Source organism: Toxorhynchites rutilus, chromosome 3, assembly GCF_029784135.1.
Source record: "Toxorhynchites rutilus septentrionalis strain SRP chromosome 3, ASM2978413v1, whole genome shotgun sequence".
Lineage (NCBI taxonomy): Eukaryota > Metazoa > Arthropoda > Insecta > Diptera > Culicidae > Toxorhynchites > Toxorhynchites rutilus.
In genome coordinates, this window is record NC_073746.1 from 147,475,015 (window position 1) to 147,547,103 (window position 72,089).

At 38.7% G+C, this 72,089-nt stretch overlaps 2 pseudogenes; both read left to right on the forward strand.

The window, feature by feature from the left end:
* Positions 1–21,454: 21,454 nt before the first annotated feature.
* LOC129780794 (U4 spliceosomal RNA) lies at positions 21,455–21,583 on the forward strand (annotated as a pseudogene).
* Positions 21,584–27,544: 5,961 nt separating this feature from the next.
* LOC129780795 (U4 spliceosomal RNA) lies at positions 27,545–27,673 on the forward strand (annotated as a pseudogene).
* The last annotated feature ends 44,416 nt before the right edge of the window (positions 27,674–72,089 follow it).

Here is a 72,089-nt window from a genome sequence, read left to right on the forward strand (position 1 = left end):
CGATAACCGCTCGAAAACAGTTTAGAGCGGGTTGCCATTCGCCAGTATTCCTTCTATACCATTGCATATGGTACATTTACACATTTAGGCGTAAGAGTATTCTTTCTGTTCTTCCATTATCCAGTTAGACCACCGGACAGCGGAGACAGTTGATTGATCATTGTTGAGTTATTTATAGAACAGCAGCCCGATGTGTCTTGCAGAGCAGAGCAGTCGTATGGATGAATAGATCTAATTTCGACCGTGGATCGATCTCCATCGCTGATGATTGTTGCGTGGACGTAGCTATTCAGTAACAACACAAAGATGGTCAATGAGGGCCCTGAGTTTTGAACTCACGATCGATCGCTTACTAAGCGAACGCGCAACCAATGTGGCTACGGAGACCCCCTATGTGGAAGTTTTAGGGTGCAATAAATGTTTTTACTGTGGTTAGATACCCCTCCCCCTCCCCCTTAGGCATATTGAGGTTTTATGGTGCAATAAATGTGTCTATGATGGTTAGACTCTCCACCCTCTCTCTAAGGGGGGACTGACATACAAATGAAACTCAAATTTCTGCATTACTCGAGAATTAATCAAGCAAATGTAACCAAATTTGACATGTGAAAGTTTTAGAGTGCAATAAATGTTTTTACGGTGGTTAGACACTACACTGCTCTCTAAGGAGGAGCTACCATACAAATGAAAGACTAATTTCTGCATAATCCGAAAACTGATCTAGCAAATGGAGCCAAATTTGTCATGCAAATGTTTTATGAGACATGAAACGTTTCCATGGTGAATAAACACTCCTTCCCTCTGTCTGAGAGGGGGGGGGGGGGGCTGCCATACAAATGAAATATACATTTCTGCATAATTCAAGAACTAATCAAGCAAACTGAACCAAATTTGGCATGTGGAGGTTTTAGGGGTCAAGAAACATTTCTAAAGTAGTTCAAGACTCCTCCCACCTTTTTAGAGGGGGGGGGGAATGTTTCTATGATGGTATGACACCCCTCCTTCTTCTGAAATGAATATTGAAAGACTCTGAAGGAAAATAATCTGATATTAAAATGATGAATTTTGTTAGAAATACTAGGAATTTTATAGTAAAAGGTAAATTCAACGAGGTCGATTAAAAGATCAACCAATGAACAGTTCTGCGTTTGGACTCATGAACCTGCTCATAATAAGAAAACGTGAATGTTTGAATGTTTGTTAACAAAACACAATGTTGGGCGGGACGAAGTATGTCGAGTCAGCTAGTTATAGTATAAAATTATCTTCAGCTACAATTTTTGTACGAGATTATTTTACCAAATGAAGAAAACAAAGTTTTCCATTTACATTGAACACTAATTTGATACGGAGAAGTTAATTTTCATTCATAATTTCTATTTGAAAAGTGTTCATTCTACTTAAAAACCTATCATTTTCTCTAACTCGTAAAACAAAATTTGATGGCGTGTCGTTCATTTCGTTTTCATCGTGGAATGTAAACGGTAAGGCCCATAATCTCTTGATAAATGATATGAACTTTGAATTCAATTCATATATTTCAACATATCATACTCCTATTATCAAATCTATGTTTTCTAGTTTTCTTTATCTCTTCACATTTAATTTTTTTTGCATACCAAAATAACAGGAAAATACTTATTGTTTCAAATATGTGATGTTCGGTTGTCACGTCTTGTCTTAGGGTTTATGCTAAGACAAGACGTGACTACTGGCTTCTTTCTCTTTCTCTTCGACCATGTGCGAGTAACAGGGATGCCGAACCACTCGAGATGTCAAGTTTCCAAATGAGATAATATTTCGAAGACTTTTTATTCCACGCCCCTAACATATGTTTTCGTAACATACATTGGATACATTTGGATGATGTTTGGATGCTCATGACATCCGAGCCTATGATAAACAGCATCCGAAAACGAAAATCGAAAAAGGAACAATTGCTATCACCAACTGCAATAAAACTACCGCAAAATATCTTAAATTTGAGGTCTGATAGTGAGATAGAATCAGAAATTGATTTAGAAACTAATATAATGCAAATAAACATCAATAGTAGATAAAGTATGAAGAAAACAGAGTAAAATTGAGCAAATTGTGCTGTAAAAATTGGTGTAAAAAGTAATGTTCCCGAGAGTTCCCGAGTTCGAAAAGCAGTTTGCCGAATACTTCAAACCCTGACGAACAAAATGACGTTGAGTATTGATGCACAAACGTGCACATTTTTGAAAAATTTAATGATTAAAAGTCCTTTTTTTTGCTTTGTAACCACTGTACATCGCAATGGTGTCATTTAACACTAATAGTGTCTTCAGCAAAGTTATGTATTTTCATGTTATCTAAAACTTTGTGGAACATGTTGAGTTGATAAATGTGATTTAGGCATAACTTAAGTTGAAAAACTAGTTTTAAGATAGTCTCCCCAGAAAAATAGTTATATCTCTGAAGGACTGATAGATAGATATTATGTGGGTGGGTTAGAATGCAAGGGGTGTAAGTGACTTGATCGTTTTCTCTTCATCAACTTTTTATTTAGTTAATAACTCAACTGCAAAAACTTTTCAATTTAAGTTTGCTATAGAATCCGATAGTTGAGGTTCTGACCTATTTTCCACGTTGGTAAATACAGCTGCAGTTATGACCCAAAGAGAGAGTCGATGTAGAGAAATCGATCAAATCACTTACATCCCTTTCATTCTAAGCCCTTCATGTATCTTCAGGAATGTTTAATGAAATTTATAGTTCTACAATGTTGCTGAAGACATAACTCAACTACCTCGTAAGTATAAAAAGTATAAAAAGCTTTTTGAATTTTTACTGTAACTAAGTTTAAAGAGTAACTAAGTTAAGAGTTTAAATGAAACCGTCAAATTATTTGAATCAACATTCTGAACAAATTTTCTGAAGACACCCAAGCTCTAAAATGTAAGGTAAGACGAGAAAAGGTTTTTGACCGCCTTTTTTCAGAATGGCGCCACTATGCGCCGTCGCAACGCCGTATTTAATCTATATTGAAACATAATTAAAAGATCAAAACAAGCTCTTCAGTACAGAAACAATTTGGGCTTCAATCCATCTGTCGATTGATATTGCCATCTGTCGATTGATATTGCCACCTGTCATCTCATTTGTATGCATATTGTATTTAAAAACGGATTTAATGGAAATGCATCGTAGTGCTATCAATAATTAAATCTATAATACAAACGTAGCCAACTTCAATTCGCAACATCATTACTGCCTTTATCAGTTTCATTTACCATCATTACAGTAATTGCCATTATCGTAGAGTGAGTATTGTGGTAGTTGATTTCCACTCTATAGTGAACAGTTAACGTTTTTTTTCATTCTTCAATAAAACTTCATTGCGGATTTTTCATCTAAGAATTTTTCTCCAACATGCACTGTGGTTATGCATATTCTGGAGCTTGTTACTCAGAATACATTCAGGGCGTGTTTTTTGGCATATGAGCTCTCAACTGAGTATTAATAAAACTGACGCGAGTTAATACCTGCTTTGAGACGGCAAATGTTCCACCGGAAACGTCAGTGCCATTCAAAAGAACTTTTGACTTTGACTAAAACATCCAGAGTGATGTTTTCTCTCTATCCTAAGAATTTTACCCTCATTCGTAATCCTCATAATAAACATGATGATGATGACGATGGTCCCGCCACCTTCCCCTACAGAGGTTTGAGCAAGACGAGTTATCTAGAAGATATTAACTTTTTTCTTAGCTTTGAAATCAGTTAACCAAAAAAAAACGAACTGATTTTACCTACAGATTTCAAATTCAAAAAATGTTATTTTATTACATTATCAAAAGAGAAGCCAATACTCAGTCTCATCCTCCACTGAGCCGATACGGTCCCGACGAGGCCCTTGCAGCCAATTGGTCCACCAGAGCACGAGTCCAACCGCCAGCCTAGTTTAGGACAGACAATGACAATCCCCATCCAGAGAAGTCGAGAAATTTTCCATTACGGAAAAATCCTAGACCGGCTCTCACAAAAACTTTTATTTTATATCCTTTATATATGTGAGACGCGCGCGAGGCTCAAACTTATGTAGACTACTTTTATTTTTTTTTAAACTAATACATAAGAAAACAACAAAATGAAAAATAAAAAAAGTCCATCATCACCAAGATCATGACAGACATAATACTGATAAATACAAATTAAAAAAACAAATAATATTGAAAAAAAAAACAAATTCCACATATAATCCGTTAAAAAAACTTCGTCAGACAAAGTATTCTTTAAAAAAAATATATAAATAAAATCTACAATAAACTATCCACACAAAGTTATCCGTTCGTATAAAACTTCGTCAGTTACTATAATTCGTCAAAAATAAGAAAAAACATTATTCGGCTGTTAAGAAAATACAGCTTTAATGTGTGAAATACAGTGCCTCTTGAATTCTGTTAGTGTTGTTGCGCATTTAATATGTCTTGGCATCGAGTTGAAAACATTTATTCCTTTGAAATACAACAAATTTTGTGCTTCACAAGAAATGAGGTGTTCTTAATTCATTCGCGTTTCTAGTGTTATATCTATGAAAATCACTTCCTCTTTCAACTCGAACACTCAAATATCGAGGCAGCAAACCGTTTACTACTTTAAAACACCATAGTTAAATAAACAATTCTTTGCTTCACGGATAACCATTGCAGAGCGTCCAGCATCAAAGATGAGGAAGTGAACCTATTACATTTTAGAATCAATCGCATTATTTTATTCTGCAAGCGCTGTAACCTCGATATTTGTGTGTCATTGGCTAAAAATAGAATGGAAGAACAAAAGTCGAAATGAGGAGAGATGATTGATTTGTACAGTAGTATTTTGCTGTGAATGGTCAAATCGTTTTTCAATCGACATAAGATTCCATACTTTTTGGCAATTTTCTTGATGACATTGTCAATGTGAGTGTTGAACTTGAGTTTGTCATCAATAATCACGCCAAGATATTTAATTTCCCGAACACGATCAATAGTCTCATCATCAATTACAATAGAGACGTTTTCATTAGAACGATTTCGCGAGATTACCATGTATTTAGTTTTATGTATGTTCAATTTTAATTGCTTATACTTCAACCATCTACTTAAAGAATGTAAATCTCCATTCAAATGTAGCACGACCTGATTTAAATCATTAGCTGCAATGAATAACACAGTATCATCTGCAAAAATATTGATGTCCCAAATCGTAAAACTCGTCGCATGTCATTAATGTACATAATGAATAAAAGGGGCCCTAATACACTTCCCTGAGGTACTCCAAGATTATTCCCTACGGGACTGGAAATGAAATCGTTAAAAATAGTCCTTTGAGTTCTGTCATACAAATAGCTTTCAAACCATTTATATGCAGTACCCGTAATTCCAAAGCGCTTAATCGTATTCAACAACAAGGGCCTAGAAATTGTCTCGAAAGCTCGTTTTAGATCCAAGAAAACAACAATGATGGTATCTTTAGATTCTAATTTCTCTTTCCATTTTGCTTTTGAAAACACCAAATTCAATGCGGTTTCACAGGAATGACCTTCCCGATATCCCGATTGTTCTGGTATTAGCAAAGCGTTGCGGTTTAAATAGTCCAACAGCTGGCCTTTAACAACTAGTTCCAATATTTTCTCTAATGTGTGCAACATGTTGATGGGACGAAACTCTTCGGATTTAATCGTTCCAGCAACCTTCTGAATGGGGACTATTAGGGATTCCTTCCATACCAGAGGCACATGCCCAGTTGATAAAGATTTATTAATAAGGTCCAGCAAGATGTAATCAATGACATGGAAGCAATCTTGAATAACTCTAGCGTTAACATTATCTGCTCTAGCCGTTCTTCCTAAAGAAAAGCAAATACTTCTAAGTTTGTCTATTGTAATTGGGTGAAAACACTCAAATCTACAACTACTATTGACGGGCTGTTTTATTTCATCAGGTTCATCGACCAGTTTAATGGATTGGTTGATCAATGAAACACTATTGATGAAATAATCGTTAAACTTAGATGCTATTGCCTGTTCAGACTGTTCAAATGTGCCATTAGAAGTTATGGACCGCGGTTTGATATTGCTAGGCTTTAATAAGGATTTCAAAATTTTCCATAACTCTTTGCTGTTGTTTTGATGCTGATCAATATTCCTCTGAATATATTCACAACGAGTTTTCTTAATCGATTGTGAATATCTATTGCGCGCGATCGTGTACATATACCAGTGATTTCCATCATTTGTTCTCCGAAATTTGTTGTACCACCTGTCTCTCTTACGTTTAAGACGCAACAGATCCAAATTGTACCAGCTGTTCGAGTTTTTCACACAGACAAACTTTTGCGTAACTAGTCGATTGGTACACGTTTTCAAAGCAGTAGTTAGAACAACTGCTGATTCATCCAAATTACTCGTCCCGAATGGAAAATCCAAGCTTCTCAACACGAGATTCGAAACAGCATGTTTCGAATATTTCCTCCAGCACTTTAATTTCACAAAATCGTCGTTATTAACGAAATTATCTGCAATATTAATAACTATGGTCTCATGATCGGTTATTTTCAAATTTTCATCAGTTACAGTACAAATTGTTTCAAAATTGGAATAAACATGATCAATCAAAGTTTTACTGTGCCTGGAAATACGCGTAAAATCATTTACTGTTTGTTTTAAATTGAAGAAGTCAGCTAAACGCTTCAAATGGTTCGAATTATGGTTGTCTCTCCAATTGATATTAAAATCACCAGTTAATATATTTAATCTGCTGGAATCAAGGAATATTTCTAGCCAGTTTTCTAAAATTTCAACAAAACGTTGGTCGCTAGAGCTGGGAGAATGATACAAAACACCATAGTTGCCCATCTTCATGCCACGTTCAACTGTAATGCCCAAGAACCAGTTTCCTTCAATAACTTCGTTGAGGCGAAGATTGAATTGAACTGATTCTTTGACATAAATAGCAACACCGCCAGTATGCCTAGAATGTGATAAACAAGCAGCAACATTATATCCCGGAATACTGTACTGATCAAATGACTTAATTTCAACAATGTGTGTTTCAGACAATAGGACTAAAAATGGACGTTTTTCCTCAACAATCTGACGTAAAGCTACGTAGTTTGTTGACAGTCCCGCAATATTCAAATACAAAATATAATATTGGTTCACAATTCTTCTGGAACCTGGTTGCTATTTATTAAAATGCAAGCTGCTTTTTTTCAAATCAAAAAGTCTTTGATACACTGAACATTCTGAGCTAAATGCGGCATGATTGACGTCCAAATTCATTTTCTGAGGAATACTGATCGTTCATGCCCACAATTTTTAATCTCGGCACCGATGTGGGAACAACAGCGCTATATTTCTCACCCAAATTGCTTTCAATATCATTTTTTACATCATTTATGTCGGCTCCAGTTGCACACTCAACAATGATGGAGCCATCTTTACCATTCCTAAAATTACTAATTTTGTGTGTTCTTGGATCAAGTGTCGATTTTAAATGTTTACGAGTATCCTTGTTTGGACTCTTTTGGTTTTATAACAATGACCGGATGAGCCTTACGATTCTTTTGCTTGATACTATTACCCGTTATTTTATTTTCGACAGAACTTTTTACAACATCCGCGAAACTTATCTTGCTTTGTAGGTCATTATCATCACCATTATTCTGAATCTTACGTTTCTTTGGTTTTGGATTGTTCTGGTTCGATTCTGAAAGAATTGAACCAGGTTCTTTAAACGAATCATTCATTGCAGCTAATTTATTTTGCGCATTAAGTGATAAAACCGAACTTGTCATTGAATCAAATTTCTCACATATTAATTTATCAAGAGACCCATTTATATCTTGTCTCAATTTTTCCATCCCGCACTTTAACGCGCTGTCTATCTGAACAGCGATCTGATCTCGCATGCCCGTAAGCGAGTCAGAGAGTGAAGATAATTTCATCACCTCTTTCTCTATCTTTCGCACATCCGAAATAAGATCGCTTTGCTTACCACAACTTTGGTCTGATAGACAGTCATTACATTTGAAAAAGACATTCACATTCTCCGTGATGAGCTTTGCCGACGCTTAGGAAGGGAAGTACATCGGTAGTGGAACACACCGCTACACTTTCCGATACAGCAAAGCGGCAGATCACTTACCACTATCCACAATTTACACACGTAACATTCCATCGCCAACACAAATTAAAGCGGGACGCTATTAGATACACACACACCATACAGAGAAGAGAAATAAAGAATAAATAAACCGCCACGGCTGCTATACAAGATAAATAGCACGCCGGGGCCGGCAGAAAAATGCAAAGTTAAACGAGAATCGATTGTTGTGGCAACCGTTCTCCTACTTATCCTGATTTCACAACACAAAAGGCACGCGAACGAGTACTTTTTTCGCTGCACGGGGCAATATTTCACACTTAATATCAATAAACTATCACAGCACAAAACACATTACTATGTCCACCATGATGTATTGAATTCGCAACCATGATGTATTGAATTCGCAATTCGCAATAAACATCAATGAAATGAGAATCAATGCAGCCACTAAGTGCCGAAATATTCTCAGAAACTAATAATATAATTAGAAAAAATATGATTTTATCATACGTGCTTTCTGGTGTGTATGAGAATGCTGATGCTGTGCGTGTGTATCTCAAACGTACATCCAAGCGTTAAATAAATACCTTGTATGGCACCTTGCGAGCTTTGAAATGAACTAGAAAAATTGTTGCTAATCATTTTTCTTGATGCTATTCAATATTTCTCTATTCGATGAAAGGCACAAAAACTGCAATAGTCATAAAAAATATCAATAAACGATAGCATCAAATAGATGCTCTCCTACAGTGCCACACTATTGAGAAACGTGTTCCCATAAATTTCCAATCAGAAGTGGAACGGAAATTAAAATGGAATGAAATGAATCTGAACGATGGTCAATTCTCCACTCGAGTTTTGTGTGCAATCGAGCGAAACTTCGATGCCATAAGAGCACAAGTGCAATCATTTGAATATTGATTGGACATTCTGTAGCAAAACGATAAACTAATCGGGTGAAATCGATGACCACATTTGTTATTTTTCTGATGCAAAAATTCCGACTCGAACATTATTTTTTTGATAATTACAAGTACATTTAGTAAAGTCTTGTCCAGTTAGAATCCGTACGGAAGAAATCATTTATATCTCGGAGATAGAATGACATACAAAAAAGAGTGATCAACCAAAAGAAAGATATATTCTTGCACTTTTACAAAAAAATGTCCTTAAAATTATTTTTCTTCATTTCTGATGAAACTTCTCACTTTTCTGGTGATTCCTCCCATCAAACGTTGCACAGCGGCAGTGTCGACCTCTGTGGCCAGTTTTTTCCAGAATCTGGTCATCCCTGCAGCGTCCCGAGCCATTTTTCCGGTCTTCTTTAGCTTCCGCTTCATAATCGCCCAATATTTTTCAATTGGGCGGAATTGGGGGCAGTTTGGTGGGTTGAACTCCTTCTCGATAAAATCCACCCCGTTGTCGCGGTACCACTGGAGAACCTCCCGGCTATAGTGGCAACTCGCTAAGTCAGGCCAAAACTTAACGGGACCATTGTGTGCCTTTATGAAAGGCAACACACGCTCCTTCAGGCACTCTTCCTTGTACAATTTCGAATCCATGGTCTTTGTAGTGATGAAAACCGGCGTCTTCGCACCACAGGTGCATATACCCTGCCAGATCATCATCTTCTTGGCAAATTTGTCCATGAACATGAACTTGAATTTGGCGGGGACATCGCCTCGTGCCGTGGAAAGATAAAATTTTTGTCCCGGAAGTTGGCCGAAGTCCATTTTTACATAAGTTTCGTCATCCTGGAGCAGGCATCCATGGTACTTCGTTAGTACCTGATAATACAACTTACGAGCGCAAGTTTTCGTCACTAGACTCTGCTTCATCGTCCTATTTGGTTGCTTGATTGCTTTGTAGGAATGAAGTCCAGCTCGGTGAATGATTCGTCGAACGGTACTACGAGCGGCACCGTATTTCTGAGCGATATCATGTTCGGACAGTCCAGGGTTTGCTCTGACGGTTCTCAACACCTTCCAATTCAGCTGACGATCGTAGGTTCCGCTTCGACGCTTCTTTTGAACCGCCCGGTCCACGCTGTTCCGCTCGCGGAATCGTCTGAGCACATCACATACGGTAGTTTTAGCGATATCCAACTGTTTCGCGATCTTCGCACCCGACCACGTTGGATTGTCAACGTGGGTGTGCAAGATTAATTTTCTTCTTCTGTCTTCCATGTGGAATAACTCCGGACTTACGGCACGAAAAAATTTGAAACTTTTACCACCAGAAGAGGAAACATTTGTAAACAAACCGCTGTAAAAACTTTCTTGCAGCGGCCACTGACTGTGCCGCTGTAAAATGTGCAACGCGTACGGATTCTAACTGGACAAGACTTTATGTATCAGTTCGGTTTTCCGGTTGTATATTGTATGAAATTTGAAAGTGCTTTCTCCTGAAAAATGAACTCACTAAATAGAAACATGAATCGTGATTTTATTCATAACTACTTTCTTTTGAATCATAAATTTACATCCAATTTATTTTACCACATTTGTTAATTTACCTAAAAACATTCATCGGAGCTACACAATCATTTCCGCTGACAAAGTGTGTTGACCTTGCCCTCCTATCTAGGAAACCTGTCAGTAGAAGAAAGAGAACAAACAGTGGGTCAGTTATTTATATTACGGCGAACGAAATTAATATCTATGAATAACACATTTCCCATAACGTTCAATCACAAGATGTTCCCACTCACCGATCCACTTAATGAGCGATACGAGTGTTCCTAATGAAGAGGACTTGATTAATGTGTTTACCTAAGTGTCGTCACCCAAAGGTGGCGTGAGGTATTGTCTCCCTACTGATGAACCGCACCTAGTGAATATTCTCCTCACGAAATTAGTAAAAATGATTAACGAACAAGATTATTTTAATAATGCGCACTCTTAAAACCTGTGTTAGAAGTCAGGGCCCATAGAGGGAATGAGAAACATTCTGTCGATGGCAGCATCAATCATGGCATGAACACAATAGCTTTCACTACCTTTCCACTTTGAAATTCTGAAAAAATAAATCCTTTAATGAGTTTGATTCGCGTGCTCTCACACGCTTTCGATACCGAAACCAGTCAAACAACATCAGCAGAATTTATGTTCGTGGGATGTCAAAAAGTTATCTGAGCCGCGCTGTGCTATCCGTCGTCCGCTGTTGATCCTTGACATTGTTAACTCATCCTTTCGTGTTTAATTCATGTTAGGTATTCCTGAATCTTTTGAAAAATATCCTTGCCGTCGATGACTAGCGTGGAATTAATTTCAGTCAAATCAATTATTTGCGGTTTTTTTTTTTGAAAACCAATAGGTGAGAAGAATTGATTGTATATTTTGATGATATGACTCAGAGTCTCATGTTTTTTTTCTTTTTTTTTTATAGAGGTGAGGAACGCTCTTCCAGCCTTATCTGGGAAGGGATAACCCAGACGTCGAGTGGAGATCCCACCCACAAAAACCAAGCCCTCTACTCGTAGCCTCATTCCCCCCGGGACCACATCTAGGCGACTACTTCAGGGGGCGGCTGTGCTCATGCACTTCACGAGTTTTCAACGCTAACTAGCGTTGATCCTTCCCTTTTTCTCTGTATATCTCATTTACGAATCCGTTGTACTCCGCCACGCACATCCGTTGCACAGGATTCCTTTTACCCGTCGAGACGTGTACCGATTAGGAATTGCCCTCCAGCTTGACGCGCAACCCGTCACAGCCACCCTCGCGGGATTTCTCACCTGTCGAGACGTGAACCGATTTGGAAGCGCCCTCCAACTTGACGCGCGCCCCGTTACAGCCACCCTCGCAGGATTTCTCTTCCCAACGGAGCGACGATTAGGCAGTGCTCTCCAACATAACGCGCACTCCGTCACAGCGACTCTCGTGGGGTACAGTCCATTGCAGCAGCCCTCGCAGTTGTTTCTCTTCGACGGTCAGGGGTTATTACCACGCTGGTCGACCCTCCGCTGTAGCTCGGACATGATGTGTATGATTACACTGTTCACAGCGTTCCAGGTGCTCGTCGCGACAAATTTTCTCCACTATGTTCCCGGCATGAAGGGCAGGCAGCTCCTCGCGTCTTGCGGTGAACCTGGGACACACAAATACCACGTGTTCTGGTGTTTCCTCTACATCTTCACACTCCGGACAGAGTGGCGACGTTGCGTGCCCGAACCGGTGCAAATATTGCCTGAAGCAGCCATGTCCAGACAGGAACTGTGTCAGATGAAAATTCACCTCCCCGTGCTTCCTGTTCAGCCAGGTCGATAGTACCGGTATGAGCCCATACGTCCACCTGCCTTTCTCCGCCGTGTCCCATTCCTGCTGCCACTTCAAGAGTGATTCTACTCTTGCTGTTTTCCGGATACCCCTGATTTCCTTTCGTCTGTAGCATTCTCCGTCTTCCGCCAGAGTGATGCCAATAGGGATCATGCCTGCGATAACGCAGACTGCCTCCAACGAGATCGTCCTATACGCGCTCGCAACTCGCATCGCCATGAGCCGAAACGTACGGTCCAGTTTTCTACGATTCCGGTGGGTTTCGAGGGCCGCAGACCAGGCTGGTGCTCCATACCGCAGTATGGACGAGGATACAGCAGCCAGGAGACGCCTTTTGCTACTGCAAGGTCCTGCGTTATTCGGCATTATTCTCGCTAGCGCGCTAATGGACTTCTCTGCTTTCTCGCAGACGTAGTCGACGTGGTTGTTGAAATTCAGCCGGTCGTCGATCATAACTCCCAAGTATTTCAACCTACGCTTAGAAGTTATCACGTGATCCCCGACTGTGATTTCCGCTCGCTGCACGGCTTTGCAGTTACTCACCAACAATACTTCCGTTTTATTATGAGCAATCTGCAGTTTCACGGCTTGCATCCAGTTCCCTACTGAGACGATGGACTCGGTTGCAAGCATCTTCACCTCTTCGAGTGTCTCGCCTGCCACTGTGAGAGCGATATCATCCGCGAAGCCCACGATCTCCACGCCTTTGGGAAGCTTCAGATTCAGTACTCCGTTATACATTACGTTCCAGAGCGTTGGGCCCAGGATAGAGCCTTGTGGTACTCCGGCCGTTATATTCAACGTTGTCTGCCCCGTGCTCGTCTCGTAGACTAGGACGCGGTTCTGAAAGTAGCTTCCTAGAATTCTGCACAGGTACCCAGGAACCTTCATACGGTGTAGGGACTCGGCAATGGCTTCCCAGCTAGCGCTGTTGAAAGCATTCCTCACGTCGATCGTTACTATAGCACAATGTCGGTCGCCCCTCCGCTTTTGCTGTGACGCCTTCTCTGCTTTTTCAACCACTGTCCGGATAGCATCAACTGTGGACCAAAAGCGGAATCCAAACTGCATCTTTGACAGACCATGGTCACTCTCCGTACATTTCGTCAGTCTGTTGAGGATAATCCTTTCCAAGAGTTTCCCAAGAGTATCCAGCAGGCATATAGGCCTATAGGATGTTGGTACCTACGAGGCCTTTCCTGGTTTTGGCAGCAACACTAACTTTTGGATCTTCCATTTCTTGTGTGACCATCATCCAGGCATTTCTGTAGCACTATCCTGAAGATGTCCGGGAACGCCTGATCGCCGTTTTCAAGGCCGCGTTGGGGATTCCGTCGGGGCCGGGCGCTTTCTTTACCTGCAGTCTCTTCGCCACTGCTACCAGTTCTTCACAGGACACTTGAGAACGTTCGGTAGCTATTTCGGCGTACGGTGTCGGTGGCCATATCGTAGGATCATGCATCGGAAATAAACCCTCCACAATGACCTTCAGCTTCTTGGGACACGATTCGACGGGCGTCACAGGTCCTTTGATCTTCGCCATCACGACTCGATACGCGTTGCCCCAGGGGTTGGCATCTGCATCTCGGCACGGCTCCTTGAAACAGTTCGCTTTGCTCAGTGTAATTCCCCGTTTCAAGGCGGCTCTAGCTGCTCGGTACACCGTATTACGTTCCTTTCTATCAGCGCTATTTCGTGCTCTCTGAACGCGTCTTCTGGCTTGAAGACAGCTAGCGCGAAGGTTGCGAAGAGAGTCGTTCCACCAGTAAGCTGGGCGTCTTCCATTTTTTGGTACAACTTTCCTCGGCATGGTAGTGTCGCATGCTCTCACCAGTAGATCTGTCAACTTTACTGCGTTCCAATCTGAAGCTCCGCTAACTAGACGAAAGCTTCGACGAAAAGGTCCTTGTCGAAAGCATTCGTCTTCCACTTCCGCTCACAGCTTGTTGTCCTCCGAACTAGCACGTGGTTTCGTTGACCGATTCTATACCGGATCGCTTGGTGGTCACTGTGCGTATACGACTCGCACACTTTCCACTCCGTACTCGCCAACAGCGACGAACTGCAAAAAGTAACGTCTATGATGGATTCGCGCCCGTCTTTCCGGAAAGTGCTGGTGGTACCTTCGTTCAGTAACGTTACTTCCAGCTTTGCTAGAGCTTCCAGTAGACTGTACCCTCTGATGCTGGTGCATCTACTTCCCCACTTCACCCAGGCGCCCAGGCGTTGAAGTCGCCTCCAATGACGATCGGTGTTCTACCGATTAGTTCCTCGGTCATTGCGTCTAACATCTGGTGGAATTGCTCAGTTGTCCATCTCGGTGGTGCGTAGCAACTACACATGAAGATTCCATTAATTTTGGCGATTACGAAACCTTCATGTGAACCTCCAACCACTTCCTGGATAGGATATCTGCCCATCACCTGTATTGCAGCAATCCCTAAACTATCCGTCGCCCAGCTGCCGTTATCACGGGGTACTCGGTACGGCTCCGCTATGATTGCAACGTCGCATTTTGTCTCTGTTGTCGACTGCCACAACAGTTGCTGAGCTGTGTTGCAATGGTTCAGATTGATCTGAATTATCTCCGTTACTGCGATTCTGCTAACGCCTTCTCATACGAGGGACACTTGAATCTTCCTGTCGCATGGTCGCTGCCGTTCTCTGGTTTGCAGAGCAGGCATTTCGGTTGCTTCGTGCAGTCTCTCGCAACATGCCCTTTCTCACCGCATCTCCTGCACAGTTCAGACCTGTCGGGGCCTGTGGCGCTGTGTTATCAGAGGCGTTACATAGCCGTTTTTTGATAACTGATTTTTTCGTTTTTTTAAAAATCGCTATTTAAAAATTTTCATGAAAAATATCGAATTTTTAATAATTAAATTTTTCGAATTTTCAAAAACCCCTATGTAACGCTTCAGGTATTGTCCTAAAATTTCAAAATATTCATTGGAATTAGCTCTACGACACCCCGTTGCTTCAGCACCGATATCACCAGCAAGGTACCGATATTCAGACAGTATCTACGCATCCAGCTGTAAACAGCGTCATTATTTAAAAAATGGAAAAAATGGAAAATACATCTTCAAATATACCTTAAACAATGATTAAAATTCCCGAACACTTCACTTTATTGCTAGCTTCCGAAAAAACACCCCTCAATTAGTCACAACTGGAGGAGAAACATAAAACTCAAAAAGAGCAGAATAAGCGACCTTTGTTTTTTCGGGCGCAGGAGGATACTGAGAATTTTCCTCAGAGAAGATGCAATACTTATACGCTAGCGACAGCTTAAAGGGTGTGTCACATCAAATTGCATCACGGAAAAAACGCTGTAGAAATTCGCCCAGTAGACCGATCCTTTTGAAAATTTTAGACAGTAAAATAAAAACTATTAAACAACTTTTGGTATTTTCTTTTTATTCATACTTCGAGCCCAAGCCCGTATGCTCGCACCTTCCTCTTTACCCCGTCCATAAGGTTCTGTACAACGTCAGGTTGTAGTTTTTTTTGAACAGAAATCCATTTTCTCTTGAAGTCCGCATCCGATTTGACAACTTTTGGGTTCTTCCGGAAGGCCTGCTTCATAATCGCCCAATATTTCTCTAGTGGGCGAAGCTCCGGCGCGTTGGGTGGGTTCATTTCCTTTGGCACGCCCACCATGTTTTTCCTTTCGTCGCGGTTAGGAGCCTTCTGAACCTTGTATGTACGCAGGCCCTCCCGCTGCTTGGTCCGCTGGACGAATGAACTTGACAAATTCAGCTTATTGGCGACATCCCGGACCGAACTTCTCGGATCACGTCTAAACTGCTTAACTACGCGCTTGTGACCTTTTTCACTGACGGAGCATCCATTTTTGCCGTTCTTCACCTTCCGGTCGATGGTTAGGTTCTCGAAATATCGTTTTAGTACTCTGCTGACCGTGGATTGGACGATTCCCAGCATCTTACCGATGTCCCGATGTGACAACTCCGGATTCTCGAAATGAGTGCACAGGATTGATTCACGACGCTCTTTTTCGTTCGACGACATTTTTCCAAATTTACGAAAAATTGACAGTGAAGCATGGCCAACGTGATCTATACACTCTTATCTGATTATAAGCGAAAGCTGAAGATATAATTCCTAAAAATAAAATTTCTACAGCGTTTTTTCCGTGATGCAATTTGATGTGACACACCCTTTACTTACTATGCAATGGTGGAGTTTACTTCGCAAATATTCTCTTCTCGCTATCCCATTTGGTTGTTTCTATTTTAGCGGCTGCATACGTTGCCCGTTATACACAGCTCTGTTCGGGAAAGCACATAAATGGACAGAAAAATTTATGAGGAAATGGGAATGCTTACAATTTTCATCAATTTAAACCATATACTGACTATGGGATTGTAATGTATAGCATATAAAACAAATCTAAATCTGTTTGATCCAATTACCATTCGCAACTATCGTCAATACGCCCTCTTAACACATTAAGGACCGCACGTTTTGGGGCAAACTTGAACGCTTCATTTGTTCGGATTCCACGAATGAGATCGTTTCCTTCGGTGTGGATGAGACGAAGGCGAGCCATCGGTGGGTCTTGTTAGATTCTTGGCAAACCAATAGCATCAATATCATCAATATCATCAAGTGTAGAAAACACGGGTTATTTCGTGATCCCCGCGTAACAGACGGAACGCGAAACACGAGAAAACTCGTGAGCGGTCCGCAATATGTTAAAGTGTTCACATAGTATACATTAGAGTGCCAATGGATGTTTAGGAAAAAAGTGACCTTCGAATTTTCAAAGCGAACTTGATTGAAAATGTTAATTCCCACGAAAAACTACCCTATGCAAAATATCAGCTCAATCGGACTTCATTTACTAGTGTCGCACAACGGTCAATTTAATATTTTTTTAAGACATTTGACATCGAAAACTTTGATGAAAAACATGATGCCATACAAATGAAAAACAAATTTCTGCATTACTCGAGAATTAATCAAGCAAATGAAACTAAATTAGGCACATGGAGGTTTCAGGGTGCAATAAATGATTCTATGGTGGTTAGATACTCCTCCTCCCTCTCTTAGGTAGGGCTGCCATAAAAATGAAACCCAAATTTCTGCATAACTCGAAAACTAATCAAGCAAATCGAGCAAAATTTGTCATGTGAAGGTTTTACGGGGCACGAAACGTTTCTATGGTGAATACACTCCTCCCCCCTCTCTTAGGTGTTTTGGGTATGAGAAATGTTTCTTTGATGGTATGACACCCCTCTCCACTCCTCTGGAATGGAGAGTGGGTCCCATAAAAATATTACACATATTTCAACCAAAAATATTCCAACCAAACATGACAACTGAAAATTTTTGGAAAACTCTGAAGGAAAAAGGGAAAATTCGGAAAATTAAATTCCCATATGTTCTACAATTACATGGTGACAAGTGCTGTTAATCCATTTGATGTTTGCGCTAGCTAAATTGAACTCTGTTTGAAACTGGAAATGGATTTCAATGTGATGAAACGCACTCCTATATCTTCTTCTATCTATACCAATGAAAAAGTATCGCCGAATTTGTTGATAAGGGCAGAACTCGAGGAAGAAATTGTCCGATTTAGGGCTGTCTTTATTCTATCATATTTTCTGTATAAAACATTTATTCATGTAACGGAGAAACATGTTATTTTTTTTTATCCCATTTATTTATTTTAAGGCTCATTAGCATTTTAGCTGTAACAGAGCCGAATTTTAATCGTGTACATATCACATGGTTATCATATCTATAATTAGCACATTACACAGTAGTTGTCATTCGCCAGTATTCCTTCTATACCATTATATATGGTACATTCACACAGTAGCCATTTAGGCGTAAGAGTATTCTTTCTGTTCTTCCATTATCCAGTTGGACCACCGGACAGCGGAGACAGTTGAATGATCATTGTTGAGTTATTTATAGAACATTGGGTAAACATGTTATTTGCAAGTGGTTGAAAAATCTTGAACGAGAATTGTATCTGAAAAAAATCTGATATTATAATGATCAGTTTTGCTAGAAATACTAGGAATTTTATAGTAAAAGGTAAATTCAACGGGGTCGATTAGAAGATCAATCAATGAACAGCTTTGCGATTGGACCCATGAACTTGCTCATAGTAAGAAAACGTTAATGTTTGAAAGGTAAAAAGGTGAAAGTTATTGATAATAAAAAAAAACAATTTTGGGCGGGACGAAGTTTGCCGGGTCTGCTAGTTTTCCATAAATGATCCACAGATTCTGTGGAATGGTTCATGAAGTGTTTACAAGAGCTTCTGCTAAGATTTGATGTCGAAGAAACATGGGAGATCTTGAATATATATTAGGGTGTAGGTTTTACCCTGAACTTCCATATAACATTTTATCCCAGGACTAACCGTTCTCGAGATATGATCAATTTTATATAATAAAAATCATGGGTTAAAGAAAATCGGATGGGATTGTTCGATATGTATTTTGAAACAGAATACTTCCTTTCAGAACCTCTAATTGCTTTCTTCTGCCTATGGTGACTATCCAGTTTCAAATTTTTCATTATAACAAAACCATTTGGGTGAGGTTAGCATTATTCTTGACAGACCTAAAATAAATTGAAATGATACCGTTAGATCAAGGTTTTTGCCAGCTGTTATTTTATTTGATATTTATCAAATAAAATACATAGAATAGAGACAAACATCATAGGATAGAGCATCAGTTCACTTTCAATGATCAGCGAAAACCAATCATAGAATGCATTCAGATAGAACTAGACGTTTGATCGTGGCGACTGATCACAAGTCACAATATCGAGAATTTGATAAAATGGAAGAATTTGGTAATTATTTTCAGACTTTTATTACTTTTGGGAACATATCATTCCACTCTGAAATGGTTACTGGTATGATCGATACATTCAAATTCATGTAGTATTTCAGAGATTTACGGTGTCTGTAAAGCTGATAAAAAAAATTTGAAATTCATTGTGCAGATTAAGTAAATCAAATATTGAGAGTCAGGAAGTTACAGTATTGGTATTATAATTATCGTAAGTGCACAAGTATGTCTGCCGGGTGAGATCTTGTGTGAATTTAGGGGTGTTTTGGGTTTTTTGTGACTTTTTGTTTTTGGATTATCTGTTTCCGTTCTGCCAAGGGTGCCCTATAGTATAGGGTGGATTATTTCTTTGGGAATTATGTTTTTGGGAGCGTTGGAGATGTAATTTATCAAGAGATACTGGAAAACTACTTGTATATTTAATAAGTTTAGTGTTTTAGTGTCGCTCTAGACAGCGAGCAATCAACAGTAGGGGAACGGTGGTTAAGCCGGACACCGTAAGTAAAAGTTGATTTTTTTGTGAATTTTCTACTCTTTCTATAATAAAAAAAAATTGAAAAATGAATGTGTCCGGCATCTTTGGAAAATAAGATTGAGTCATGAAAGACGAACACTTGGCGGGAAAGATTGACACTAACTGAAAATTCAAGTTTATGTACTAAGTTTTGGAGGTATTCAAATATGCTTAAAGATAATCTAACTAAAACGCTAGACTAGACTCACCTAGAAGGGCTTGTAATTTTTCTCACTTTTTCATGTCTAAAATAGCTTCCGGAATGAGAAATTCGGATTACGTTTTAAAAACGGCTCTGCTGATTCGTCCATGATATCTGGTTGCAATTGCAAACGTAGTGAGTGGGCATCTGTTAACAAGAGAAGGAGGAGAGAATCAAATTGTTTACAAAACCAAATGTTTGTTCTTTGTCGGTGGGCTGTCCGTCTTACTCGACTCGATTGGTATTCTATTTTCGTCAATATTTTTGCAGTAAAATGAGAAAACTTCACAGATGATTCGATAAACTGGAAAAGATGTGATAGTAAAACAGTCACGTAACGAAAAAACCCCAAAAAATGACTCGACAACAATTAGAACGTTATTTTCTGCAGATGAAAATTTTCATCGAGATGCTCTTTGTAGATTTTTTTTTGTTTTTATTTACAACTAGCTAACCTGGCAAACTTCGTCCAGCCCAATTTTTTTTTTGTTATCAATACCTTCAAACATTCACGTTTTCTTACTAAGCACAAGTTCATGAGTCCAATCGCAGAACTGTTTATTGATTGATCTTCTAATCGACCCCGTTGAATTTACCTTTTACTTTAAAATTCCCAGTACTTCTACCAAAACTCATCATTATAATATCAGATTATTTCCAGACACAATTCTCGTTCAAGATTTTTCAACCACTTGCAAATAACATGTTTCTCCGGTACACGGAATAAATATTTGATACAAAAAACATGATAGAATAAAGACAGACCCCTCCCCGCTTCACCCCTTAGAGAGGGGGGAGGAGTGTCTATTCACCATAGAAACTTTTCGTGCCCCCTAAAATCTTCACATGCCAAATTTGGCTCCATTTGCTTGATTAGTTTTCGAGTTATGCAGATATTTATTTTTCATTTGTATGACAGCCCACCCTAAGAGAGGGGGGAGGAGTGCCGAACCACCATAGAATCATTTATTGCACCCTAAAACCTCCACATGCCAATTTTCGTTTCTTTCACTTGATTAGTTCTCGAGTAATACCAAAATTTGTGTTCCATTTGCATGGCAGACTTAGAGAGAGGGTGGAGTATCTAACCACCGTAAAAACATTCATTGCACCCTAAAACTTCCACATGCCAAATTTGGTTTCGTTTGTTTGATTAATTCTCGAGTAATGCAGAAATTTGTGTTTCATGATAATGATGATGGCCCACCTCATACTTCTACAATGGTTTGAGCAGGACGATTTATCTTATAGATGATATTTATTTTCAAACATATCAAGAAGCCAGTATTATAAAAACAAGAACAAAGCGAACTGGCTCTGTTGCAGGCATAAATATCTATCAATAGAACATTAAAAATAGGCATAAACTGCGGAAAAAACAAACAATGTTCCTATCCATATTGACATTGACATAGTCATTGTCGCCGCACGGATCATGCCTTTAGAGCGTGATTCATGGCGAGAACGATAGAGCGGATGCTTAGATCGCGCTCTATCCTAAATACACAGAATAGCTTGCGCAGTGGCTTTATCGTAACTAATGAGGTTTTTCCGAAGTGCGATTATTGCTAGCTGAAAACCTAAATATCATAAAACTCCTCCGGCCAGCGATAACCCGCCGGGAAGGAGAACAAAACAAAAATAAGCAAAACGACGTAATGTGTTTACGATCAGAGCCTATCTCCGATCGTAAATACCGAAGGACGGGAGAAATCCCAAAAAGAGAGCACTATGGGTGCTATAAACGGAGCCTATCTCCGAGCTAGGACAATAAGTAATAAAACGGAGAGGAAAAGATAACACGCCTGCGAGCGTGTTAATAATCATCCCTCGTTCGCCCGTCTGGCTTAGAATAAATAATTGTAATTTTCTCTCTCTTATGCTACGCCCTTCTGGGGTAGATAAGAAGGCAATGTCTGTATATAAGAAAAAAACTTGAACAGAATAAACGCACTCTCAACTGGACACTCTCAACCATACCACGGACGTAGGAGCGTCGTGGCGAAGTACCGAACCCCTCTTTTTTGTCATAAACGTATCACAACCCTGGACATCGCCCGAGCATCCTGGACACCATCGGAGCACCCTGGACATCATCGCCGGCAGATCCCAGCGCAACAAGCGCTGGTAAGTATTGAACACCCCTCCTCCAAAGATCCGAAATTCCAACCACCCTTCCTCTCCCTTTTCCTTCCCTTGGCTCCGCCCGGCCAAACTCCCAAGTGACGCGGTACTACCGGATCGCACCAGTAGGCGCATACTCGTTATGCGCTCTACGTGATCTGGCCTACCACATAGCGTCCAGTAAAGGGCTTTCCCTTCGTGTCATCAGCACGATCTCGAACTGCAGCCACATTTGGTGGCTCCAGAGAGGATCTTTCCTCCAGCGTAATCAGCACGATACCCTGCAGCCACATTTGGTGGCTCCAGAGAGGAGTCTTTTCCTAAAGACACTGTACGAACTCACAACACGCTCGGTTGAGTTGAGAATCCTGTTAAATTGATTTGCGCCCGTCGTTGAACGGAGAGGTTCGGTCTTGTAAAGACGAACAAGGTGAGGTTGTCTGTGGACATCACCATTTAGCCAAGAGGCAAATTGCGCATTTCAAGAAACAGAAATTAGGTCCTGAAAGACGGACAAATTAGGCCGTAGAAATCGGCATCTTGTTGAAACAAGTCCAGCTTTATAAACAGACCGATCGCCAGTCAGGCATAGTTGGACGAAGGCAACCAGGCGCCTCGTCAACATCAACTGTAATCCGGTCACGAGGGCCGGAAGACGAATATTGTGCAACGTTTGAAATCAGCGTAGGCAACTAGGCGCCACGCTTGGTTTAAGACAAGGCGAAGGCAACCAGGCGCCTCGCCACTTGCGCATTATAACACAGTTTAAACATCGAGTGACGGCAACCAGGCTCCTCACTCAGGAATAATGATATCAAGCTTTACGAGATCATCACGCCCGTGCTGTGATGCATGTGGCAAGAAAATTGAACTAGACAATCTGGTCCAATGCAGACAGTGCAAAAGGAATTATCATCATTCCTGTGTAGGACATACACCCACTGAAGAGGAAACCTATTTAGTATGCTCGCTTTGTTCCCCTACCAAAACAAACGAAAGTGAGGGAAAGGCACAGGCACCTGCAGCGTCTCATCCCTCAACTAATTCGAGGGAACAAAAACAGATAGAGGAGCTGACGAATCTAGTTACACAACTAGCTGAGATGCATGTTAGCGAACGCAACAACATAACCACATTAAAAAAGGAAATAGTAACAATGCAGGCATCACTCAACGCTTTAGTCGTGGGCGCAACGACAATAGCAACACAGCGACAAACAGAATTACCATGCTCTCCGGCGCAAGCGCAGTCAACTGAACCCCTAATCAATATCTCCGGGCAACAACGTGACCGAGCAACGATTCAAACACCACTACCAATGAGATCCGGTCCATCAATTGGCTGGGAGCAGAGTGCAATGATGCCAGCTCCACAGCATGGAGATTTTACGATTCTAATGAAGAGGCAAGCTTTGACTCCCTTGCCAAAATTCAGCGGGTCGCCCAAAGATTGGGCTAAATTCAAAAGGATCTACGAAGTCAGCACGAGAGAATGTGCGTTTTCCAATCATGAAAATCTCTCCAGACTTGAAGCTGCCCTTGAAGGACGCGCAGCTAGAAGCGTGCAGCAACTATTTATAAACTCGGAAAATGTTCCGAGTATAATAGAGAGACTAGAGGAAAATTTCGGAAACCCTAAATTCATATATGAGGAACTACTGCACGATCTACAGAAGCTTAAAAGAGAAAGTAGATCAATAATAATCGAAATGTCAGATGCTTTAGAAAATATGGTGGCAAACATGACGATCATAAATCAAAGAGGTTACCTACTAGATGCGAGGTTAATAGAAGACCTAGTTAAGAGACTACCTTATAACCTGCAAACAGAATGGACACGCCATAGAACGACGACTGGTGATGCCCCATCTTTAGAAGAAATGAGTAACTGGCTGAAACCTCACGCCAAAATAATGAGGAATATGGCTTCTCCTCTACCTTCTACAGTTAGAAGCCAGATACATGTCCATCAAGAGATGCCACGCATGAAATGTCCGGTTTGCTCGAATAACCATAAAATCTTCGATTGCACGGAATTTAAGAACTCCAACATCCAAAAAAGATGTCGATTGGCAGTACAATGTAAAATATGTTTCGGATGTCTAGGCACCGGACATATGGTTAAAGATTGCAGACGATCTAGGAGGTGCGGCTTGAGTGGATGTAACAAGCACCACCACAGAATGTTACACTCGAATCCAGACATGGAACCAACACCTCGTAATACGTCCGCTACAGTTCCGCTTGAAGCCAACTGCAATATTCACAAGTCCTCAGCAAACGAGATATACTACCAGGTGATTCCAGTAACACTTCAACACGGAAGGCATTCAGTCGATACATATGCCTTCCTAGACACAGGGTCTTCCCTGACATTGCTAGATGAGGAAATGGCAAACTCCTTGGACCTATACGGCAGAGAAGAACCACTACAATTAAAATGGACACAGGACGTGTCTCGAAACGAGCTGAACAGTAGAAAAGTACAAGTTCGCATTCAGGGGTCGTCCAGAAGGTCGTACCGACTTGACGGTGTAAGAACCATTAAAAACTTACAACTTCCGACTCAGACAATGAACTACAAAGCAATGGCTACAAAATATCCGCATTTGGAAAACCTTCCGATCGAAAGCTACGAGCTTGCAAGGCCAACAATTCTCATAGGGCTGAATCAAAGCCATTTGCTTACCGCCATGGAAACAAGAAGGGGAAGTGACAATGACCCAATAGCAGTCCGAAGTAAGCTTGGATGGTTTATTTTCGGTAATGTCAGATCAATTTATCAAAACGATCATGAACTATTGCAACACGATAAAGAACTACGAGATATGATGGCTGCGCACTTCTCAATCGATGAATTTAGCATCAGACAACCAATAAGAGTCAACGACAACCCCTTGCCCTTAGAACCGGTCAACAAGTATACCACCGCGAGTTCTAACAACGTAATGCTGATAACCTCGACCGAAGATAAATCAAAAAAATCAACGCGAAAAAAAAGACGTAGAAATAAGACTACAACAAAAGGCATTTCTAAATCTTGGTTCAACATCTCACGTATATTGAAAATAATGATGTTGTTCGTAATGTCGTTCACGTTGATCAACGCTATATCCATAAAACCCGTTGACAAAGACGGTCTAATGTTCGACCACGAAGGAACGTGCTTATTACATAGAGGCATATGGCAAACGAATATACAAACCAACGTAGTGCCCGATGAAGACATTGAAGTAATTAACTCGATACGGAATAATGTGACAGTAGCGATGAAAGACATGGAGTTTGTCATCGAAGACTCTCTCCTAGAGCAAATTGCAACATCTGTTGAACGTTTATGCGATGATGCGATTGATGAGATCAAGCAGACAACGAGAACTAAACGAAGCAAAGGGTTCTTCGGTTTTTTGGCGGACTTAATATTTGGTAGCGACGATATGGAAAACGAGCTACAGGCAATGAGGGTTCATGAAGACGAAAAAATTCACCAAATATCGGAGTCAATGGTAAAAATGAATACCAAGGCGTCCAAAATGGGAGAACAGCTTAACGAGAGATACTATAAATTGTACAAAGACATGACTCAATTAAAACAATTATATTCTGCGGATAAGGTTCAAAGGTTACGAACAACGATGTTAGAAACCACGATATTGGCACGAGAAGTTATCGATGGAACATTGAATAGATATAGGAAAGTTCGAACGTTTCCTTTGTCCGTCGACGAACTAGCCCAAACCAGAAAAAACATTTCACAAGCGTTGCCAACTGGTTACATTGTCCTGGATCACCCATCAGCCGTAAAATACAACACGCGTGTAGTCAACGGCTCCCTCATAATTACCATGACGAGTGTTGTCATCAACAAAGTTGAGTTCGAGGTATTTAAGATAATACCGATCCCACGGGCTGAGAATGGCTCAATTATTGTAACAGAACATGATCGCATCGCGGTAGGCCACAACCAAGACTTCTTCTACCCATCGATCGAACTAACAAAACTGAATGATACGCATTTAATTACGGTTCAACCAGAACTGAGTAAGGAAGTGGATTGCGTAGCGGCTGTCATACTGCATATCGCAAGTACCCGCAAATGTGCAACAAAACTGTTAACCACGCCTTACGCTATGATGGAGACACTGTCCACTCCTAATACCGTTTTATACTATGCATCCGATACAAAGGCAATAGTTATACATTGCGACAACGTGGTAATGTCACCACCTTATGAGGCAGCAGTAGTAACTCTCCAGCCAGATTGCCGTATACAATCCAACAACAAAACGATACATGCAAGTTTAAATGGCATGAACAAGAAGATTGCAACATACTTCAAATCTAAATACCAGGTGGCCGATCACCTATTGGACGAATTCAATGACACCGTAAAAGATGTGGTGGAGCCGAAGCCCGATAATCCCTACGATAACAACGCTATGATAACCGTGTACAACAGTTTGGATCCCTTCCATCCGAAATCGAAGTATCTTTGGAGGAACGCCGCCCTTTTCGTAAGCATACTAATGATTATAATCGGGATCATTTATCTACGTTGCTGCAGACGAAGATGCTGCACCAGATCCAGAGCCACAGCAGGACCCGATGTCCATATCCGAATGGACAACCTATTGAACCGGCAACAATTAGAAGACACAGCGCTTTAAAACCAAGCATTGGAGGGACGTTCAATGAAGCAAGGCGGCATGCCGAAGAATTGAAGAGAAAAAGTGATTTAAAACTCTGTTAGACCATAAGTACACAAAATGTAAAATAGAAGAAAATAATTGAATATGAAATAATTGTAGTCAAAATGAGGAATCTGACAATGAATAAGAAATATAAGCAACAAAGGGTTGCATAAACTGACGAGAAGATATGTCGTCTAATGTAATAGTAAAAAAAAATATAATTTGTTCAGTGAAAGAAGCAATTAGGCGCCGTTGTATGGCTATTAAAGTACATAAAGTTGAAGACTCTTCTATGGATAGAAGAAGTATTGAATTTGAAAATTGAATACTCCTGCGAGAGTAAAATGAAGTGTAACACAAAGCTAAAATGAATAGGATTTGCATTGTAAATGAATCTGAAGGCAAAGTGGCTAATAAATTGTAACGAAGCAAAGAATGAATTTATAACACACCATGTATGAAGAATAAACGGAAGTCATCCGCTCATAGCAAACGAATTGCATTGTATAACTTCAGGTTAGGAAATTGAATGTAAGAAAAACATAATATTGAAAAGAGAATATAAGATGAAACAATTGCGAATTATACAGTAATAAAAGATACAGCATCAGAAGCATAGCAGAAAAAATTATTAGAAACAGATGCGGCGTAGCTCAATTGGTAAATCTGCCTTACGCGATTTACGAGGGCCGGTATGTCGCCGCACGGATCATGCCTTTAGAGCGTGATTCATGGCGAGAACGATAGAGCGGATGCTTAGATCGCGCTCTATCCTAAATACACAGAATAGCTTGCGCAGTGGCTTTATCGTAACTAATGAGGTTTTTCCGAAGTGCGATTATTGCTAGCTGAAAACCTAAATATCATAAAACTCCTCCGGCCAGCGATAACCCGCCGGGAAGGAGAACAAAACAAAAATAAGCAAAACGACGTAATGTGTTTACGATCAGAGCCTATCTCCGATCGTAAATACCGAAGGACGGGAGAAATCCCAAAAAGAGAGCACTATGGGTGCTATAAACGGAGCCTATCTCCGAGCTAGGACAATAAGTAATAAAACGGAGAGGAAAAGATAACACGCCTGCGAGCGTGTTAATAATCATCCCTCGTTCGCCCGTCTGGCTTAGAATAAATAATTGTAATTTTCTCTCTCTTATGCTACGCCCTTCTGGGGTAGATAAGAAGGCAATGTCTGTATATAAGAAAAAAACTTGAACAGAATAAACGCACTCTCAACTGGACACTCTCAACCATACCACGGACGTAGGAGCGTCGTGGCGAAGTACCGAACCCCTCTTTTTTGTCATAAACGTATCACAACCCTGGACATCGCCCGAGCATCCTGGACACCATCGGAGCACCCTGGACATCATCGCCGGCAGATCCCAGCGCAACAAGCGCTGGTAAGTATTGAACACCCCTCCTCCAAAGATCCGAAATTCCAACCACCCTTCCTCTCCCTTTTCCTTCCCTTGGCTCCGCCCGGCCAAACTCCCAAGTGACGCGGTACTACCGGATCGCACCAGTAGGCGCATACTCGTTATGCGCTCTACGTGATCTGGCCTACCACATAGCGTCCAGTAAAGGGCTTTCCCTTCGTGTCATCAGCACGATCTCGAACTGCAGCCACATTTGGTGGCTCCAGAGAGGATCTTTCCTCCAGCGTAATCAGCACGATACCCTGCAGCCACAGTCATAGTCTCAACTTCAGGCCCAAAGTTTTTTCCAAGGCATGCCAAGAAAATTTCCAACCCGGGAAGATCCTTGACTGATTGGGAATTGAACCCAATATCCAAAAGTTTCAACTTATACCACAAAAGTTATCTGCTGCAATCAGAAATAATCGATACAACCATCTGATGAAAGATAGTTTACGACAATTCTGAATGAGCTATCCCAATTCCAGTTTCCACTCCAGACCCTACATAAAATTTCATTGTGTGTCAGTTTCCAGCCAGTGTTCATTATTAACATTAGTTCAGGCCCACCAAACGCGCGCGAGGCTCAAACTTTCGTAGACAACGCGCGTTTTTTTTTTAACAATCTCCAATACAATAAAAAAAACATCATCATCATCAGTACGAACAAGGGGGCCTCCGTAGCCACATTGGTTGCGCGTTCGCTTAGTAAGCGATCGATCGTGAGCTCAAAACTCAGGGCCCTCATTGACCATCTTTGTGTTGTTACAGAATAGCTACGTCCACGCAACAATCATTAGCGATGGAGATCGATCCACGGTCGAAATAAGATCGATTCATCCATACGACTGCTCTGCTCTGCAAGACACATCGGGCTGCTGTTCTATAAATAACTCAACAATGATCAATCAACTGTCTCCGCTGTCCGGTCTAACTGGATAATGAAAGAACAGAACGAAAACTATTACGCCTATATGGCAACTGTGTAAATGTGTACCATATGCAATGGTATAGAAGGGAATACTCTAAAGCCGAAAACATGGCAACTGTGTAATGTGCTAATTATAGATATGATAAACATGTGACATGTTCACGATTGAAATTCGGCTCTGTTACAGCTAAAATGCTAATGAGCCTAAAATAAACAAAAGGGATAAAAAAAAATCAGTACGAACATGGCAGTTTGAGATACCTGTGATTTTTTTAAAATTTCATTAAAACATAAACAATTAATTTACAAAAAAATTTCGAAACCCTGTTTACAAAACAGATTTATTTGTATGGTAGCCTATCTTAGGAGAGGGGGGAGGAGTATCTAATCACCATAGAAACATTTCTTGCACCCTAAAACCTCCACATGCCGATTTTGGTTTCGTTGGATTGATTAATTCTCGAGTAATGCAGAAATTTGTGTTTCATTTGTATGGTGGCCGGTCTAACCACCATAAAACATTTATTGCATCCTGAATTCTCTACATGCCAAATTTCGTTCCATTTGCTTGATTAATTCTGGAGTAATGTAGAAATTAGAATTTCTTTTGTATGGCACCGTTTGGACCAGCCTGACCAGCTCGGTGGATTGGAACATCGCAAGGTCTCTGGCCGAACCTAACGCGAGAGGAGCAAAAAAAAAACAATAAAACAAACTTAACAAAATTATAGAAAACCAAAGAACTATATATTATTTATTTCCATCATTCCCGAGCCAATAATATAATATATACAGTTTGTTTACCTCTATACTTTTTCCGTGTTCCAATTTATAAAAAAAACTGTTAAGAGTGATAAGTGGTAAAGCATTAGCTGCAAAGAAGAGTCGTTTATACACAATAAATGCTTTAGTCCCATCCAGGCTTCTATACGGCTTTTCTTTAGCCAGTAGAGCTAGACAAAATGTCATTACCATTCTCAAGCCAGTCTCTAACAATGCCATACGTATAGCCACCAGTGCCTTTCCAACAAGTCCAATCAGAGCAGTGATGGTGGAAGCTGGAGTACTTCCTTTCGAATATGTAGCAACACTACACGAAGTAAATACAGCTATTCGCTTCAAAGAAATAAGCAGAACCGTCCACGATTGCGCTCTACTTAGAAGAGCCAACACATCATTAGAAACATTAACAAACGAAGCTTTTCCCACTGTTACGGCAAGGCGACAAATCACCCACCATGGTACTACCAACCACCTAACATTGATTGGTCTATAAAGGCACAAGTGAGAGCAGGAGAAAACAAAGAAAAAGCGAAAGCAATTTTCAATGATTTATTGAATACAAAATACAACGATTTTCATAAAATTTTCACGGATAGTCTAAAGCAGATGGTAAAACAGGTTTCGGAGTTTATTCGGATAACCTTGAGCTCTGTGGCAGGTTGAGCGACGACTGTTCGGTTTTCGGTGCTGAGCTAATGGCTTTGCGCATCGCCTTAGAAAATACACCGACGAAATCACCATCAGTATTTTTTCAGATAGTGCAAGTTGTTTAAATGACCTGGGAGCGGGATCACCCAAGAACCCATGGGTCTAAGCTTGTGAGATAGATGCATGCAAAAGAAATGTAACTTTCGTATGGATTCCGGGTCACAGTTGCATTACAGGCAGTGAAGTAGCGGATGTACTCGCTAACAAAGGAAGGTCAGGAGTAATTAAATTTCCCGAACTCAGTGGTGGAGATGCCAAGAGAATGGTTAAAAATAAAATCTGGCTAGCATGGCACCAAGACTGGAATCATTCCAGTCCAACAACTCAACTAAATACCAAAAAAAGTACAAAGCTCTAGAAGCCAAACTAAAAGGTCTGATTAAAGCAAAAAAGCGTGGATATTGGCGGAAATTCGTCAATGGTTTGTCAAGGGAGACCGCTATGAGTACTCTTTGGAATACGGCTAGCAGAATGCGTGGCTGGAACCATACAAATGAAAGTGAGGAATACTCTGACCGTTGGATTTTCAAATTTGCAAGAAAGGTTTATCCCGATTCCGTTCCTGCACAAAGCGTCGTACGCGATATTCCGCTCCAATGCGATTATGAGAATTTTTCGATGGTGGAATTCTTAATTGCCTTTCTCTCATGTAACAATTCAGCTCCGGGGTCGGACAAGATTAAATTCAACTTGTTGAAGAATCTTCCCGACTTGGCAAAACAGCGTTTGCTGAACTTGTTCAACAAGTTTCTGGAGCTGAATATTGTCACACATGACTGGAGGCAAGTGAGAGTATTAGCCATACGAAAACCCAACAAGCCGGCTTGCGATCACAACTCGTATAGGCCGATTGCAATGTTATCCTGTATTCGCAAATTGTTAGAGAAAATGATTCTACTTCGTTTAGACAAGTGGGTCGAAACGAACAATTTGCTGTCAAATACGCAGTTTGGCTTCCGTCGAGGTAAAGGGACGAATGATTGTCTCTCGCTGCTATCTTCTGAAGCCCAAATCGCATTTGCTCGCAAAGAACAAATGGCTTCCGTTTTCCTCGATATCAAAGGGTCATTTGATTCAGTTTCCATGGAAATTCTCTCAGAGAAGCTTCATAATCGTGGACTTTCACCAATTCTGAATAATTTCCTGTACAATTTACTGTCAGAAAAGCACATGAATTTCTATCATGGCAACTCAAAATCTTCTCGTTATAGTTTTATGGGCCTACCGCAAGGCTCCTGCCTAAGCCCCCTCTTGTACAGTTTTTACGTCAATGATATGGATGATTGTCTAACTAGAGACTGCACGCTGAGACAACTTGCAGACGATGGAGTTATTTCCATCACGGGTACTACTCCCGTTGCTCTGCAAAAGTCGTTGCAAGATACCATGGACAAATTGTTCACGTGGGCCCTCAAGCTGGGTATCGAATTCCCTACGGAGAAAACTGAAATGGTCGTTTTTTCTAGGAAGCACGAACCCGCCCAATTCCAGCTTTACCTATCCGGCAAAACGATCCAACACTCTATGTTTTTCAAATACCTGGGTGTATATTTTGATTCTAAATGTACCAGGGGGAGACACATTGCGTATTTGAAACAGAAATGTCAGCAAAGAATCAATTTTCTCCAAACAATAACCGGAACATGGTGGGGTGCCCATCCAGGAGACCTCATTCAGTTGTACAAAACAACGATATTATCAGTGTTAGAATATGGCAGTTTTTGCTTCCGATCAGCTGCCAGGATTCATATTCTCAAGCTGGAGAGAATACAATATCGTTGCTTGCGTATAGCAATAGGGTGTTTGCATTCGACACATACGATGAGTCTCGAAGTCTTGGCAGGAGTACCCCCGCTTACTCTTCGGTTCACAGAATTATCCTACAGATTTCTCATCCGTTGCAAGATCATGAATCCATTGGTGATTGATAACTTCGAAAATCTACTACAACTGACTTCTCAGTCAAGTTTTATGTCTTTATACCATGAGTACCTTACCCACGACGTGCACCCTTCACCAGGCATCTCCAACCAAGTTTGCTTCCCATACTTCTGCAATTCCTCTGTCATTTTTGATCTGTCCATGCGACAAAAAATCATTGGAATACCATAGCACCTACGCTCCAATGTTATTCCGTCGATATATTCGGCAGAATATGGGAAAGTTAGATCTGATAAAATGTTCTTTACTGACGGTTCATACATAAACGGGTCCACTGGCTTCGGCATCTTCAATGAAAATTCCAGTGCCTCTTTCAAACTCAAAGATCCTTGTTCCGTGAATGTCGCAGAAATGGGTACGATATACTATGCTCTAGGGATCATTTTAACACTGCCCATCGACCATTGTTTTATTTTTTCAGACAGTCTCAGCTCAATAGAGGCAATCCGCTCAATGGAAGTTAATAAACGCTCATCTTATTTCCTAACAAGAATAAGACATCTATTGAGTGTTTTGGTCGAAAAATTATTCAAGATTACCTTAGCATGGGTTCCCTCTCATTGCTCGATTCCGGGGAATGAGAAAGCGGACTCGCTAGCTAAGTTGGGCGCTTTAGAAGGCACACTTTTTGAAAGGCAAATTGCCTATAATGAATTTTTTCACATTCCTTGTCAGGACACACTCGTTAGTTGGCAGCGCATGTGGAGTGAAGATGAGTTCGGTCGTTGGTTACACACGATTATCCCTAAGGTTTCGACGAGTGCTTGGTTTAAGGGATTGAATGTAGGTCGTGATTTCTTCGCGTGATATCTCGGCTCATGTCCAATCACTACAACCTAAACGCGCATCTCTGTCGCATTGGGCTCGCAGCAAACAATCTTTGTGATTGTGGCGATGGCTACCACGACATCGAGCATGTTGTCTGGTCGTGTATCCGGTTCCATGCTGCTCGCTCTCAGCTCTCTAGAGCACTGAGAGTACAAGGCAGACAATCGGATATCCCCGTCCGGGATATCATAGGTAGCCGTGATCCTGATCTTCTGCTTCATCTATACCTGTTCCTCAGAAACGCCGATGTCAACGTTTAATGATGTTTCCTTCGTTGTGTCCCTGTTTCATATCCCTCCTATCCGATCTATAAACTTTTACTTAGTCGCGGCAATACATACACACACTCTTTACAGATACACGGGCCAAAGGTTGTGCAGTCCACTGATGATTCAACAAGAGCCAAAGGTTGTACCGCTCATGACAAATCTACACGAGCTGATGATTGCGCCGGCTAGTGACCATTCTTGAAGGATTCCTCGGGTCGAGAAGACGCACCACGCTAGATATGGGGTACAGACTAGGGGGGCGTTGCTGATTAATGGTCAGCTGCATCCCAATAGGAAGTATCCCGTGTACAGAGCATTGGAGACAGCAACATCCCAATTACGAGAACACTTGTAATACTAACCTCGAGCCGACCGCGAGTAATCGGTTACATATTACTAACATTTTTTTTTCCTGTTGGGTACATTTTCCACTACGACCAGTTATTTCATCTATTGTGGCGGGCCCCTATTTGTTGTAAGCCTTATCAGGGTGTCGTATCGCTATTAGTTGGAGTGATTTCCACTTGCTGACTGTAGGCATGATCCCAATAAGGTATTATAGCACGAATGAACTTTATTGCCTTATTGGGGGAAGCTATCCAAACATCTGCAGGTTGCATTAAACCTTTATCAAAGAAATTGCGCCTTCTATGAAAAAGTGCTTCGCAATTGCATAATAAATGTTCCGAGCTTTCACTTTCTAGGTTACAGAAACGACAGGTATCATCTTCTAATTTACCTAGTTTCTTTAGGTGGTATTTGCTTGGACAATGTCTTGTCACTAGGCCAGTGAAAGTGCATAGGTCTTTTTTTGTTAGGCTGAGAAGTCTTTCAGTTACTTTTTTACTTGGTGATATAAATGATTTAGCCTGTCGAGCTACTGTACTATGTGCCCAGATGCCATCAATCTTTGATTTTTCCCAGTTCTTTAATTCCATTTTGAGGGTACATTCAGGGGCCCCCCAAAATGGTTCTGGTCCTAGGAATGGTTTCGATGATCCACATCTAGCTAACAAATCTGCTTTTTCATTACCTTCAACTCCACAGTGCCCTGGAACCCAGAATAGGTTCACTGCACTTTTTTTAGCTACCTCTTGAAGAAGTTGAATACACTCCCAAACTAATTTAGAAGTACAGGTAACTGACTTCAATGCTTTCAATGCAGCTTGACTGTCAGAAAAAAATGCATATGTTTAAATGTCTATAATCGCGCCTTAGACAAATTGTTGCACATTCAATAATTACCTGCACTTCTGCCTGAAATACAGTTGGCCACTTGCCCATTGAAATTGATATGTTCACTCCAAGACCGGTTATTCCAGCCCCGGCTCTTTCGTTTAATCTGGAACCATCAGTGTAGAAAATTATAGATCCTGGGTGAATATCAGGTCCCCCTGACTCCCATTCAGTGCGGCTTGGCTCAGTCACATTGAATAGTCGTTCAAAGTACTAACATAGATAATAAGAAAAACTGTCAAAATATTGAACTCCGGCCCCGTCAGGCTAACGCCATATGAGCCTTGATAAAAATATATATTTTGGGAAAAAAAAAACTCAACTAAATCATGTAAAGTGTACGGTACCTGCCGGAGCGGATCAACCAAATGCTCGGGACCAAATAGCTTTGACACGTGTTCGAATAGGCCATACAGTACTCACGCACAGTTTTCTTCTGCAACCCTACGCAGACCCCCCCCCCGTGCAGATGCAAACAAAAACTTAAAATTGAACATATCCTTACGAAATGTTCACTACTGAAAAAAGAACGTGAAATGGAAGGTATTCGTGGTAATCTAGAGGAATTCCTCAAAAACAGTAATGACAGTGAGAAGAAACTGCTGAAGTTCTTAAAAAAGACCATGATATTCAATCTATTAGGCTGTCAAAAAAGTCCTGGGTATTTGTTTTGAATTTTCATTTGTTCATAAAATTAGTTACAATCATCTGTTTTAAGTCAAATATGCGCCGTTTTGTTCGATGACTTGTTCCCAACGAGATGCCAACTTCATAATACCCCTGTTATAGAAGCTCGCTTCCTTATTGGCAAAAAACTCGGATAGCCAATTTTCACAGGCCTCTTTTGTGGCTAATTTCTGACTACCTAGCTCGTTCGCCATGGACAAAAACAGGTGGTAGTCACTTGGTGTAAGGTCCGGACTATACGGCGGATGCAAAAGAACCTCCCATCCGAGCTCCCGAAGCTTCTGGCGCGTCACCAAAGAAGTGTGTGGCCTGGCGTTGTCCTGATGGAAGACAATGCGGCCTCTGTTTATCAAAGATGGCCTCTTCTTCATGAGTGCTACCTTCAAGCGGTCCAGTTGTTGGCAGTACAGGTCCGAATTGAGCGTTTGGCCATAGGGAAGCAGCTCATAATAGATTATTCCTTGACAATCCCACCAAACACAGCAGAACCTTCCTGGCCGTTAATGAGGACTTGGCCACCGTCTGAGCACCTTCAGCGGGCTTCGACCACGACCGTTTGCGCTTCACGTTGTCGTAAGTGACCCACTTTTCATCGCCAGTCACCATCCGCTTCAGAAACGGGTCGATTTTGTTGCGATTCAGCAGCGATTCACATGCGTCGATACGGTCAAAGATGTTTTTTTGCGTCAACGTGTGTGGCACCCATACATCGAGCTTCTTTGTGAATCCAAGCTTCTTCTAATGGTTAATAACGGTTTGATGACTTATCCCCAGCTCTTGGCCGATGCTACGGCTGCTACTATGCCGGTCTTTCTCGGCTAATTCAGCGATTTTGTCGCAATTTTCGACGACAGGCCTTCCGGAGCGTGGCGCATCTTCGACGACCTCTACACCAGAACGAAAACGTTGAAACCATCGTTGTGCGGTGGAAATGGAAACTGTATCGGGTCCATCAACTGCACAAATTTTATTGGCAGCTTGATATTCATTTTTGCCTTTGTCATAGTAGTACTGTAAAATATGTCGGATTTTCTCTTTATTTTGCTCCATATTTGCGACACTATAACTCACGAACGACTTAACCAAACAAAACACTGTCAAGGACTATATTATAGCGCGCAAAAATATCTTTCCAAAAAACTATAGTTTGACTCGATACAATTAATACAACTAGAACTACGCGCTTACAACGACACCTCGCGGAAATACCGCAGGACTTTTTTGACAGCCTAATTAATATTCGAAATCAATTATATAATATATATATAATTGATTTCGAGTAAGACGCGAATGACGACATCGTTAAAGCGTTTTCAATAAAAAAAAATATATAAAAAACACAACCAAAGTAGATCTGGCTGTTTCAAGATTTATGACATGAATCGATCCACAACCAAGAACCATATCGTCGATACATCATGACTTCAGCCGAGTTTTACAGTGTCACTGTGTCGAGAAGAGTTATAAAATAAATACTGCCGGCTACTCAAGTTATTTTCGTTGCGGAAATTCCGGGCGGATACGAAACAATCAAGACACTAACCGAATACATTTCATTTATCTAACATCGGAAAATAAATACTGTCACTCTGTATTCTACCCACCAACCGGCGAATCCATCATTTAGATTCCCATCTTCATACTGCGATTCTTCGTGTTGACGAAAAATCTTTAATCGATCAACATTTTTGGCGCAGATTTGGCTCAAGGACATTTGTTTGTTGAATCCGTCTATCCAAAAAATTAAGCGGACATATTTCCCCGACAGAATCATGCATTCTTTCGAGAATTCTAGCGTTTTTGCTAGCATGCTATAATAATAATGTATTTATATTTGATCTCTCAACCGATAAATAAAAAAAAATAATATGGTTCAAATCCAATCGAATTATGCACGAAAAGGCTGTGCATTGATTAAATCACGCATATCGTTTTGTTTGGGTTTTCTTGAGAATGAACACATTTATCCGCGCGTGTTTGTCGTTCGAAGCGAATGGGTTCAATCATCGTCTCCGTTGATTATGTAGAGGTATAGAGGGTTTCGATGCATAACATTGGAGCCAGCGATTGATAGATAGAGCAAAAATTCTCGCGTAACTTTTGAAAAGGTCCTATGTAACAAATGTAAACAAATCGAGTTAATGGATGCACGCTAATAGTCTTCAATCATTGAATGTATTACAAAAACAATCGTTCACGTATCTACTTTCTTCATCTTTTTATCGCCGATACAAAAAATATCCAATGTACAGATTCGGATTTTAAGCACCCGGCTGTTACTTCGGACGCCACTTTCCTCCGATACCCGAAACGTCCGAAGTAACAAAGCAGTCAAAGCAACACGAAGTCGTACTTCGGTCGTTTTGAGTTTTTGTTTCTTACAGTAGTTGTTATCGATTTCAGTTCAATTCAACGGGTGATAACAATAATAATCTGTCTTTAGAACGAAATGCTGATTTTTGGATTGTTGTTTAGTAGTTAGTTTCAAATTCTTATCGTGCAACGTAATATGTCCAATGTGCAAACGCGGGCAGTCAAAACGTCCAATGTAACATTTTCGCTCCTTGGTTTCAACTTTAAACTCAAATCACGGAACAACAGCTACGATTGGTTTTGGAGAGCTATTCTTGATCGCTAGTGGTGAGAGGAGCGATAAAGATCGATAACTTTTAAGACAATTCGCGGAATAATGTTCGGGTCTTCAACTACGTTTTTCTCGAGTTGACGAAAATGTTACATTGGACCTTTTCAAAAGTTACGCGAGAATTGATCTTCCTTGACTCCCTCGATAAATTATATACTTTGGTCATGGAAGAAATTACATTAGAAAACATTCTAGTTAGTCTAGTTTGTTAGCATTTTAGAAGTAGACACTCGTATTGTTGTATTGTATATTGTATGGAATTGTATAAAATCAATCTTGTACAGTTATTTTCGGGTGATTTTTGAAATGCTATTACTTCGTAGAATGTGAAGTCGAAATTTGAAGTGATTGCTCAATCTTATAACTTCGAGGGAAATTAACGCGTGAAGATGGGATGTATATCATGCTGAAGCTTAAACCTTCAATCTACTGAATCCTTTACCTTTCAATAGATTGTGGTTAAGGCACAATTTGCTATTATCAGTTCCTCTCATTTACTCAAAGCACTGAACGATCGGTTGAAAATGTCTAAACTAATCAATATGAAACGTTTAAATAGGTTTAGGAAAATACACTAGACTAGATTTTTTTCTGCTAAAAATGCAAAAATTCAGAAGAGTGTCTAAAATACCACAAAAACCTGTTTCTGGCATTTATTTTTAATTCGATGCAAGAAAAGTTTAATGAATTTTTTTTATCAAAGTTGCAACTTAACCTTGGACAGAATTTACTGGAATTTTAGAAGCTACCTTTTGATCATTATTTTTAGAATTATTCATCATCAAAGACGAAGGGATTATTTTTCATCCAAACAAGTATACCTAAGTATTGAAAGGTCCTACAGGAACGTTCTAGGGATCAAATGCATTCTATGTGATAAGCAGGGTTGCCAACTTAAATTTTCACAAATCAGGATAAATGAAAATAAAAATCAGGAAAAATCAGGATAATTAATAATGGATTGTCCGGAAAGTCCGTGATCAATTTTAGGAAAACAATAGCAACATTTTTGTTTTTAATATTTTAATATTCACAGTTTTATTATGATTGTGGAATCATTCGTCAGTTTTCACGCAGGATATAAATTTCATCATCATGTTTGCTTTGTCGTCGAAAACAAGGTTTTTCAAGGTTTTTTATGTCGTTTATAGAGTCGAAGTTTTTTCCTTGAAAGACAAAGGACAAAGTATGACAAGCTGGCATCCTTGAAGTGAGAGAAAAAAGTTTGCAACACTATCTTGAACGTTCATTTATTGAATTAGCGTTGAACTAAGAATTATGAATAAAATTTTACTTTTCCGCATCGAATATGTGTTCTACGTAATAGAGGAACTGGTTTTTTGACGAAGAACTACGTCTTTCATTAAGGGTGCCAAATCAGAAAACAGGTGACGTTCTTATGAAATAAAGTTGACGTTAATAACTATTTTTGCCATGAACTGATTCTGGGGATTTACATACCAAACGAATCGGAAATTCCCTAAGATTTGTATAGCATATCAATATTACAACCCCATATGGTTGTGTCCCATTCACCCGAATTCCATTCACCCGAAACACGTTTACCCGAAGCACATTCACCCGAATGTAACAAATACCCGAATGCAACATATACCCGAATGGACATTTACCCGAATGAACATTTACCCGAATGCAACGTTTACCCGAATGCGACATTTACCCGAATGGGATGTATACCCGAATGAAGAAGGAAAAATTCCGACAAATCAGTTTATGAGTTTTGTCGAATCTGCTGTTAGGAAGTTACGAAGTAAACAGAGAAATTGTAATGAGGAAATTCGAAAAAGATGTTGAAGACTTCGCTGTGTCATTTTTAGAAATTAGTGTAGGCACAATTGACATGCTGTCTTCTTTCCTTTCCGTATTGCTCTTTAAGACCAAGAGATCATTCAGAAATGAGCATGGGTTATGAAATATTCCGAAAATTAAACAGGTAACTTTAACATAAATTTTTTTAATGAAAATGTGAAAAGAATAGATAAGAAAAAAGGTACTTACGTATTTGCCGCCGCAGCGCAATTTTTATCATGAGTTTATTATTTTGTGATGAAATTTATTTTGAGATCAATGTAATGGAAGCCGCCGAGGTGACGCAATCAAACCTCTCGCAAGCAAACCTATGTTCCACCGATTGCCCGGTTTGTTTGAAACATAGGAGACGATCCTCTAGTCAGGTCCGACCGAGCGTTAGCGAGCGTCGGACTGCATACGTTTACCTGGTGCATTACGTTTTCCCGGTTAATTATGCATGTCATGCATTTTGATTGTCTGGTTGCAAACGTGATGCACCAGATAAACGTATGGCGTCCGACGCTCGTAAACGGGCTGCGTCATCCATAAGAATGGATGGACTTAATAATACGTTATAAAACTGCATTCTTTCACTTTTCATTATTTTGAAAAGGATTTTATTCAATGCTAGTAGTTCGAATTGTACCTCCCACGAAAAATACTTTTTGAATGAAAATGAAGGTATGAGACGAATATGATCTTTATATAACACTGATCAGAATTAAATATACAAATACAAATATATATATAGTAAAATTTGTGTATTATTTGAATATATCCTTCTTTTGGGTAAGTGTCGCTTTCGGGTAGATGTTGCATTCGGGTAATTGTTACATTAGGGAAACTGTCGCATTCGGATAAATGTTAAATTCGGATAAATGTCACATTCGGGTAATTGTTGCATTCGGGTAAATGTCGCATTCGGGTAAGTGTCAATTTGGGTAGATGTCACATTCGGGTAGCTGTCGCTTTCGGGTATTTGTTACATTCGGGTGAGTGGAATTCGGGCGAATGTCTTTCGGGTAACTGTCATTCGGGTGAGTGGGTTTCGGGTGAATGTGACACAAGCAGTCTATATATAGTTTAAATTGATGAAAATTGGAAGCATTCCCATTTCCTGATACATTTGTTCTGTTCATTTGTGTGCTTTCCCGAACAAAGCTGTCAATAAAGAGCAACTTATCGACGAACAACGAAGGGGAAATCATGAGATATAAAGTCTCAGTGAACAAAGGGAAAAGAAGAAGAACGAAGGGGAATATTTGCCTAGAGTATAAACAGTGGATCTTGCTGAGGCAAAATGCATTCTTCGTGAGGACAGCGACAGGACAACACTTGCTGGGCGAGCTGGACCGCGAGAGATCGAGCGGTTTTCTCAAGGCAATGGGGGTGGAGGAGTAATATGAGGAAAGAGTAGAATTTTCCAAGAGCCTTTTTGAAGACTAGAGGCGAATGAACTGAAGAAGTTTAAAGTCTCTTAAATTCAACAAGGAAAGGAAGGAAAGTCAAACTTTTTCAGTATCGTTCTAGATACGAAACAATGAATTACGCTTGTTCTTCCTTCCTTTGCGTCTTCATAAGTCTTCGTTTCGGACTGAGCTGTGGACGCGACCAAATACTCACTCGCTGATTTCTCTGGCATTGCAATCATTGCATCAAATTGACGCCATTGCATTAATGTTTTGAGCTACACAATTGCGTGGGAAATCATCAAGCTAGGCTATCGTTAGCTCACCAAGAAAATAAATGTTCTAGAATTTTGTCAGTGATTTAGTTTCGCATGACGGTAGGAAAACTCTCTCCACGAAGGATGACAGGTAAGCTAATCTAGACTGGCAATATTAACAGAAAGGGCTTCTGTTGAGAAGAGCGCAAAACAGAGATAAGTGTGTGTATATTTAGTTGCTTCAAGCCATCGATATATGGATATATGTGTGCGTACGTGCGTGCTTCATAACCCGTACGTAAAAATAGTGCATCTTCGCTACGCTGAAACCCCATTTGTAATGATAAATATAAACAAGGAGGGTAGATAGTGGGAGGGAATTATTTACGATAGGGTATTAGTAATGAAGCTCTGCTGAGGAAAATATTCAGCCTTTTTCCAAGCAGTTTTCATTGTTTGTTTTCTGTCATCAATGCCTTGAACTGACGCTATGGTGAAGCAGGTGTTTAGGTTGTGCACCAAAAAATTATTTGGGGAATACCAAGTTATTCAATAAGTTATAATGAGTCATTAATTTATTTGGGTTCGCGTGCAGATAGAGTTTATTTCGCTTATTTAAACACCAAAAAAATAAATGTTGTTCTGGAATTTTGTATGTGATTTGGTTTCGGTTGCCAGTAGCAAAACTTTCTCCACTAAGAATGACAGCTGCGCTTATCTCGAGTAGGTATTGTTCTGTGAGCACAAGAATGAATCATGAAACAATTATCGTCAAATGATTCTACAATAAAAAAAAAATTTCAGGGCGACCTGGTAAATTGGTTATTTTAAAATTTTCGTAGCATTATAAAATAATCTCCGTAGTTATAAACAAGCGACATGAATCAAACTACAGCGTAGTTCTACGTCAACAATGCGGTCGTGTCTTGAACACAACCTCCTATAATTTTTTAATTGTGAAAAATATTGAACAAAAAACTGTATTTGATGATGATTTTATATTATAACGGCAAACTTTTGTGGTAATATCAAGAAATGTGTAGACAAATGGTAAAATAAATATCAGGACAACATTTAAAAAAAACAATGTATAATTATTTCAATTCTAAATATAACGATTTGCAACTACTTCTGATCTGATAATGTATCTTTCTTTCACGCCAACTTCAAGATTTAATAAATGTTGACATTGTTCCCTCCGGCAACACGAATCTCTTCGGAATAGATACATAAAAATCCAACAAAGATTGAGCATTATAGAAGTGCAGACCGAATGGCTTATTTCCTGTAAGCTGTTAAGACAGTTCTCAATTCCAACATTTCCTGTTTATTTATTACGGATAATTTTAAATTCTAATGAAGTAAAAACTACAAAAACCAGGAAAAATCAGGATCATTGCAGTAAAATCAGGGAAAATCGAGTGTTTGTCAGGATATCAGGGAGTGTACCAAAAAATCTGGGAAATCCTGAAAAATCAGGAAGGTTCGCATCTCTGGTGATAATGTTAATTGGATTGGCTATTGACTTAGTTAACAAAAAAATGTGTCAGTCCAGAAAAAGTTTCAAAAAAACAGAATGAAATCGATTTTTATTTCTTTCCAATATTTTTGTCCACAACCTCTACACACATCAATATAAAAATGTGTTCGTGAAATATTACCAAAATTGAAGGTTGAAGCTTTAAAATGATGTACATCTCCATGCGTTGATTCTTCGAAGTTATAGTATTTTAAAGTTAAAGGAATCACTTCAAATTTCGACTTCATATTCTATTCCTTCATTTTTTCAAAGTGTATTTTCGGTAACTTATTTTCATATTTTTTTTTTATTTATTATCAATATGAGTGTAGTTCTCAAGCTTCATACTGTCCAATAATATTTTGTGTTAAAAAAAACTGGTCTTCTTTTGGAACGATCCACGAAGAAATATTATTTTGTCTTCGTAATATCGAAAATGATAGGCGGTAAGACCGTGAAGTCATAGTCAGAGGCACCTTTTTCTGGAGTATTCATCGTTTTAATGCTTTGGTTTGTCACTACAAGTTTCGATTTCGTCTCCTAACCGTGCAAAAAAAAAGCATTGTCTCAAAGCGCTTAAAGTATGTGGCATTCACTGCGGTTCACGTTCTTGTATAATAAAGCACAACTAAATTTCTTTTATCACATCTTAAAAGACAGAAATTTTCCTCACCCACTTAAAACTGGTATCTAATGAGTTTGTTTTTTCAGTAATTGTTTCATTTAATTTCTATGTTTCTCTTTCATAAGACAATCTGATTAGGACTCTCAAACGATATCTAGAGTTCAACGTATTTCAGCAATTCAAGTTGAATCTCAGGCGAACCGTAAGCAAATGCGATTTGGAACTTTCCCCTGGTAACGGAGCAATCATAGTTTAAAATAATCCGGGCATCCGTTGAAACTGTTGCCTGTCGAAAAGCTGTCCTTATTTGAAATAATGGAGTTTCATGCATGAGTGAACGAATTGATAGTTTTGCAGCTCTCAAATCAGATACATGAGGGGGAAGAACACAAAAACCATTCCAATTTATGATTGAAGCAAGCAAACTGCTTGAATATTTACGTGCCACGAAAATGGTGCAGCCTCATGAAAAAGGTTGGCCCTTTGACATGCCTCGAGAAGAATGAAGCGAACTTCTTCGACTTGATTGTGCTTTGATGTTTTCCCGTGGTCCAGAGCAGGAACAAAACTTTGTCTTATGCTCGGGTGTCGTCCCACAGTTCGCTAAGAGAGAAAAAGGTAAACACTGAAGGTTAAACAGACAGTTGCACTCCAGGAACGTGACTCCAAGCATGTGTAAACAAGATCAGACACACAATCCATTCTGTCCAAAAAGCAAAAGTTTTTCGTTCGTCCAATAGAATCCGATTCGAACGTGACGTTCGTTGGAACGATTGGAAAGATTGAATTCGGGCTCCATCAAGCGGAAAAGTTTGTTGATATCTTGTTCACACTTATCAAGGAAACTCTACAACAGCCTGTATTTATCTGTATTTTTCATTCTCTTGCATCTGAACGTTCACATTTGTACTTCTTCCGAAAGCAACTAAATGACGACGAAAATAGTCCACTCAAAGCTGATAACATCACAATTTCATTTCTTTCAAGTACTACCATAACGGTTCATGTTCCATCCATTTCGCTGCGAATGACGTATAATTCAGTTATTATTCGAATACAGCAATTCGATCGCCGCGAATTGATATTGATGGGATTAATTTCACGGAAGCTATAACAATAAATTTGCGCTTTGCTTCACGCTGAGACTTTATTAACTCATTGCCCTTAGTTAAGCCCAAAATGAAAATCGTTAGCAAAGGACGATAATTAATGAAACGGAATGATTTTGCCGGAGCTGCAGGTGCTGAAGATTCAATTGCGATACTGTACTACAAATCGACCTGAGTTTGTTCTTCGTGTTTGTGAGGTCTGAATCGCGATTCACTAACGATCACTAGATATTTTTCACTAGATATTAAATTTGGGGTCGACGTCGCTCGCTTATTGATTATTGCTGCTCTCGGAAATTTCATGCGCTGTCTATATCCGATGATTTTCCGATTTATATCCTGCCATGCACTGTCATTCATCACTTTGTGATTTTTGGGAGTCTTCTTGACTTGATAATTTATTTTACTTTTACTTGAGTAATATCATCTTCTTCGAAATCCCCTTTAACTATCCGATCGAGTACCGAATATTATAAATAAGACTCGAATTCAATAAAATTATCAATAGTTTAAATCACACTAAGATAGCTTCTTGTTCTTCTCTCAAATGGTACTAACGTACCTAGATGGATTTCGTCGTCTGTACGCAGTATTATCAGCGTGATTTTTTTATTTCTCAGTTGAGAACTTTGTGCCATATAACACGCTTTGAATATAGTATAAGGCTCTGACGGTCCTGAAAAAGGCTAATGAATGCAATAGTAGAAGATAGTTGAATCATGATTGCCTCACTAGAATAAGCCGGCCATATGTCGTATTTTTTTCGTGCTGCACTGCATCGAATATACCTCACCAAAGTTCCTCGTCTTTACGGAGATCAAAACCAACATCTACCGTGAACTTTTTCGCCGCTGATACACACTGCAGCCACATTCTATTATATATTCGATACATTACCATCATCTGCTTGTGATAACGCTTAGCACGTTATGTTCCGAATCGATCTTCCTACGCCCGCACAACATCCGTGTCGGTCCCCACTCCCACAGATATGTATTGTATTAGGTGTACCGATAAGTTTCTTCGGTTTTACAACAGATGGCGTAACTTGATTATTATTCCAGTGAATCAAATTTCCTGACATTCGCTGGAAAGCTACTGTCTTTTTGCGCGTCTTTTTCAGTATATGTCAAAAAGTTGAAGCGTAAACAACATAGTTTTTTGCCACTTCGAATATGTCGAATTTCGTACCAACGAGAGTGTTTTTGCGGGGAGTGTTACTTCATTACGTCAGTATGAAGAAAAAAGCTGCGGAAAATTATCGCATTTTGGTGGACGTTTATGGTGACCTTGAACGAACGTGTCATACGTAGTTTGCACGGCTTAAGAGTGGTAATTTTGACTTGAAGGACGACGACCGTTCCGGACCGCCAAACAAGTTTGAAGATGAAGAATTGGAGTCTTTACTCGATCAAGATCCGTCACAAACGCAACAAGATACAATTGAAGTAGCTCAGCAAACCATATCCGATCGTTTAAAAACAATGGGAATGACCCGAAAGATTTGACATTGGGTGCTGTATGAATTGAAACCACGAGACGGCGAAAGCCGAAAGGGTTTCGACGTAGGATTACGTCTTTCGGGAACATATTGGGGTACAAATTGAAAATCTAAAATCGAGCACATCGTGAAAATTGTCCAATTTTAAACGCTTATCGCTCAGTCATTTCATGATGGATTGATGAAATTTTTGCATCAATCAATTTCGGCACTCCATAACAATTTTTTATATTAGTGAAAATAATATATGTCATGAAACTAACTATCGTACAATTGAAAAATCTCAACTCCTTTCCTAACGGAAATACCCACTTCTGATTGGTCTAAATTGACGACACATGCGGCGGGTCCCGAACAGAGACATCAAAACCAAGCTGCCAGAGGGAAATCGGCATTGCAAATACATGAAAGTAGGGGGAGATTTTGTTCCTACCGAAATGTATTCCCTAACAGACACATCAAAACCAAGATGCTTGGGGGAAATCAGCATTACAAATACATGAAAGTAGGGGGAGTTTTTATTCCTTCCGAAAAGTATTCCCTACCAAAGTGCCCAGGGGAAACCGGCATTGCAAATATACGCAGGTCGGAGGCATTTTCTATCGCGAGTAAGGTGAGTGATACGATTAATTCTAGCAAATAAAATTTAAATTTGGAACTTCAATGCTTTTTGTTTCGTAAAATTTCATGACCGATATTGTGTGAAAAAATCGGCACAAGTGTAAGTGTAAAATTGTATATGCTAGTAGTTGTATTGAAAATGACTTGATATATGAAACGATTTATTTCAATTTTCATAAATAAAAACCAAGGTGTGTTCCCGCTCGAGAACGGGTCGTTTGGTTTAAGCTGTCTGTTTTGTTGTGTTTATTTTCACCCAAGGTGAGTTTATACGGCGAGAGAAATTGGAAAAGTGAAGAAATATTAGAAAAAATGATTTCCCATATGCTCTGCATATAGTATTAGGTGTTGTTAGTCCAATTAAAATTCGCATTGGGTTGAATAAACACTCAGAAAGTAAAAAGAAAATTACCTTTCCCATTTCAAATATGTTTTCTCTATATTGAAAGTAATAGGTTTTTACTGATGAGAAAAATTGATAATTGTGTTCGGTATTGGTAATTATCTTAGGGGCTGTCCACATACCACGTGGACAACTTTAGGGGAGGGTAGGGGGTACGAAAATGTCCACGTGGACACGTAAAATAATTCTTTTTTTAAAATACATTCAATTTTGTTTTTAAAAATAAACTTTGAAGAATCTTTAAACTTTCCGCCCATTATGAGTACTCCATATTTATCCATAGAATGGTAGATATATCGAAAATTTGTCCATATCATCGAACTTCTGAAATATGTATGCTGCAAGAAACCCACATAACAAGAATGGTGAGCGATCAAGCTTCTATTGGTAGTAGATGATCATTGTTTTCATTTTCTGAACTACGTCATATTTGAGCATAAACTCATCTCTGTGTTATAGGTCCAGGTCTACGTGAGAGTAAATTTGACATGGCGAACTGCTGATACATTTCTATCTGCAGAGTACATGTAGGATATTGATAACATGATGAAATGACCGGAATATTTAGAGGATTTTTCAAATAATTTGAGAAGGACTTAGCGAAACGAGTGCTATACAAATTTTTATAATACCTACTCAAAAACAGAGTTCATGCCCAGAATTCTGTACTGAAAGAAGCAGATTCAGTCCCCCTTTTCTGATGGGCAGTACTCTCGTTCCCAAATGTTTCCCGAATTTAGCGTTCATTTTGCGACGTTATCTTCGATACAGCTGCGTTAGGTGTGCTCAGCATCGGAGAGCAGTTTTTTAAGGATCACTTTGGCCTACGAAAGATTAGGACGTTACATGTGAGATTTCTGTTAATTAGCAAATGCGATTTTGAAGGATAAGTATTTTTGGGCAGTTTTCATTCTGGAATTATTACATAAATGATAGAACAATTTCCATACGCATTAGAACGAATGGGATGAAAAAGAACGAATTTTTGTTTTAGCAATTTTAACCCACCATTTCATACAATTGCCATAACCGTGCGTTTCCTGAAACCAACGATTCCACATATTTTCAATCTCTCAGATATATTGGTAGTAAGTGGTGTAATAAATACTACATAAATGAAAGAATAAAAAAAATAAAAGACAACCGTTACTACTAATAAAGCTCATTAGAATTATTTTTCTCAATTTAAGATTATTTTCAGAGTAAAACGATTTCAATGTTGCAGGCCCCGAAAGTAAAGCAGTTTGCGTTCCATTAAAAGAAAGAGAATTGTCTAGAGTCATTTTGTCTCATGAGCACTCCGGAAATCATCTGAATATTCAATGCAGATTGATCGCCGGGGATGTGTTAGTAAAACATATTTTAAAAGCGCTCTTAGCCAATATATGGAATGGGGCGCGTCCTCTGAAAATTTACCAAACGATGTCGGGAAAGGTTTAGCCTAACGGAATCCTACGTCAACTATGCGGTCGTGTCTCGGACACAACCCTTCTGTGACTTTTTTTTAGCATCGAATCGTTCCTGGCGATGAAAAGTGGGTCCATTACGACAATCCTAACGTCAGGCAACGTATGGATACCCCGGTCATGCATCAACATCGACGGCCGCGCGGAATATTCACGGCCAGAAGATTATGTTGTCTATTTGGTGGGACCAGCTGGGTGTGGTGTACTATGAGCTGCTTAAACCGAATGAAACCATTACGGGGGACCTCTACCGACGACAATTGATGCGTTTGAGCCGCGCACTGAAAGAAAAACGGCCACAATACGACCAAAGACACGATAAAGTTATTTTGCAGCACGACAATGCTCGGCCGCATGTCGTGAAACCGGTCAAAACATACTTGGAAACGCTGAAATGGGAACTCCTATCCCACCCGCCATATTCTCCAGACATTTCTCAGACCGATTACTACCTTTTTCGATCGATGCAACATGGCCGGGTTGACCAGCACTTCTTCAATTTTGATGAAGTCAAACATTGGATTGGTTTGCGTGTGATTCAATTATACACGATCACTTTCCACCTGACATTATAAAAACCGACGTGATCCGATGATTTTTTCATCGAGTCTCCTGTCTTTCAGTGTCTCAGATTTTTAAACTGTCTGCCTTGAATCTTATACCTAAGAAGGTTTCAATTAGAAAATTTGAATGTTCTTCTAACAGTCAAATATTCTAGGAATAGAACAAAAGCTGGTTGATTTTGTTTATTGGGTTTACCACTGACATGGCTAGAAAAAAAACTGAAAAAAAATATTTTAAAACTCTCTCTATATATTTTTGTTTACTGTAGTTACAAATACTTCCAAAACAAAAAACTTCTAACTCTAAAATCATTTATATTCAATGTTTATGCATTATATTATGAAGGAAATACATTGTTTCAGAAATAACTTTATCAATAACTTTAGACATCGATGTCGCAATTTGCTGCTTAAATTTTTACTCGAATGTATTTTAGCACTGTCTCAAATAGGGGAACCGCGGGTAATACGGACAGTGAGGGTAATATGGACAGGTGGTTGATTTGTATAGTTACATTTTGAATTTCAGATTTCTGTTAATGAGAATACCTTCTACATATTATTCTATAATATTCAAGCCACCCTATGGCAATGAATACTGATCAAAAGTGGAAAAGGGAAACAAAAACCGAAAAATCATACATGATTCCGCGTGAGGATTTAATTTTAGCTGCTTCTATATTAAACATTTTGAGTGGTTTAATATCAAAATTCAATTCGCTGATAGTTATTTTTCGGTTTGTGAGCTAACAGAGAAGCGATATTAGGTATGTACGGAAAAGTAAATTCATTTTTTAGTCGAAAATTTAAAATTATTGAAATAATTGTACTGGTGGGGTGAAACGGACAGTTGCCAGTGGGAGTGAGAGATGAACTGTGAAAAGTATTTTTAATCTATTCCTAAGAAAAGCCCTGCGTCTATAAATGGAAATCAAATCGAAAAATGTGGACTGTTTAGAAGCTGGCTGGAACCAAAAGCAAAATAGTAGAGGTTCTGTCCGTTTATACTGCTGAAAAGTACGATATCATTTCTAGGTGGATTATTTCGATTTTTCCGTCATTTAACGGATAAAATCATTCCTCTCGCGATCGATAAACCTCTACGCTTCATATATTACATATTACCATATTACCCCCACTACATGTTCATTATACCCGCATCGAAAAAAATTTTGTACTTTACGGTCTGTTTTAATTTTAGTAAAAAACATTGAAAAACATTTTTTTTGTAAAATAGTTGGCCAATTGGGTAGAAAAACAGTATATTGAAGTACAGGAAACTGCATCAAAGTTTTGGAAAATATGAGTTTCCAAATATATAATAAAGTTCTTCTTAACATGTCAGTTTTACCCCCACCTCCCCTACTAGGTTTTGTGCATTTATCCATTGAACAATTCCATGCAAAATCGACCAGAAACAGTCCATGCCAAACCGATATATATTGGTTCATAGATTTTTGTCAAAAGTGGTAATTTTGTTCTTCGTCGCAAAACAGTGGACCCGTACTTTTTTTATTATTAGGGTGCCCAGTTCAATTTTAGGGTGGTTCGAAAAATGTTTTTTCCACTTTTTCTCAAAACTGACATATGATTGACATATAAAATTGAAGACAATGAGCTAGCTTTTTATTAAAAAAAAAATTGAGCTTGTCAAAAAAATTGATTTTAATTTCGTTTTTGAGATATGATTTTTTTTTTGTTTTTGAGATATGATTTTCCAAAGCTGAGCGGGGTTCGAAAAAATCATTTTTCCCTTATCCAAAAATGACTTTTTGCAATTATTCTAACTACTGAACCGATTCAGATGATCGACATATCAAATTGAAGGTTATTTTGTCTCGGTGTCGATTTCGGTTTCCCAGGGGTCGACATAAATGAAAATTGATTTTAGGGGTCGACCAGATATAAATATCGACCCCTATAAAACAACACAAGTTCTTATTTGAAATATTCAAGCTGCTGCATAATTTGTGTTACTTGAACTACCCCGTTATAAGAATGACTAATATCTTAGTAGAAAGTTTAATTGTTGTACATAAAAAAAACTCAACAAGACGATAAGCGTGCGCAAGATGAAAAGAGAAAATCACAAAAAGTGTAAGATGAAAACTTCGGCAAGTAAAAAAAAACGTGAACAGATTCTTGCAAGATATTGTGTTTGAGTGTACGAGTCGTGCAGGCACGTTTTAAATTTCTCTATATTTTAAACATATACGCGATTCAACACGAAGAAAGTCATCATCCAGTTCATGTCCAAACATGCTCCTGATATTTTACTGTGTAACAAGTTGCCCTTAGGTTGCAAGTTCATTTGCGTTCTGAATTACTACATGGGCTGAGAAGTCTCAGGGTTTTTCAACCGATGGCTCCACTAAAAAATGAACAAAATTCATTTTGAGAGATTCATCTGTCACTAGCTTATGTGTGAAGTTTCATGACATTTCGTTTATTTGTTCACGAACTACAGTTGTTTAAGTTTCACTACCTGAGCATGCGTATGAAAAATGGAAAAAAAGAGGAATATCGTATTTTGATTAAACATCGTTTTTTGATGGGAAAAACTCATGAACAACGCGAGTTAGCTGAGGACGTAGGAATTTCAAAAGAGCGAGTGGGATACATTTTGGACGACATTTTGGACATAAAAAAGCTTTCCGCGCGATGGGTGCCGCGTTTGCTGACCGTCGACCAAAAACAGCGGCGTGTTGATGATTAAACAGCCGGGTTGTCGTTGTTGGGGCGTAATCGAGTGTACTACTTTCGACGTTTTGTGACAATGGATGAAACGATTTTTGCTAAACATATGAAGATTGATACCAGAAGAGAATTGATCATTCAGGCCGTGGAACGTTTTTGACGTAGAACTACGTCTTTAATCAAGGGTGCCAAATCAGAAAACAGGTCACGTTTTTATGAAATATAGTTAACGTTAATAACTGTTTTTGCCGCGAACGGATTTTGGCGATTTACATACCAAACGAATCGAAAATTCCCTAAGATTTGTTTGTTTTGATTAGTAAAGAATCTCGCTGAGGCAAACTTTCAAGCCGTTGACATAGTTTGTTTTCCGTCATCGTAAAGGCTTCGTTGGTGCCTTTGACAATGCATCAATGCATTGAACTGACGCTATGATGAAGCAGGTGTTAAGGTTGTGCACCAAAAAATTATCTGGGTAATACCAAGTTATTCAATAAGTTATAATAAATTATAATATTAATTTGTTTGGGTTCGCGTGTCAGTTGCAAAACATTCTCCACTAAAGATGATAACTGCGCTTATCTCGGCATGTATTGTTCTGCGAGGACAAGAATGAATCATCGAACAATAATCGTCAAATGATTTCATAAGAAAAAAAATATTTCAGGGCGACTAAACTGGTAGAATGGTTCTTTCTAAAATTTCGTAGCATTATAAAATAATATTCGCAGTTATAAACAAGCGACTTGAATTAAACTACAGCGTAGTTCTACGTCAATATTTTTTTTCTACATTCACAGACAGACCTTTAGTAGCAAAAAATCTGGCCCTAAATTGCACCAGTATTTACTATATGTTATAAGTGCTATCAAAAAGCTACGAAGCAATTCTTTGAACACTCGATTATTTGCTCAACTTTATGAGAAAAACAACGAAATCTTTATTCGGTTACTTTTAGACGCTGGAGTCGGCTAGATTTTCCGCTTTTTTGAATTTGTGTTTCAGCTGCAGGGTGACTATTTCAACAATATCCCTTCTGATAAAACTATAGAAACAAAATTTGAACAGAAAAGAATAGTCACAGTTTCCTTATTTGTCAAAATTATCACAAAAGTTTCGATACCATGTTATATTATAACATGTCACTAACTTGGATTACACAAGGATTCCACCACAATGTTTTAGTATCTTCAAAATTTTCAAATTCCTCAATGGATAAGAAATCCGTAAATCCGCAAATCCGTCATGGAATGAGCCAAGGTGATAACGCAAGAAAAATTGATTATCATCAGCACAATTGAGTAGCTCAAGCAGGAGTAAAACCAAGGTTGTCATAAGTTCTGGTTACACCACAACATTGAAACACAGTATCCTGCGATGCAGGACATTGCTGAAAAATATTTTCTCGTTTTTCCATCATCTTTGCCGAAAAAGGCTTCATTGTGATTATAAATAACCCGAAACCGAAGGAATCATTTGAAAATCAACATACGCGGAGATTTAAGGCTTTTATTAACTTATACTTAACCTTTTTTGACGTAGAACAACGTCTTTCATTGAGGGTGCCAAATAACAGATCACATTATCATGAAATAAAGTTAACGTTAATAACTATTTTGTCGCGAACGAATATTGACGATTTACATACCAAAAGAATTGGTAATTTCCTAAGATTTGTTTTTATGCTATATATTAAAATCCCGTGGTGTGTAAATGGTTTAAATTGATGAAAACTAGAAACATTTCAATATCCCATACATTTGTGAGCTTCCCTACCCATGGCGTCAATAACGAGCAACTTATCGGCGATCAACGAAGGGGAATGATTTAAAGTCTCCGTGAATAAAGAAAAGAAGAAGACGAAGAAGATCGAAGGGGAATATTTGCCTAGAGCATAAATATTGGATCTCGCAGAGACAAACTTTCAGTATCGTTCTAGATAGGAAACAATGAACATCGCTTGTTCTTCCTAGTTTTGCGTCATCACATGTCTTCGTTTCGGATTGAGCGGTGGACGCGACCAAATTACTTTCTCGCTGATGTCTCTGGCTCTGACTTCAACAAAATAACAGCGTAGTTCTACGTCAACTTAATTTTTTTCCTAAATAGCTAATTTATTTTGCAAGAACTTATTTTAATCAGACATATCGATTTTAAGTTACGATTTTTGAAAATACGATCAATGATTTTTAATAACCCCTTTTCATAAATCAGTCGTAATTTAAATTTATCACATTATAATGAAAATTGTAATTTTGTAATTGTAATTCTAGTTTCCATCATATGAATCAAATTTCAAGAAAATCGGAGAGAGTCGGATCAGCGGCCGGGCGATTTGGCGTGAAATTGGTCCATATTTATCCAGAACTACAAAATTAATCCGAACGTTCAATTGAGGTGCACTGATAATAGAGCGGCGTGAAGATTCCAGTACGCCCGTACATATATTAAAGTCCGGAAGCTCCCATCTAAGCTAAATAACTGTCTTCCGTCTAACCCATCGACTTTATCATACTCATCTGGTGACTATCGCGGCGACCTTTTTGCTCCGTTCGCTCCTAACCGTTTTGGATCTGCAAATCTAGCGATGTAACAAACTGGTGGAAAAATAATCGTGATTGATTTACTAGTTCTGATTTTTCTGCTCATGTGAACACCGGAAAAAATGTGCGACACGTCGTCTAGCAATATGTCCACCCCTTTTTATGGTCGTGGGGCGGGAAGCAAAAATAAAATATTGAAAGCTATATCATAGCGTGGGTTCAGAATGGTTCAAGCCATCCAGGTCGGAATATAATTTATCTGCTCATTCAATTTTCCAAATGTTCGGTGGGATAGGTTGTGTGGGTACACACACAAGAACTCACATGAACGCACGCACGAGCAGCTGCAATAAATTATGTTAAAGCCAAAGATTTATTCCAGCACAATGAAGTCGATTGTTGTTTCAAAACGAGTTCATTCTTTTCACATTGGGATCAATAATGTATATGCTAAACATAAATCGAAATTTGTCTCGAATGATTGTTGTCTAATTGCATGGAAATTTGATCAGATTACTTGACAAGCATCATAATCGTTCGCATATGTCAACCCACACTGTATGAAGAGCGCGGCTATGGAAGAGAGCAAATTTTTTTTAGAAATATAGCGTGCGTACGATAGAATCCATTTTCCGCGCACATCGTTCACGTTTTAGTACAGGAATATCCCGAGTTATTTGCAAGAAATGCCAGAAACAATTATAACGTACAAAAACAATACCCTTATTCAACTTTCGACAGGAAATTGAAGTGGGCAGTAGAGCAAAATGAGTTACTGGCCAGAGACAACCCAGGCAGGAAATTTTGTGTGAAAGTTTGTGCGGTGGTATGACAAAGGACGAATTTCCATCACTGGTTTTGTGTGAATACCCTTGTCATGCCGGTGATAAATTGTAATTTCGGAATCAAGTTTCCGTTAATCCATGTTTAATTTAAGGGAATTTGACCGCAGCTGGCCGAATTGCAATACGTTATTAATGTAATTAGTTAAGGGTATTGGGAGGGATCATGGTGATGTTCTTGAAGTCAAATCCAATTTAACGCGTATATGCATGTTTGAATACATAATAAATCAAAATTATCAATTAAGGATGTAGAAGAACATTCGGAAAATATTTTTCACTGCAGTGTTATATGGGATCAATTAATTTTTGAATTTTCAACGACTTCTTCTTTCCTATGTGATGGTTTGATTTTGATTTGGAATAAGGTTCCCTACAAATTATCTGTTATTTCTTCAGCTTGCTCATTTCAAACGTTCGTTATTCTGTTGACAAGCACTTCATTTTCATATTTACAGAGGATAATTAATTTCTTGATTTCAAAATTATAGCTTTGTTTTCCAAGAGGTGACAAACATATCCAACATGTTTTGTTCAGTTTCATTTTGCTTATCACAAAGTGGAACCATAGGAAATCAAACAATGTGAAAGACTTGTAATAGTTTTGTTCTTGCATATGAGTTGACTCTGGTCGTGTTTTATTAATACACAGGAGTAATTCCAAATGAAATCGACAAATGACAAAACATGAGTATTTTTGATTCGAATGAAAGTGTGTATTCCGTTTGGGTTAGAGGAAATATGAGTTTTCCACAGCAATTGGGAATTTTTTGACTCAAGCGTAACTTTTGAAAAGGGCGTATCGATTTGAGTAAGAGAAAGCTTTGATAATTTATATCTCAAAAACTATAAGTCGTACCGAAATAGTGTCTTAGAAAGAGTTATAGAGTATTGATGATTGAATATGAAAAAAATGTACACTGAGAAAATTTTTTTTTCTCTTTTTTTTTATTTACAAAATAAAAATTCAATTTGCAATATCCAAAATACATATTTCTTAATTTTTTTTTAATTTTTTCATATAAAATAGAAGTCATGCAGAAGATTTAAAAAATGGGCCCAAAATGGTAAAACTATTTTTGACGAATTTTAGGGAACATCGAATTTTTAGGAACTTTCGAAACTTCGAATTTTTGTATGTTAATAATCATTTTTAGCCACAAGTTATTATCAATCTCCTTCTAATTGTAGCCATTCTCGAAATATTAAAAAAAATATTTCTAATTTATTGTCTATTTTATAGTAAATAGTCCCTTTTAATATGTTTGTCGTGTTATACCGTCATGTTCATGAAATTTTATGAATTTACTTATAATGTCCAACAACTTTTCCAAATACATCATCATGGTTCATTTTTTGACTCAAGCGTAACTTTTGAAAAGGACGTATGGATTTGAGTAAGAGAAATCTTTGATAATTTATATCCCAAAAACTATGAGTCGTACCGAAATAGTGTGTTAGAAAGAGTTATAAAGTATTGTTGGCTTAATTTGAAAAAAAATATACACTGAGAAAAAAAATAAGTACTCTTTTTTAATTTACAAAATAAAATTTTAATGTGCCATATCAAAAAATATGTATTTTTTTATATTTTTTTCAATTTTTTCATATAAAATAGAATTCATGTATAAAATTTAAAAACTAGGCCCAAGATGGTAAAACTATTTTTGACGAAATTTGTGGAACATCGAATTTTTAGGAATTTTCGAAACTTCGAATTTTTGTATGTTAGCAATCATTCTTAGCCACAAATTATGAATTCTGATGTGATTTGAAACAAAAACGGTTATTATCAAACTCCCTCTAAATGCAACCATTCTCGAGATATTTAAAAAAATATTTCTAATTTCTTTTTTATAGTAAATAATCTCTTTTAATATGTTTGTCGTGTTATACCGTCATGTTCATGAAATTTTATGAATTTTCTTGTAATTTCCAACAATTTTTTTGATTGATTGAAGTTTGTATTAGGATAAAAAAGATTTTTTAGTTTCGCTACGTTTTGTATTAACCCACATGTCTTCGAATGTTTCGTAACGTAACTCCCAAACATATGTCTTTACCATAACGATGTATTTGGAAAAATTGTGGGAAATTATAAGCGAATTCATAAAATTTCATGAACATGATGATATAACACGACAAACATATTAAAAGGGATTGTTTACTATAAAAAAGACAATAAATTAGAAATATTTTTTTAAATATTTCGAGAATGGCTACATTTAGAAGGAGATTGATAATAACCTTTTTTGTTTTAAATCATATCAGGATTTATAATTTTTGGCTAAAAATAATTGTTAACATACAAAATTCGAAGTTTCGAAAATTCCTAAAAATTCGATGTTCCACAAAGTTCGTCAAAAATAGTTTTACCATCTTGGGCTCATTTTTTAAATTTTCTGCATGACTTCTATTTTGTATGAAAAAATAAAAAAAAAATTTAAAATATGTATTTTGAATATTGAAACTTGAATTTTCATTTTGTAAATAAAAAAAGAGTACTAATTCTCTTTCTCAGTGTACATTTTTTCATATTCAACCATCAATACTCTATAACTCTTTCTAAGACACTATTTCGGTACGACTCATAGTTTTTGAGATATAAATTATCAAAGATTTCCCTTACTCAAATCGATACGCCCTTTTCAAAAGTTACGCTTGAGTCAAAAAATTCCCAATTGCTGTGAAAAACTCATATTTCCTCCAACCCAAACGTAATACATACTTTCATTGGAATCAAAAATACAAGTTTCTAAAATCTGCATTTTTAGGACGATTTCATTTGAAATTGCTGACAGGCAAAATGTTGGAAAGATATACATCAACGTTTATTACCGTACCAAACCCCAGCAATGGTATCATTAAAACAGGAATTCATGGCGAGCAGACTCGTTATCAAATTTAAAGCGATTTATCTTGAACTATGTCTATAAAAATGGATTTCTGTCTGTCTGTCTGTCTGTCTGATTCTTATGGACTCGGAAACTACTGAACCGATCGACATGGGCATGTAGGAGTTTTTGGGGTCGGGGAAGGTTTTTATGATAGTTCGAGACCTCTCCCCCCTCTCTGAGGAGGGGCTGCCATACAAATAAAACACAAATTTCTGCATAACTCGGGAATCAACCAAGCAAATGGAACCAAATTTGACTTGTGGTGGTTTTAGGGTGCAATAATTGTTTTTACGGTAGTTAGACACTCCTCCCTCTCTCTTAGAGAGGGCTGCCAAACAAATGAAACACAAATTTCTGCATAACTCGAGAACTGAGCCACATTTGGCATGTGAAGGTTTAACAGGGCACGAAACGTTTCTATGGTAAATAAACACTCTCTCTGGGGGGAGGGGCACTCCCATACAAATTAAGCTTAATTCCTACATAACTTAAGAACTAATCAAGCAAACGGAACCATATTTTGCGTGTGAAGGTTTTAGGGGGCAATAAATGTTTCTATGGTGGTTAGATACCTCTTCCCCTCTCTAAGGGGAGGCTACCATACAATGAACCACAAATTTTCTGCATAACTCGAAAGCTAATCAATCAAATGGAGTCAAATTTGGCATGTGAAGGTTTTAGAGTACGAGAAATGTTTCTATGATGGTATGACACCCCTGCCTCCTCTGAAATGGAGAGGTGGTCCCGTAAAAATAATACACGTATTTCAACCAAACATGACAATTGAAAATTTTTGAGAAACTCTAAAGGAAAAGTGAAAAATTCGGAAAATTCAATTCGCATATGTTCTACAATTACATAGTGACAAGCGTTGCTAGTTCATATAGGGCCGATTTAGGGCTGTTTTTATTCTATCATATTTTCTGTATCAAACATTTATTCCATGTAACGGAGAAACCTGTTATTTGCAAGTTGATGAAAAATCTTGCACGAGAACTGTGTCTGAAAATAATCTGATATTATAATGTCGAGTTTTGGTACAAGTATTGACATTTTGAGAGTATATTAGAAGATCAATCAATGAACAGTTTTGCGATTGGACCCATGAACGTGCGCTTAGTAAGAAAACGTGAATGTAATTACGAAAAACAAGTTTTGGGCGGTACGAAGTTTGCCGGGTCAGTTAGTTGGATATAAAAATCGTATCATAACGAATCCTATTTATATACAATCGACCACCGGGTTCTGCTCAGATATCGAGAGAGATAAAATTATTAAAAATGTCATCATTAAAGCTTCATCCCATGAACAACGGAAATTTCGACACCCTGTCTTTATTTCTTTGTATTTGCCAACAGATGATTTCCATCCCAATGACATTAGTACTTAAACTAACTTAAACTAACAACACAAATTTTAAAACTGACAACACCGTAAACTAACAAAAAAATCGTCTAAATTCGCGCTTATTCGATTCTTGTGACACCGTCTGTTTAGAGGCGAATGAACTGAAAAGTTTAAAGCCTCTTTAATCCAACCTCATCATCATCTTGTGACACATTGTAACAAAGTAACACTTATTGAAAACACGACACATACTCCGCACTGGTTCATGTAGGCCATAGTTCGTTCTAGCGTGATGTATGATGAGAAATGAGTGTGATCGTAGATGACGACGACGGGTATTAATGTGCAACATACTGAGCAGTGTAGGACAATCGATATTGCCCTGCAAGAGATTTGCAACGAAGCATGCTTTCGTTACCTTGCGTCTCGCGTCCAATAGTTCCAGGTTGATGAGCTTACATCGGCTTGTGTAGCTTGGCAAATTCAAAGGATCCCTCCAGCTGAGGTGACGAAGTGCAAACCTAATGAATTTCCTTTGAACAGATTCAATGCATTGTGTTCCATTTTGGTAGTGCGGTGACCAAGCAATAGATGAGTATTCCAGGATAGGACACACAATTGAACAATATAAGGCTTTTAGGCAGTAAACGTCCTTGATTTTTTTGCCAAAGCGAAAAAGAAACCCCAATTGCGAAGTGGCTTTAAATACAGCATATGACCATATGATTACTCATTCCAAGTTTGTCAAATTTAGCTACTGCTATTCGATGATTCATCTTATCAAACGTTGCGGATAATTCGGTGTAGATAGCGTCTTCTTGTAGTCCATTCTCAATTTGATGTATCACGAACGAGGTGAAGCACGTCAAGTTAGTGGTCGTAGAACGCTTAGGCATAAATCCGTGTTGTTCCAATGAGATATACTGTGAACACCTTTGCATTAACGCCTGAAGCACGATCAGCTCAAACAACTTCGAGGTGGCACATAATGCAGCAATACCTCGATAGTTCGAAACGCTCCGTTTGCAACCTTTCTTATATACTGGAAAAACATACGACTGTTTCCAGCATCTCGGGAATACACCGGAAGAGAAGGATAGATTGAACAGTGTCGCTAGAGGTGACGCAAGTGTGTCTAAAGGGTGTGTCACATCAAATTGCATCACGGAAAAAACGCTGTAGAAATTTAATTTTTAGGAATTATATCTTCAGCTTTCGCTTATAATCAGATAAGAGTGTATAGATCACGTTGGCCATGCTTCACTGTCAATTTTTCGTAAATTTGGAAAAATGTCGTCGAACGAAAAAGAGCGTCGTGAATTAATCCTGTGCACTCATTTCGAGAATCCAGAGTTGTCACATCGGGACATCGGTAAGCTGCTGGGAATTGTCCAATCCATGGTCAGCAGAGTACTAAAACGATACTTCGAGAACCTAACCATCGACCGGAAGGTGAAGAACGGCAAAAATGGATGCTCCGTCAGTGAAAACGATCACAAGCGCGTAGTTAAGCAGTTTAGACGTGATTCGAGAAGTTCGGTCCGGGATGTCGCCAATAAGCTGAATTTGTCAAGTTCATTCCTCCAGCGGACCAAGCAGCGGGAGGGCCTGCGTACATACAAAGTTCAGAATGCTCCTAACCGCGACGAAAGGCAAAACATGGTGGGGAAGACGCGAGCCCGGAAGCTGAACACCGAAATGCTGACGAAGCCGCATTGCCTGGCAATGGACGACGAAACCTACGTCAAAGCGGACTTTCGTCAGCTGCCGGGCCTGTTGTTCTTCTCCGCAGAGGATAAATTCAGCGTTCCGGAGGAGATTCGCAAGCAGAAACTTTCCAAGTTTGCCAAAAAGTACATGGTGTGGCAAGCGATCTGCTCTTGCGAAAAGCGGAGCGCCCCCTTCGTGATGACCGGCACGGTAAACGGGCAGGTTTACCTTAAGGAGTGCCTACAGAAGCGCTTACTACCACTATTGAAGCAGCACGAGGGCCCGATCATCTTCTGGCCGGATCTCGCTCCGTGCCACTATTCAAAGAACGTGTTGGAGTGGTACGAAGCCAACGGGGTCACCTACGTGCCAAAGGAAATGAACCCGCCCAACGCGCCGGAGCTTCGGCCAATAGAGAAATATTGGGCGATTATGAAGCAGGCCCTCCGGAAGAACCCAAAAGTTGTCAAATCGGAGGCGGACTTCAAGAGAAAATGGATTTCTGTTCAAAAAAACTACAACCTGACGTTGTACAGAACCTTATGGGCAGGTTAAAGAGGAAGGTGCGAGCATACGGGCTTGGGCTCGAAGTATGAATAAAAAGAAAATGCCAAAAGTTGTTTAATAGATTTTTTTTACTGTCTAAAATTTTCAAAAGGATCGGTCTACTGTGAGAATTTCTACAGCGTTTTTTCCGTGATGCAATTTGATGTGACACACCCTTTACACAACCTTTCAAGACGAGTGATGGAATGCCGTCCGGACCACATCCTGTGGAGGTTTTCATGTTCTTAGTTGCTGCAATTACCATATCGTCAGTGATAACAAAATCCAGCTCAGAAGCAAGAAGTCGAGGTACGTTTCTGGTAGAAGCAGCAACATCCTGCGGATCGATGTGTTCATTGACAAACACATTACTGAACTGAGAGCGAAACAGGTCAGCGATGTCGGTAGTCGTATCAGCTTCCAATGAACCGTTGGTCAACGTAGATGGTAGACCGGATTCCTTACGTTGGTCTTTGACGTAACGCCAAAATCCTTTAGGATTTACCTTAAGGCGTCTCTGCAGACGGTCTTGATAAGCACTGTAGAGACGATTATTGAGCTGTTTATACTCAGCATTCGTCATTAGATATTTCGCTCTTGTTGAGTCCGTACGGTGCTTGCTGAACTGTCTTAAAGCAGACTGCTTCACTCTTTTAAGATACTTCAGGGCACCATTTGACCAGGCAGGCTTGGTATTCTCACGTTTCGTCTTCACTGGAACAAACTGATCGATTGCCTACAGTAGAATACTCGACATGATCGATGCAGCGAGGTTAGCGTCACAGCCTTGAAAAACATCTATCCACTCGATTTGTGCGAGGAAATTGTTCATCGCGGTAAAATCAGTTTTACTGAAATCGTACGAAACACTTTCAGAAGCATCGTGAAATTGTCGGAAAGGTTTCAAATTGAGATTCACCAGTATAGGAGGATGATGTCGCACTATTTTAACAAGTGGTGATGGTCCTTGCATGACTGTGCAGTGCTCACATAGTTCTTCGTTGACGAAGCACAGATCAAGTATGCGATCGTTTTCATTTTTGATTCCTATCATTTGCCTCAGTCCAGCGGTGCAATAGGAATCAAGCAGTTCTTGTGATGTCAAGCAGATCGAGGATTGAGAAGAAACCGGGTAGAGAAAGCCATGCGAATTATGCTGCCAAGAGATTGAGCTCAAGTTGGAGTCGCCCAGGATCATAATGTTGTCTCTCGGTTCTAGTTGTGAAACAACCCAATAGAGAGAGTCAAGATGTTGGTTGATCAAAGGTCCATCGTTTATTCTATCAGGAGGCATGTATACTACGCACAGGTAAAGTGTAGCGTCCAAAGTGGTAATAGCGATCCACAGATGCTCTACCTTCGAGCAACTCGGAGGATTGAGCGTACGGGATTTGATCCTTGAGTGAACAGCCAACAATACACCACCTCCCGTGCGTTTGTTACTATTCAGCGACGAACGATCCTGCCTGTAGACGGAGTAAGAGTTGTCGAACAGCTGACTTGATGCAGTGTTTCCATTGAGCCAGGTTTTGGAAAAGACGTAAATGTCGTAGGAGCCATCACTCAGAGCCAATTGGTACTCTACGAGAGAGCTGTTGATACCACCAACGTTTTGGTAGTAAATTAAGATATCCGAGGAATCGGGACTGCCATTTCTCTGTTGTTGCTCATTCCTGTGGGGTGAGTAGACATCAGAACAAGGTTTGCCGTTCCTTATGGAGTACTTACCATGGGAGGCAGATCGGAAGACCCCTTCGTCAACACTATACTCAGGACCGGGCCATGGTACCTATAATTCTCCATTTTTACACGAACGATCCGTAGTGACTCAGACTCGGGGTTACGCTTAGCAGCATATTGCATCCTTAATTAGATTTTATGAATACCAGAAGATTTTCATGGCTTGATTAATGTGCATCATTCTGATTATAAATAGGAGAGAAGAAGAAAAAACCATTCAGATACAAAACAAATATTGGGCGATTCATAATTGTGAATGGAGTATATGTTAATGTACAGTATCTAGTTTTGTCCAAAATTTGCCAAAGGCACAACAATTAGATACATATGACACTTATCGATACAATCTGTTTTCAACAATTGTTTAGTCTAATCGATATCTTTATAATTATTTTCTCTTATATTTGGCCAGTGTTAATTAATTCTCACACCATTCAATAGTTTGGCTGCATTTGTTGAAATCGGAAATCGCGTCTGACAGAAAAAAACAATCAATTTCAATGCCATTTGTGTGTTTCTCACTCTCGTTTTCCAATTAGCGAACTAATTCCCGCCCACTATCCATGCACATATTTACGACGTTTCGATCGTATCTTGATTCTGTCCGTACTCACCATTCGTCTTGTATTCATTGAGATGAAATTTTGCTACCGGCAGTGTGTTTTTCCATCTATGCTAAATTGGATTCGGACTCTGGGATTAAAGGAAGTGGCGCAAGAAAGTTCTTATTGAGTTTGGATGAGTTTTTATTCTCTGTTTAAGACAGGGATACGACCTTCACCTTGACTGCTTCGCGATTCACTCCACTCACCTTGGTACAGACGAAGAGGATCAAACGTCAATGCCATTCCGGCAATTTGGGGTGTCGAAAAGTTTGTTTGTGCAAGCGAAAAGGATCTGTTTACATGGAAAACGAATGTTGGGAAGGTTCGGTGAGTTATAAATAGCCCAAACATTGGGCATCCGATTTGCGAGTGTGCTGTTTATTTTTTCGGCCATATTTTTGCGGGTCGGGAGCCTCACAAACAGATTTTGCTAGACATTCGCATCTATCTTTGTTTCATTGATGATCCAATATTCCGCAGTGCATTTCTTAACCAACCGTATCATAAATATCCGACACGGTTTTCGCATAGCTAAATAAGATTAATGTTCTCAACGAGCTTCACGTGCCGCTCTTCTGTAGCGTTACGCATTGGATAGTGTTTCTTGTAAACTAATAAATCGTGTCACAATGGGAAATGTTAGCCACATAAACTAGATGAACTTATATTTATCTGTGAAGTTTTATTTTTTTCTGCCGAAAGAGACATGATGTAATCCTGGGTGAAACTGAGATTTGTTATTTAATTCAATATGTTGAAAAACTCTGAGAGACTAAATATCGAATGGATTATGTTAATTATGTTAATTATTCGAAAACTTTCATTTTGGTTATTTAGAAATACTCATAATTTCGCATCATGTGTACTTGCATCATGTGTCATGCCATGATGCATTTACAACCGGAATTTACCAATCAAGGTCCAAATTTGCATAAAATTGCTCTGATGTGTATATTCGTACCTGATATTTTATTTGTATATTTAGAGGTACAATGTCGCAATATTTTAAATTATATTAGAGTAAGTGCTCTATATTTTTACATTTTTAATACACAATGAAGTTTTTCCCATACAATTGAGTGTGTAATCTTTGCAAATCGTAACGAATGACAAGGTCTCTCAAATATAATCGTTTGACAAAGCTCAAACAATAATCAGGAAGTAATTGTGTTCATTATTGATCACTTCTTCTGATAAAGATTTTTAGAGTGGTAGAAATATATGTTTACGGTATTTTACATTAAATTCAGTAAGAAAGATACGGATATTTACTAAAACCTTCCTAAATTTTGAATACCATATTTAAAGTACCAACATAGGGACATAATCAAAACGCAATAATTTTAGTTCTTTCTGTGATATTGCACCACGTGATATAAAGTCTGCCTCCGTAACGATTCAAAAGAAGATTCATTTCAAGCTCGGTCAGTTCATTTCAATTGAATTAATGAAAATCTTTAAATGTAACGGGAACAATCTCAAATATCTCAGCCAGGACCGTTCTATTTTATTTTCTGTGTCACTTAGATTGTCCATAGGATCAAGGACAGAAAAAAGAAAATCATTGTCGGCACAGTTCGCCTTATCAACGTATATAGCTTCATGTAAATATGAGTATGATCAATTCTGACCACGTCTCTTTTGCATCCCATTTGAGCGAAGGCATGAATAATAAAATATATGCTCTGTGCCATGTTCCAAGTTCAAGTAGAAAAACAACAAATCGATTGCGATAAAAGCACTGTGTAAAGTCTAGAAAACGAACCGAGACGAACCGGTTGTACACTTCCGGGTCTCGGACAACCGTCCTCACATCAAGTGTGACCCTCATCATACAGCTATATGTTAGAGGGGGGAAGAGGGTACACCAACAGCTGCCCGGTCCGTGTAATGGAAACACGAGTTCGTGGTCACACGTAAGCTGATTTAGAGTGTACCGCCGCCGAAACATGGCATGCAAATACGCAACTTGTTTCTCTTTAAGGCGATTTTGCGCTGACCGCGAATATGATAAATTGCTATTCCCCTTCTGGAAGCTCAATAATATAGAGTTGAGGAAAAAGAAATGTCGTATTTCTGATCGAAATTTGACGCTTTATTTAACATAATTAAAATTTGCCAATTTAAGTCAAATATGCGCCGTTTTGTATGCTAACGTGTTGCCATTTAGAAGGCAACTTCATTATCCCCCCCCCCCTTTTTTTTCGGCCGCCTTCGTTGCAGTTTTACCTCGCAGGTAGTAAAAAAGTAAAATATGGCGAATTTCTTGCTTGGTGGACTCCATCTTTGACGCGCTATAACTCAAGACTGAAAAGGACAATCACAACACTACCAAAACGACACTTGTAGCACAGATTGTCGTCTTTAAATAGTAGTATAGTATAACCCGATGCGATAAGTACAACACAACGTATGTTTAAGTGTTGCCATATATCGACAATATACGACGTTTCTTTTTCCCCAACCCAATACTAACAATATGATTCAACAACTATTCATGTCCCCAAATTTTGTGGGCAAGAAATTATTTCAACTCAAATTTGGTTTGAAGATGAGATGAAAATAGACCGCAATTCTCTTCTATTGATAAGGGCTTGATTTAATTATTGATTGGAAAAATACTCCGGATTTCATTGAGTCTATTCAAAAAATACGAATTATAAGCTACGATTTGATTGCACATTATACATTTAAATATGACTTATACATTGGACAAAAAAAACAATGGGGTACAACATCGATATTGTAAAAGTTATCCATTATTTTCTCGGTAGCTGGCTTTAGTGATCAATATCCCGCGTAATATCCATCATACAATTTAAAGTTTAGGCTCGTTGTAAAGGTAACATTTCACACTAAAAAAATCTTTTGCTGTTTCTGTTTTATTCCATTCAACTTAACTTCTTTTGACATAGGACTATGTCTTTGATTTCTATTTGGGGGGGGGGGGGACGGTTAACTCTACGAAAAATGTAACGATTCATTAAGAGTTTTCAAACGCATATTACTCAAAATCGTTATCGCGACATATGTTGTGTTATATACCATTGGACAGGAAATTTATCCAGATTTTTTTTGGCTCAAGACATGAACAGTGAATATACTAAAAAAGTGAACAATTTGACAATTCAAATGGGTATGTTTTTTTCGATTTTACTAGCCTCGTTTTCCCCACAACGCAACGAACAATCTTTTTTGACTACAATTATGCGTTAGCTCATAATGTGATTAGATGCGTATTATGAATTATTCTCGATTTGCCAGTAGTAGGCATTTATCAGTTGTCAGAATCAATGGAGGGATTCAGGTATGATCTTGAAGATGATATTGGATGCTTTCACTCTATACTCCCCAATGATTTTGAGTCTGGCTCAAAAGGTTAAACGTCGATAGAAATTTAATTAGGTTGAAGTTCAGGTTGTTGTCCAATCAATTCTTACTCAATTCACGTTTAACGTGTATGTTTTGCTACTAACAATTTAAGGAATTGTGGTCCAGAATGTCATTATATCGAGCATGTTTTTTGATTATGTAAAAATGCAATTAATGAATTTAACCGGCTGCTGATTTAAAAGTTCGAAAAGGTATACTCACGCATATGTTCATGACTTTCATTTGATGTATCAAAAAAGAAAAAAATACAGATTTTGAACAATGAAAAAACTCAATTCAAATCCAATTACCACACACAATCACAGTCCTATGTCAAGATCGCGTCCGTGCCTCTAGGCCCAGACCCATCAACTTTTATATATAATGTGTATAATGTGCAATCAAATCGTAGCTTATAATTCGTATTTTTGGCATAACCGTGTGTTACCAGAGTGTTAACAATGGATTCGGTACATTTCACACTTTTTCTTTTATAAAGGCGAAAGCCAGTCCGCTGAAATTGTAAGCGTTATTAGTTGTTAGTATTTGATGTCTGCGTTAACGAAATTAATCTTCGTTGGAAAGTGTTAATGGATTTTATTGTGATAAAACGCACTCCTATATCGTCTTCTATCTATATAAATGAAAATGGATCACCGAATGTGTTGATGAGAGCAAAACTCGAGAAAGGAATTTTGTCCGATTTAGGGCTATCTTTATTCATTCATATTTTCTGTATCAAACATTTATTCCATTTATTCACATTCATTCCATTTTATAGTAAAAGGTAATTTTAGAGGTTAGAATAGAAGATCAATCAATGAACAGTTATGCGATTGGACCCATGAACGAGCGCTTAGTAAGTAAACGTGGATGTGATAATGAAACATGAATTTTGGGCGGGACGAATTTTGCCGGGTAAGCTAGTATGATATACAGCCATTCCATGCCAAATATATTGGTTCTTAGATTTTCATGAAAACTTGTGGTTTTGTTCTTTATCGCAAAATATTAGAACTTTTTTTTTTCGTTAGGGTCCCCATTTCCATTTTGGAGTGGGCCGAAAAATCAATTTTTTATCATTTTTTCCAAGATTTTTTTTTCAAAACTTCATAAATTTTTTTTATATGTCTATCAGTTTAGATAGTAGACATATCAAAATGAATCCATTGAGCTAGTCTTGTTTGAAAAAAAATATTACAATTAGGAACAAAAAGAATTTCTTTTTTCTATTTAAATAGGTTATTTCTACAGGCTCAGTTACATAAGTTTAAAGAAGCCGAACTCCTTACTGTATTGTTACTAGTATATATACATTTTTCCTTAATTCTAATGTTATAATGTAGAAAACCGATTACTCGCGGTCGACTCGAGTTTAGAAGGGTGACAAATTTTCTTCAGGAAAAGGAGGGGAAAAAGGGATTTCGTTTTCATAATTATTGATTGTATTTGTTTTTATCGTTTACATGATCTCGGGTCCAAGGTTACTACATTTTTGTATATTTTTGCTGAATGCTGGACTACAAAATGTATTCAAAAATCATAGTTTTTTTTTCATTTTCGAGTTTTGATATTTCAAAGTTAACCGATTGTCCAGAAAAATCAATTTCATCCTTTTTTTCCAAAAATGACAAATTCATAACTTTTGAATTTCTGGACCGATTCAGATGATCAATATGTCAAACTGAATCCAAGGAGCTAGTCTTCTCTGAAAAAAATTCTACATTTGCGAAAAATTGAATCTTATTTTCGTAATTATTGATTGTTTTTATTTTTCATAGTTTACATGGATTCGGGACCAAGGTTACTACATTTTTTATATTTTTTGTCGAAATTATTCAAATGTATTAAATAATCAGCGGTTTTTTTCTTTCTTATTTCATTTTCGAGTTTTGATATTTCAAAGTTAACCGATTGCCCAGTGTTTTTTTACATAACATATCCAAATATCAGTGAGATGTTGGTTTTGTTTTTGTGTTGTGATTTTTCCAAGTTTGCATGCTTTGGGTTGCGGTAGCTCAATGAACAGAAAATGGAAACATGGGGAATTCATTTTTCTCTGCAAGTTTAATATTTTTTTAGCTAGCTATTTGGCTTTGATTTAATGTGTCGATCATCTGAATCGGTTCAGTAGTTCAAAAGTTATGATTTTTTTAAAGAAAATCATTTTCGAAAAAGGGGGAACCCTAGGTTAACTTTAAAAAATCAAAATTCAAAACCGAAACAAAAATTTTGTTTTGGAGTGATTCAGAAAATCTATTGTAATTATGCAAATATTGCGGTAATTGCAATCTTTATACATTTGATTTTTAGATCTCAATCTCTGAGCACCACTTTTGAAATGATTTATTTATTTATTTATTTCTCTATTTATTTCAGCTGACTTGTGTTGTCATATTGAAAACAGATGGGGGAAGGCCAGAGTGGCCTAAAACCCCATATCTTGACATTAAACATTGTAAAAAAAAACATAGACGAACAATAATGGTGGTCAAAACATCGATAATCAATAAAAAAAAAAGTAAAAAGTTGGCATAGTTCATCGTTGGAAGTGTCCGGCAATCACTCTCGATCATGTAGTCCTCGATGAATCCGACGACGGAAGGCTCCAGCAGATGAAATCGAAGAACCCGTAATGATGGATTCAGAACTTTTAATTCAGTGTTATTTTCTTATATGTTCATGGTATTCTAGATATTATCCTTTTCTAGAGATTTCCAAAATACAAAATAAAAAAGGGGAATTCATGTTTCAAGTAGGGATTACAGATTCGAGTTTTAGCTTCATGGTTCTGAATCACAATCTTCGTTGATTGTGATTGTTTTTTTGTTATAGTGGATTATATAATTATCTAACCAACCATGGAAAGTGTTCGGCACAAAACAAGTGACCGCTTCCAAAACGGCGCACATATCGAAAGGTGTAGCCAACATAAAGAAATATTCTATTATAGAAACATCAATTTCAAAACTGTACATCGTCTTATACCAAAAATAATCAAAACAACTACGAGTGTTTGCATCAACAACAAATATTGGAGTTTTAAAATTATGTGTAAGCATTGGAACTTTGCATACTTAAGGAAAGTAACAGTGGAACTTCGCACAACTTCGTTTACATTCTTTACATTCTTTACATTTTTCTACGCAATTCCATTCATATTTCAAACACTGGTTGAAAACCTTTCAAATCGGGATCAAATAATGTAACACTGAGTAGTATATTTGAGAGTGCTTGAACAAACTTATCCGTTTTCTTAATCGTATACCATAATAATGCTCAAAACGATTATCCACTAGGGATACACACTTCGTTCCGCCACAGCCACCTTGCAAGAGAGCTCTGACTTTTATGAATATGCGAAACTTAATCTTCTACTTCTCCTCTGTTGTCGGACGCCGGAACTACTACGAAAAATTTGCTTCGCCTAATATTCCGGACGTAATAACAACTCAGTGGGTTGGGGGAAAACTACATCCGCAAAGAATTCCACCCATAAAACGTCTGGGGCAGTGGAGCGAAGCTACGAAAACTAATTTCACATAATTCTTGGCGCGAATAAATTATTCCACGCATTCAAGTAATATTCGCTTCGCTTCGCCAAACAATTCCACGCGGAGATGCTGGAATCGAGTGAGTGATCTTCGCGTTTGTGATGCCGTCACTCTCGGACCGGTAACTGCGAACTTTTTGCACATAAGCCATCGCCACTGGAACCATTGATACCGGACTAAACAAAGCTTCAAGCTGGTGAAGCTTGCAACATTTTGGGTGTCATTGCCGCAGGGAAACAATCGACCGGCTGATGTCTGGCCGATTGGAGTGCGTGAGTGAGCGCTGGGGAGACGTCTCCCGGATTCGAGGTTCTCGTGAGTTCTAGCAAGAGACGTGTTTAAGGCCAACCACGTGGTTGAGTGTGGAGCATAATGCAAGATGAAATGTTTCACGAACATATGATTGAAATAATTTCAAGCAACTTTGGAAGCTTAGTTCAAAATTTCCTTCCTGAATGAGATTAGCTATGTTGGATACAGTAGAACCCTGATTATCCGCGAGCAGATTATTCGCGATGCGGATTTTTTGCGACAGCGAGTTTCATAGTAAATCTAAACACCTAGTCGGGATATGTCAGTCAGGGGTAGGCTCATGCTCTTTTTTTGGTGATGACTTTCATATTTTTTTACCACTGCATAATGGTCCAGGAGATGCATTTAAGTTCTCTAGACAAAAACTGTTTTCTACAAAGTTGTTACATATGATAGAGCGCTCATTTTTATGTTATCAAAAATAGGGTGATCAAAAT